Raw genomic sequence first — 72,089 nt, forward strand, 5'->3', positions numbered from 1 at the left:
ACCCTGCCGTGCGCGAGCGCAATTCTGATTGGTTGTTAGATGTCGGTAAACATTCGAATCGGTCGAAACCAGGAAGTGTCAGCCGCCATTTTGTCTCTCGCAGCCTGAGGGGGTGAAAAAAAAAGGTGGAGAACGTGAAAAGGGGGCAGAGTGGACAGTTCCTGAACCCCTAGCCTTGGTCAGGCGGTCACAGAAGGACCCCCAAGGGAGAAAAAAAAAGTAATATATATATATTTTTTTTAAATCGCGAGGTGCACGCACCGCGCGCGCACGGCACGTACTGCGAACCCCACAGCGCGCGCACGGTGCGCGCACCTCGCGATTTACAAAAATAAATAAATAATTTGCGGTGCGCGCACAGTGAAAAACCTGAAAAAAATAAAATAATAAATACATAACTTAGCTTTTAAAAAACCGAACAAATTCACTGAAAAAACCATAGGTTTCACACACGTTATAGTTACGAATTAGCATTTAAAAAACCTTGCAAATTCACTTAAAAAACCATAGGTTTCACACATGTTATAGTTAGCTGGACATTTCACTCGTAAAAAACCAATGAAATTCCCCCATTGTAGTTAGTGCAGGCAACTATAACTCACGCGACCGCAATTCTCTGCTGATGACGTCAGATATTACATCACTGATGACATGTGTGTCTTTATGAAAAATAAATATTTGTAATATATGTATAGCTAAAGATTAATGGAAGAAGACATGGGTAAATAAGTGTCTAAATACAGTGATGTAATATCTGACGTCATCAGCAGAGGATTGCGGTCGCGTGAGTTATAGTTGCCTGCACTAACTATAACGGGGGAATTTCATTGTTTTTTTACGAGTGAAATGTCCAGCTAACTATAACATGTGTGAAACCTATGGTTTTTTAAGTGAATATATATATATATATATATATATATATATATATATATATATATAGAGAGAGAGGGAGAGTTTTTCTCCACCCTATTGCCTAGCCATTTGAATCCTTGTTTTCTGCACTTCATTGATTCATTCTTGCCGCTGTGAAGACTTTGAATTCCTGGATATGTTTGACAGACAGCTATATAAATGTTGTACACCCATGTTTAAATGAATACCAGGGAGCCTTTGCAACTGTTGCTTATGTATTCAGATTCACTTTGGACAAATGTTTGGCCGCGGTGTGTTGCTTTTTCTAGTAGCGGTTGTTAGTATGAGTACTGCAATGTGGTGTATGCTGTGGGGAGAGTGTCAGCATCCCAGCCAAAAGGCATTCCTTTAATCTTCGGTTTCACACTCAGTAACATTAATACTGTAACAATTATGTAAACTGCGTTTTTTGCCACAAAAACTTGTCACGCTGCCCAAACCAAACAGATAACATAAAAAATAAAACTGTAGGTTTTAGAGTCTCTGCATCAGCAACAACAATGGTGACTTTGTTGCACCATTGCAAACATCACAACCTCAGTGAAGAAATGATGCTTTCCTTGTGAAAGAATAAGGTGCCACTGCCTATCTGTGTCTCGTGAGCTGCAGCCATGACATTACATTATAGAAGGTTAGCTGCATGACAACCCCCCAGAGTTTGGTGCTGTTCTTGGTGATAATGTCTCAGTATGCCCAGGGCTACTGGAATGATGTGCCAGTGGAATGCCAAATTATAGAGCAGGATTGACTAAATTGTGCAGCATGAAAAGGCAAATTATGTGGCACAATGTGCCACATTTTTTACAGCATTACTTCATTATTTTGTAATTATTATACATGGTAGTACTGTTTAGGCAAATATTTGAACTCATCAGTACCACTTTAAAAACAAATATGGAACTAAGCAACTGAAAGATGACCAGTTAACCATTGTTAAAGTGCCTTCCATGGTATACAGTGTTACAGCAAACAAATGATGGACGGAATGCTGACAATGCAAACATTCTCCCCCAGTCAAAAGATCTGGGTTAAAACCATAGTTCTTTTGCCCACTACGCCACCCCAGTTTGGACCCAGCCATATGCAAATCTATCTTGACCCTGTGCCCCATGTGAACAGTCCAGACTGAACTGCCAGGCCAGGTCCTCCCTGGACTGGAAACAAGCATCCTGGGACCGGTTTCAGGGTATGTCACCCTTCTTCAGCCAGGCTAGCTTGAATCCAGTGGCACAGTGAGCAAGGGTCCCACGTCTGGGCATACCCATCCCACTTAGGGCAAAAAGTGTTACAGCAAACAGCAAACAGCAAACAAATGATGGACGGAATGCTGACAATGCAAACATTCTCCCCCAGTGAAAAGATCTGGGTTAAATCCATAGTTCTTTTGCCCACTAGGTCACCCCAGTTTGGACCCAGCCATATGCAAATCAAGGTTGAGATGTTTTGATTTCTTCTGCATTCCGTCCATCAATTGTGTGCCTTTTGCTTTCTCACCCTAAGTGCGCCAGGTATGCCCAGACGTGGGTTCAGCGCTAACTGTGCCACTGAAATCAAGCTATCCTGGCTGAAGAGGGGTGAAACCCCCGAAACCGGTCCTAGGATCCTTGTTTCCGATCCAGGGAGGACCTGGCTTGGCAGTTTGGGCTGGACTGTTCCCATGAGGCACAAGGTCAAGACTGATTTGCATATGGCCAGGTCCCAACTGGTGTGGCATGGTGAGCAAAAGAATGATGAATTTAACCCAGATCTCTTGACTGGGGGTGAATGTTTTGATTTGCTCTGCATTCCGTCCATCAATTGTGTGTCTTTTGCTTCCATGGTATACAAACACAAGTCGCCAAGCTATTAGTTACTTTTGATCACTTTGAGCTATAAACAATTGTTTTTGTTAAAATATGTGGCAAATGCAAAAAATCCATAATTAGGCAAAAAAAAAAGGCTGCGGTCACAGAATCGCATAATTTCAGTGGCTTGGCGTATGCCCTTTTACCCCTCTCTTTCTTGACACTTGCACACAGAACACAAAAATCAGCAAGCCATTCAACATGCCCATTGCTTCCTTTGGCAATAAAACATTTTGCACGGTACAAGGTGCACGGGACGTCACAGCTCTCCACAAGTAAGGATATGACAGCAGCAATCACATGCCTGTCCCGATAGGCAATAATGACACACAGACGAGTGAATGGAGAGATTGCTTTAAGAAACTTTGCCTTATTAATGACATAATGAATATTTCAAACGTATCAGCTTGTCAGGGATACATATAAAACTTGCTCACGGGTTATAGCACATTTGTCTTCATGTTTTTTATTATACCCCTGAAGAAGGCTCCTAACTGCTTGACTCCTGCACAAAAATATACAAATAAACAAACAACAAATATAATAGATCTTATAACACAGACACATTTGGATAGTAGATTTGATTGCCATTTTGACCTATTGTAAATCATATATCTCACACTTAACCAAATGATTAAGCTTAGAACTTACTCAAAGGGAACACGTTTAATACAAATTACAAGTTTCCTTGCTTAGCACCTTTACAACAGATATATTTCAATGTCCGTGAGAAAATGAAATAGGCTTCTTATATGTTTTTTTAAAGTGTTTTCTGTGTGGAGAGAGGATGATGACCATAGATGAAAGCCATACAATGGCCTCTTTTGCAGCCTTCAGCCCTGCTTATCAATTTTACATGTCGTTTGGAAATAGACATCCAAGCAGTAAAGCAACAAAGCTGGGATGAAAGGATTACTGTATGAACATATGTTGCCGCTCTTCAACTCCTGCCACCCCGAGCAAATGTTTGGGTTTGCCAAGGTATGTTGTCCTTGCTATAGACCGGACGCGTAAAGACACATGCAACATCCTGGATGATGGCCGGATTGGTTGCAGCGTCTGATAGCTCTATCTGAGCAACTGAGAACCAGCAGGCTAGTTGAGGAACCCTCCCAAAATGGCCACCAGGCCTCTTGACCAACAACATTTGGCAGACATGGTAATCCTGGCCCCATGTTTAACCACAGCGTGGTGAGAAGTGTAACCTGGGATCACTCACAGGCCCAAAGGATCTGGTAAAAGCCTGGAAATGTGGGCAGTCCCTCACGCGTCAACATACCGAGGTCTTCTATGAATTTGTGTTCTTTCTTCGCTGGTGTTTCTATTAGGACACCGACTGCTGCTTCCCATTTGAAACAAAAGAGCCGAAATGTAAGAAAAGATCTATCTGCAGGATGTTCCCTTTCGTGAGGCCTACACAGATATCACCATTTGTGTTGTCATAAGAAATGGCTTCTAATTTTTTTTGACTTCTGCTACCACTAATACTATAACTATTGCTTCCACTATTCCTAGTACCATTATTACTACTAATACCCCTACCAAGAGTGCCACTGCTATTACTAGTGCAGCTACTAGTACAGCTACTATTACTACTACTATTACATCTGCCACTACTACTGCTACCTGTAGTACTACTACTCTGTCTACAACTGGTGTCACTGTGTCTACTAGTATTATTACCAGTATGTATACTCCTACTTTTATGAATAGTATGTCTACTACTTCTACTACTCCCTCCTATCAATGCTACTACTACTATCACTAGTACAGCTTCTACTAGTATAGATACTACTGCCAATACTGCTACTACTACCAGTGCGACTAGTACTTCTGTTACTACTACTTTTGTGAGTATTACTACTACTATCAGTGCTACTACACCTACTTGTATGACTAGGATGTCTTCTACTACTACAGATATAACTGCAGCGGTTACTACTACTATTCCATCTTCCAGTGCTATTAATATTATTTCTAGTATATCCTCTACTTTTGCTGCTGCTACCAGTGTAATAGTGTTACTACAGCTACTACTACTCCACTAGTATGGCCACAAACTCTGCTAATGATAATACTAATTAATACTATAATGTAAATGTTCTTGCACTTATGTTGTTACCTGCCATAAATAAAAGGAACTATTTCTATCTGGCTGAGAGGTTCCTACTAATGAAGTTCTGCTTCACAGCGCACTGATGCCCCGAATAGTAATACACGCCCTGTTGGGGATTTTCGAGGTCGGTGCTTGTGGGCTATACTACCGGAGAGATTGTGGGAGTGTAGGGAGATATTTCAACCAAAATTAGCGAAGACTTTAAACGTAGTCGCCCTTTAACCTCCACCCTGCCGGTCCCAGGAGCAGGCACGTGGCAGGTTCAGGCCTCATAAATAGGACCTGAAACCCAGGAGGTAAGTTTGGACCCTGGCTCACTGAACTGACGTAGTTAGTGATGTGGGAATTGGAAGTGCTTAACTGAAGCTGGGGCATATCAACAAGGGCTTTATCTCTGCTTTTTTGGCTTTAAAAGCCAAAAAAGCAGAGATAAAACTAGCACCCTATCAACAACAGGGTGCTAACATGCAAATTCGCATGTTAGCACTCTTTTACTCTATGCTTCCCCTTGCATCTCTAATGAGATGCAAAGGAGGAGTTCCAGAGTAAAATAATAGGAGAAATGTCGCTAAGCGACATTTCTCCTATTATCAAGAATATCGCTAACCCTGTTAGAGACAAAAAAGCAGCGCTAACCTCGGTTAACGCTGCTTTTTTACGTCTGGTATTTTTCTGACTTAGCCATGATATCCTATGGAAGGTGGATATCATGGCTAAGTTTGTCTGTCCCTATCAACAAGCTAACGTGAGATTATCGCTGGGTTTCCAGCGATAATCTCACGTTAGCCAATTAGCGTGAGGATTTTTATTGCTATTGAGATAAGCGTTGCTAATAGCACGCTATCTCAGCGATAAAAATCCACGCTAGCTGGAGATAATTATCCTAGCGCTAAGTGCGCTTAGCGATAATTATCGCTGGTTGTTGTTGATATGCCCCTCTGTGAGGTAAAGAGACTGCGAGATAACCTTGTATCGATCTCTCTAGACCCCACGACTGAAGGGCACCGATTAACAAAACCGGGCTGGGTAGAGGCACGGACCGCCAAGACTGTCATCCCCGCCGCAGTCCACTGACAGGGTTCTGCATTTTGTCTGAAAAGCACATTTTAACACCACACTGTACAATTCTGTGCCTACTTTTTTAATGCATAAAAAGGCCAGGTAATAATGAAAACGCCTAGAAAAACACAGGTATTGCTGTTTTCGAATTAATTTGCACAATGACGCCTTTATAGTGAACCTCAATAAGGCACTTGAATTTAAGTCCAAAATTAACATGTTTTTTCCATATTATAGGAAACGGCCTTATGAAACATTCAGGAAGTTGAACATTGTTTTCCATGGGACAGAAATTAAGTACATCCTTTTAATTTCACTTCATACCTACTAATTAAGCCATGGTACAGAACAGATAATTGCGCTGTCGATAGTCACCAAAGTAAGAAATATGGTATAACAACCTTGTCTTTTGCAAGAAAAGCGCCCTAAAGTTGGCATAAATTGGTTTTCGAGGCTTTTCTCACATTTATGGACACCCCATTTGAAAACAATCCTTGCCAGATAAACCGCACAGTACGTAGCATACAAACATTAAATACAATCTGAGATGCTTTGCAGTGCTTTCTAGTGCCTACAATACCAATTCCCATAATTTAGAACCCGGCGGAACCATTTACCATCGTCCAGTGTGAGCCCGCTCTCGCCACAGGCATGATGGAACAGGAGCAGCAAGGTGAGGGCAGGTATGCGTGGCATGGTGGGAGAGCGAGCCCGTGTGTGCACCGTGCTTACACCAAGTGTGAGCCGAGGGAGGCTTTTCTGACTACACACCTACAGTTCCTGCTCACTAATCACACAGCTAGGAGGAAGTGGCATCATACAGAACAAGTAAATGAAATGACTAAGTGACAGCTGTGCAGAGGACAGAAAAGGAAGCCATGGTGAGCATCTCTTTAAAGTACAAGGAAGAGGGAGCACGAAATGCCGGGATGGACACATTAAAGCCCCGCATACATTATAAACATTGCCCTCGGGACCTGGCCCACCTGGGGGCTTATAGAAAACAAAGTGCGAGAGCCCGCGTTTCATTTTTTTTCCTTTTTTCGTCTGTATTCGTGCACCCAGCGTGAATATCAGACAATTTTTTTTTGTAAAATGCTTTTTTTGGTCCTGGGGTCCTTGTGGGACCCCCTGAGCAGGCCGACGGGGTCAGGGTGTTTCTACCCTGCCCCTTTTTCTTGTTTTTGAATTTTTTTTCTACTGTGTTCTTGTGACTCAGTTACCAAGTCACAAGATGGCTGCCAACACATTCTGGTTTGGAGTGTTGGCAGCCAATCAGAATGAAGCTCGTGCTCGGGAGGGTTCGCGAATACTCCTCGGTGCTCAGATATCAATATATATATTTTTTTTAATTCTCAGCAACTACTGAACGGAATTACACTATTTTAAAAAATGGGCACTTTTTGAACCAAGAGCTACCCATTTGCCAAGTGTGATGTAATTACGTTTAGCAGTTCGGGCCAAAATTCCTATTGAAATTAACATGGAGAAAATAAGTTTTGGGACCCCCCTTTTTTCATGGCCCCTGCTTGATGAATTGCCCCGAAACTTTCAAAACCGGAGCTGACCTGAGTGAACCATTAGTTTGGAAAAGTTTGCAAAGATTCGTCAAACGGAGCCGAAGATTTTGGAAAAAGAAAAAAAGCTTTTTCAATAGAAACATGGTCCTAACTATAACTACTTATTGCCGACCGCCAGTAGGTAATATATATATATATATATATATATATATATATATATATATATCCAAAACACAGTATTCCACCTGGGGCCAGCCGAACTCGCGGCGGGTGAGTACCAATTACTCCTTGTTTTTGCTTGATATATATATATATATATATATATATATATATATATATATATATATATCGCCAAAGAAAGGTTTCTCCACACAAGAAAAACCGGCGGGACACATCGGGGATTCACAGGGGAATGCGTTTATTGAAGCAATGTCGGCATGACGCGTTTTGGCTACTGCCTTATTCATATGCCCTTTCACCAGTAACTTGCATCAGTCCATTGTTTAAATGGTAGTCCTGCCCCCTTTTGGCGGGAGCCCAGCTGAGTCAGATTACTGGTAACATCACCGCAGTCCTTCTCTGCAGACTGCATTTCCCATACTACACCATCTCGGCTGAACGGGAACATGTTTTCCAACAACTTGTTTTATCTCATGGTGAGTGCTGGTATATTTAAACATCGTAAATGCGTGCAAATATTCTCCTGGGTCCCCTTTGCGCCTTACTGCATCAGTCCAAGTAGTGCGGTACCGGAGACTCCGCTGTAATGAGCTGGTCTCTCCGTGTAGTCACAGACTGTGTATGCTCACAGTAGTACATAGCGATCCTTGGATGCAGGGGCCAAAGCTAATCCAATCCCTTGGCAAACACAAAAGAGAGCGAAGCTCTTGCCCATGCAGCTCTGGCCAACTTGACAGGCGGGTCCCACCAAGCGCACAAAATATCCAAAGAAAGGTTTCATCACACAAGAAAAACCGGAGGGACACATCGGGGATTCACAGGAGAATGCATTTATTGGAGCAATGTCGGCATGAAGCATTTCGGCTACTGCCTTATTCATATGCCCTTTCACCAGTAACTTGCATCAGTCCGTTGTTTAAATGGTAGTCCTGCCCCCATTGGCGGGAGCCCAGCTGAGTCAGATTACTGGAAACATCACCGCAGTCCTTCTCTGCAGACTGCATTTCCCATACTGCACCATCTCGGCTGAACGGGAACATGTTTTCCAACGACTTGTTTTATCTCATGGTGAGTGCTGGTATATTTAAACATCGTAAATGAGTGCAAATAACATCTCCTGGTATCACAGCTAAAATAACTATTCTCCTGGGTATATACATATATATATTCTTTGGCACATCTTCATTGGAAGAATGCAATGTTCAAACAGCAGAAGTGCCCAGCTCGACAATTAAAAGCCCTGCCCAACGCGTTTCATGCTGAAAAGTACTTCCTCATGGGCCACGGGCATCTAAATGAGTAATGGTGATGGCAGGTTTGTACAGCATCAGTTTTAAAGATATTTTCCCCGCCCAAGTGGTCGTGGCCACCCTTGTGGCCTGCTGGTTGCTGTAGTGCCTTTTGTTTTACTCCAGTGAGTTGCCGTGCACAGACTCAATCTTCAAAAATGTATTCAAATCCCAAATGGGTTGCGGTAAACACCTACCGCCGTTTGTCATGCCTTTTAACTTCCTCCAAAAAGCATCACCTGTCCTGATGCTGTAGTGCCGGTTGACGTCAAAGCAGGACTGCATTGGAGTGCAGCGGGGCCTCTCTCGCGGCTCAGGCTGTGCCACTAAAATCCCAACATGAAGTTGCCTGCATCGAGGAGGCCCACACTGGTGAATTTCTTTTACCACATCTTTATTGGAAGAATGCAATGTTCAAACAGCAGAAGTGCCCAACTTGAAATTAAAAGTCCTGCCCAACGCGTTTTGTGCTGAAAAGCACTTGCTTATGGGCCACGGGCATCTAAATGAGTAATGGTCACGGCAAGCTCGTACGGCCTCAGTTTTAAAGATATGAATGTCCCTTCTGTGACCCAGGGCCCTTGAGTGGTGGCGTGCTGGTGAATTGCAGATGCAGATATAGTTTAATTGTTTCTGTAATGCGTTTCAACTGTTTACAGTTTTGTTCACACACAGAATAGATATCGAAGGATCGTTTACACATCCGGCTTTAACATGAAAGAGGGACTACATCACGTAGTTGTGCTTTAAGCGGTGTAATGGTGGCGGCCATTTTGTCATGTGTAAATAAGCATATATACAGTTGTATACTAATGTGTATAGTAAGTGGTTTACTATATAATCAACCTGTCCATGGTGCTATAGCCATCATGATTATCAATGGGGGACAACTACCACTCCTGTTACCTCCAGTAGGTTCCACAAAACAGGATTGCAAAGAAGTTGTCAGAGGCCACACCCCCTTTCTCCACCACTCTGCAAATGTGCCTCCCGGCGCACTACTAGTTGGTAGATAAAGTCCCCTTGGCTCTGGAAGGACCTTGGGGGCCAATAAGCCCTCCTGGTACCTCCTGTAAGTCCTACGCAGCGGAATTCCTGGGAGTTGGTTGGAGGCCCAGCACGCTTTCTCTCTATATATATATATATACAGACACAAATAAAAATAATTAAAAAACACACGAAAACACATATCTATATGTTTGTTTGTGTGTATATATGCATATATTACCTACTGGCGGTCGCCAGTAGGTAGTTATAGTTAGGACCCTGTTTCCATAGGAAATCCGCAACATTCTATTTGGAATAACTTTGGCGCCGGTCGACGAATCCTCGCGAAATTTTCAAAACTAATGGGGCGCTACGCTCCGCTCCTACCCTGAAAGTCTCGGGGTGGTTCGTCAAGCGGGGGCTGAGAAAAAAGGGGGGTCCCAAAACGCGTTTTCCCCATGCATTTTTCCATAGGACCTTTAGACACAGCTACAGCCCGAACGGCTGAACAGAATTACTTGAAATTTGGCAGAGAGGTAGTCCGCAGGTCAAGGAAGTGCCTTTTGTAGGTCTGGTGTAAATCTGTTCAGTAGTTCCTGAGAAAATAGCATTTAAATCAATATATATATCTGTAAGCGCGCTCCGTGCGCTTACCGTAAGCTTACCGTAAGCTTACCGTACGCGTACGGTGCCGTGCGCGAGCTCAATTCTGATTGGTTGTCACATGACTGTAAACATTCGAATCGGACGAAATCAGGAAGTGTCGGCCGCCATTTCGTGTGTTTCACACAGAGAAAAAAAGGGAGATAACGAGAAAAGGGGGCAAGGAAGAGAGTTACAGACCCCCTAACATTTGAAAGGGGGTCAAAGAAGGACACAAAAGTACAAAAAATACATTTATTAATTTTTAAAAAAAATCGCGGGGTACGCGTACGGTAAGCTTACGGTAAGCTTACCGTACGCGTACGGTGCCGTGCGCGAGCTCAAATCTGATTGGTTGTCACATGACTGTAAACATTCGAATCGGACGAAATCAGGAAGTGTCGGCCGCCATTTCGTGTGTTTCACACAGAGAAAAAAAGGGAGATAACGTGAAAAGGGGGCAAGGAAGAGAGTTATAGACCCCCTAACATTTGAAAGGGGGTCAAAGAAGGACACAAAAGTACAAAAAATAAATTTATTAATTTAAAAAAAAAATCGCGGGGTACGCGTACGGTAAGCTTACGGTAAGCTTACCGTACGCGTACGGTAGAAAAAAAAATAAATAAAGAAATAAAATTCAGATTTAAGTGTTTAGATATTAGGGGGCTCTAAAAAGAGCCGTTGTGTTTGTGTTTTTGAAGTGATTTTTTAGTGGTACCTACAAGTAAGTACCGACGCAGAGTCTAAGGTTCAAGAGGAAGACTCTGTTCCCTTCATCATTGAAGTGTACACCATCTCCTCTATAAATGTCTTGCATGTCGTAACGCAAGTTGTTGTGGTAAATGGAACCCATACCATAGTCTCGGAGGAAAGCAGAAACAGATTTGTTGACGTGCTTTCTTGCTTTGTCAATCTGCGGACAAAAATGATTGGACCAGTTCCATTTTTGCCTTTGGCATATGTTAGAATACACAAAGGCAGGTTTAGGGAAAAGTGAAAACAGTTGTGCAAAGGTCTCCTTCATAAGCATTTCCAGACCTACCCCAGTCAAAGTGCCTAGGTCATTGCCACCACAGTGAACTATTATGAGGTCAGGGTGTTGGATTTGTATGAAGGATTTCACCAATGGCATCAATTGGTGCCACTTTAACCCTCTCTGACCAATCCATTTAATGTCTACATTTGGCAAAGCAAGGTCTCTCACCATACCTGTTTTCTCTGCATACTTTTCACTCCAGAAGACATAGCTGTGCCCTACAATCCACACTGTGAACATCTTCAAAGGAGATCTGGATGCACTCAGGAGGTGTATTTCAGTAGAAAGGGAAAAAGAAATGAAAGACAGTTTGGAAATGGAGGCATACATATTTTTTTTAAATAAAAATAACTCATTGGCTGTTTCATACCATTCTACACTAAAAACTAGGCTGTACGTGTCAATTTATAGAAGCATGTTTTGTATTGGTACAGAAAAATGTGTTACCAAAGAACATTACTATGGATTTGCTGTTAGGTTAGAAAAGTCAAGCACTCTTGCTCTTTGAAAATGAAACATTGTGTGGTGAACCTCTGACCTGACTTCACACAGCAGTGTTCCATGAGCTGTTGCTATGGTAGCAGGCAGAAGTCAAGTTGGGGGAAGGGTGCTAGGCAGAAGTCAAGTTGGGGGAAGGGTACTTTTGGAAAAGGGTTGGTTTTCAACCAATAGAAATGTGTGATTACATTTGAAAAAAAGGGGAAAGCACTGAGATTTGAAATTAACATGTATATGTGTGGAAAAAGAGAGGGAAACATTGCCATTATCTGGTTTTGCTGAGAGGAGAGAGGTGTACAGAACAGAGATCCTGGCTCTGATAATCTGCTGTTTGAGTGCCACATTTCTTTCACAACTAACTAATTTTAAAGGTGAGTTATGAGTTTGAGAGGGGATGTATGTGGTAAATTAAGAAATGAATAATAGAATTGGGATTCCTTTTGTTGAAGTTGTGTTTATCATTTTGTGTTTTGGGAGAAATTTAAATGTAAGGGACATGTAAAATATTATGGACTATGTTTTTACCATAAATTAAGGTGTACTGGTATAAATGAGGAATACTTTTAGGGTTTGAGGTTGCAGTCAGTAATGCAAATACATTCAGCATCACTAAGGCTGGTTGCCCATGCTGGAGTGTAGTCATTCACCCAGGTTACACATGTTCCTGGTCTGAAAAAGCTGTTTGGACATGTGCTGTTTTCAGAATCTGAAAAGTGGATTGAAAATGTGTCAGACTGTAAAAGTACTTATCACTTGTCAAAAAAAGAGTAGTAAGTGTGCTTTCAAATTGGCAAAGAAATTTTGTTTTCTGACTAATATCAAACCATGACTCTGTGTGCAAAGAGGAATTATAGACAGAGATTTATTGCGTATTACTCTGGTAATTTTACATTTGCATTAGTAGGAAAGGGGCACCTATATTTCTGCAGAAGCAGACTCTTAGCACACACCCAGCTGCTTATCTTGTAGAATCATGCATAGTATTCACAACCGAGTGGGGTTTGAGGTTGCAGTCAGTAATGCAAATACATTCAGCATCACTAAGGCTGGTTGCCCTTGCTGGAGTGTAGTCATTCACCCAGGTTACACATGTTCCTGGTCTGAAAAAGCTGTTTGGACAGGTGCTGTTTTCAGAATCTGAAAAGTGGATTGAAAATGTGTCAGACTGTAAAAGTACTTATCACTTGTCAAAAAAAGAGTAGTAAGTGTGCTTTCAAATTGGCAAAGAAATTTCGTTTTCTGACTAATATCAAACCATGACTCTGTGTGCAAAGAGGAATTATAGACAGAGATTTATTGCGTATTACTCTGGTAATTTTACATTTGCATGAAAGGGGCAGCTATTTTTCTGCAGAAGCAGACTCTTAGCACACACCCAGCTGCTTATCTTGTAGAATCATGCATAGTATTCACAACCGAGTGGGGTTTGAGGTTGCAGTCAGTAATGCAAATACATTCAGCATCACTAAGGCTGGTTGCCCTTGCTGGAGTGTAGTCATTCACCCAGGTTACACATGTTCCTGGTCTGAAAAAGCTGTTTGGACATGTGCTGTTTTCAGAATCTGAAAAGTGGATTGAAAATGTGTCAGACTGTAAAAGTACTTATCACTTGTCAAAAAAGAGTAGTAAGTGTGCTTTCAAATTGGCAAAGAAATTTCGTTTTCTGCCTAATATCAAACCATGACTCTGTGTGCAAAGAGGAATTATAGACAGAGATTTATTGCGTATTACTCTGGTCATTTTACATTTGCATTAGTAGGAAAGCGGCAGCTATTTTTCTGCAGAAGCAGACTCTTAGCACACACCCAGCTGCTTAACCTGTAGAATCATGCATAGTATTCACAACCAAGTGGAGTTTGAGGTTGCAGTCAGTAATGCAAATACATTCAGCATCACTAAGGCTGGTTGCCCTTGCTGGAGTGTAGTCATTCACCCAGGTTACACATGTTCCTGGTCTGAAAAAGCTGTTTGGACATGTGCTGTTTTCAGAATCTGAAAAGTGGATTGAAAATGTGTCAGACTGTAAAAGTACTTATCACTTGTCAAAAAAAGAGTAGTAAGTGTGCTTTCAAAATGGCAAAGAAATTCCGTTTTCTGACTAATATCAAACCATGACTCTGTGTGCAGAGAGGAATTATAGACAGAGATTTATTGCGTATTACTCTGGTTATTTTACATTTGCATTAGTAGGAAAGTGGCAGCTATTTTTCTGCAGAAGCAGACTCTTAGCACACACCCAGCTGCTTAACCTGTAGAATCATGCATAGTATTCACAACCGAGTGGGGTTTGAGGTTGCAGTCAGTAATGCAAATACATTCAGCATCACTAAGGCTGGTTGCCCATGCTGGAGTGTAGTCATTCACCCAGGTTACACATGTTCCTGGTCTGAAAAAGCTGTTTGGACATGTGCTGTTTTCAGAATCTGAAAAGTGGATTCAAAATGTGTCAGACTGTAAAAGTACTTATCACTTGTCAAAAAAAAAGTAGTAAGTGTGCTTTCAAAATGGCAAAGAAATTTCGTTTTCTGACTAATATCAAACCATGACTCTGTGTGCAAAGAGGAATTATAGACAGAGATTTATTGCGTATTACTCTGGTAATTTTACATTTGCATTAGTAGGAAAGCGGCAGCTATTTTTCTGCAGAAGCAGACTCTTAGCACACACCCAGCTGCTTATCTTGTAGAATCATGCATAGTATTCACAACCGAGTGGGGTTTGAGGTTGCAGTCAGTAATGCAAATACATTCAGCATCACTAAGGCTGGTTGCCCTTGCTGGAGTGTAGTCATTCACCCAGGTTACACATGTTCCTGGACTCAAAAAGCTGTTTGGACATGTGCTGTTTTCAGAATCTGAAAAGTGGATTCAAAATGTGTCAGACTGTAAAAGTACTTATCACTTGTCAAAAAAAGAGTAGTAAGTGTGCTTTCAAATTGGCAAAGAAATTTCGTTTTCTGACTAATATCAAACCATGACTTTGTGTGCAAAGAGGAATTATAGACAGAGATTTATTGCGTATTACTCTGGTAATTTTACATTTGCATTAGTAGGAAAAGGGGCAGCTATTTTTCTGCAGAAGCAGACTCTTAGCACACACCCAGCTGCTTATCCTGTAGAATCATGCATAGTATTCACAACCGAGTGGGGTTTGAGGTTGCAGTCAGTAATGCAAATACATTCAGCATCACTAAGGCTGGTTGCCCTTGCTGGAGTGTAGTCATTCAGCCAGTTTACACATGTTCCTGGTCTGAAAAAGCTGTTTGGACATGTGCTGTTTTCAGAATCTGAAAAGTGGAATGAAAATGTGTCAGACTGTAAAAGTACTTATCACTTGTCAAAAAAAGAGTAGTAAGTGTGCTTTCAAATTGGCAAAGAAATTTCGTTTTCTGACTAATATCAAACCATGACTCTGTGTGCACACAGGAATTGTTTTTAGATATTTAATTTGTGATGGTGTTATTGTGATTTTCACTTGTAGGAAAGGGGTACATAGTATTTTAAGATTTGAAAAGATCATAAAAAATATAGTAATATATTTAAATAAAATAAAGGAATTTTTTTTTAGTTTTTTTCAGGTATTGCTGAAGAGCAGTGAACAAAATTTAAGATGCCTACAAAATCCAGACTAAGGAAAAACCACAAAAAAAATCTATATTTGAAGACAACTGGAGGACCTAAGTTAGTTGGAGATGCTCATGTTGGGAAAAAGAGAAATTCTTCTGGTAAGCAGACAAAAGATTTTTTAAACAATATCTTCAAAAAAAGGAAAAATGTACAAAATGTCTGTACTGGAAAGAATGTTTTAAATAGAAAACAACAGGAAAAAATTGAGCATTTAGTTAATGCAAATATACCTTCAGAAACAATAAAGATTAACTTAAAAAGAAAAACAGCGTTTAAAGAGATTCGTAGAAAAATGTTTCAGAGAAGAGTTATGTCCAATTTGATAAAGGATGTGAAGAAATATAAGAAAAAAGCTAAATTTTTTAAGAGAAAAAAATAAATTGAAGTCATTGTAGCAAAGGCATTAGAATTAAAAAGGAAACTATTCATTTTAATTTTGAACAGGGTGCGTACATTAGATAAAATGATCAATGTACTGAAATCACAAAGCAAAAGGAAAAGACTAGTGAAAAGAACAAACTTTTGTAAAGTGTTTTTAGGAGAATGGATGCATAGTTCAAGTAGTGAACCTTTTTTTAATGAAGAGAGTTATCTTCAAAGTAATAGTTTGCTGCATGCAGTTGACACCAGAGGTCGTGCTTATGAAGTGAAAAATGGTTGTATAATGGAGAAGGAGAAAATGGTTCCAAGAGATGAGGAACAAGTGATGGCGGATGAGGCTATGGGGAGACGTCCTAAAGCCCCAGTATATACTTGGAATTGTAGTAGTATTTGCACTGTGGGTCAGGAATCTATTGATAAATTTCGAGAGTTTCTAAGAGAATATAGTAAAAAAAAGTGTTAAACAGAAGATTAAGGTGCTTCAAAGTCTAGATCCATGCAGAGTTAGAGAGAATACTGGTTTGCAGGGACATTCTCTGGCTTGTCTATCTAGAAAAGTGTGTAAAAGTGTTTTTCATCATTTTAGGATGCTGGCTGTTCATCATACTGAAATGAGAAAGTTTGTGAGACGATTGTATTTTGCTAAAAGTCCAGCAATAAAGTTAGATGATTTGAATAGGGCGCTGTTCCGTGGATCGGTATCAGATGTAGAGAAGGTTACTGATGAAATTCAGTTTTGTTACTTTGGTCCAGAACAAGAGAGTGCAGGTATTGACACAGTTATCGAGGAAGATGTGGAAGAGAATGTAGAACCCTCTGTAAGTAAGAAATTTGATGATCAAATGACAAGATTTGCAATCATCTCTAAAGAAAGACCAAATATTACTTGTATTTGTTGCCGCAGAACTCATTATAAAAAACAAACCAGGAATGTTGATCTCTACAGAAAAAGTGAAAATGAAGATAATTATAAGTGGAAGGATTTTGCCACATATATATTTCTTGAAAATTGTTTTGATTTGGGTGAAGATCAGCGTATTTGTAAATACTGTTATAATAAGTTAGAAGAAAATAGAATGCCGACCAGAGCTGTACATAATAATTTAGAATTGGATGCTATTCCTGCTGAACTTTCTGAATTAAATACATATGAGTCTATACTTATTCAATGTGTTCATCCCTTCCAGACCATAGTACGTATGGAGCCCAAAACTGGTAAATTACCTCCTTCAGATTTACTGAGAGGTTTAAAAGGAAGAGTGGTGTATTTGCCCTTGGATTTGAAAAAAAATATGGAAACTATTGATGCAGATACTTTGGAAACTGAACCATTAGTTATTCTGGTTAATGGTGTACCTACAAAGAATAAGAAGATTTGGCAGGAGCTGGTAGATGTACGGAAAGTACAAAGAGCAAATTTGTATTTGAAAAGGAATAACAAATGGTATGAATCAATTTATATAGAAGAAGAAGAAGAAGATTTACAAGAAGACACAGAAAGACCAACTGGACAAATTGAAAAAGTGGACAAGTCAAAGGAAGAAGAAATTTATGAACATTTTAGCATACATCCTCTTCATTCAAAAGAAGTTATGGGAGACACTATTGATCTGTTTCAGATGAAGAAAGCAAAAGGAACTCCCGTGAGTGTATGGGAGGAGAGCTTGGAAGCTCGATGTTTTCCCCAGCTGTTTCCTACAGGAAAAGGAGGACGATACGATGAACGTCCAGAACAGATTCCAGCATCTGAGTATCGGACTACAAGACTATATGCAGAAGATCCAAGATTTCGACAAAGTATTCCTTATTTGTTCCATCTTTTATTTGAAAGCGACTTGTCTGCATTGTCTTATGCAGTAAATCACATTTTAAAAAGTGGAGTACATTTACAAAATGTGTCTGCTAAGGATTTTATGGAGAAAGTGCAGCACCGAGATGATCATTTGGAAAGACAACTGATCAATCTGATGGCTTGTCAGCGTGGGACAAATGAATATTGGTACCGACGCCATGGTGAATTAAAATGCATGTTACGGAATTTAGGAACACCAACATGGTTCCTTACCCTAAGCTGTGCTGAGTACGCTTGGGATGATTTACTGGATTTTCTACGAGAGGCAAATTCAAACATTAAAAACATCGAATACAAGACAGCAGGAGAACTGTGCTCATTGGATCCGGTTAATGTTTGCAGATATTTCAATCATAGATTTGAGGCTATGATGTCCTTCATCTGCAATAAAAAAAATCCACCTCTTGGAGAAGTTGTGGATTTCTTTTGGAGAAAAGAGTACCAGGCAAGAGGTGCTCCTCATATTCATATGCTGTTGTGGATCAAGGATGCCCCAAAGTTTGGAACAGATACTGATGAAGCAGTGTTATCTTTTATTGAAGAATATGCAACATGTGCTATACCAAAAAGCACAGAAGAGAAAAAGTTAAAAGAGCAAGTTTTACGTTTCCAAAGTCATCGGTGTGGAAAATACTGTCGACGGAAGTACAAGACAAAAGATAAATTCTACACTAAATGTCGATTTGGATTTCCTAGACCTGTTCTTTCAAAAGGAAGAGTAAACAGTTTTATGTCAGCTGTGAGACATACTATTACAAGAAAATCACCTAAGAATACCTACAACCTGAAAAGAAAAGAAGAATAAAAAAATATAAATGACTACAACCCAGTCATTTTATCCATGTGGAATGCTAACATGGATATACAGTATGTAGCTGACAATTCCATTGCTGTTGCTCGATATGTTACGTCTTACATTACGAAATCAGAAAAAACTGAATTGAAAGAAATGTGGGAAGAGATTTCTCACGAGAAGACTGTCAGTAAGAAGCTGTACAGTTTCAGTTTAAAGATGTTATCGCATCGAGAAATTGGATCCTACGAATGTTCAGATAGGTTATCTTCTGCAAGTCTCTACTCAAAATCAAGAAGAATAATTTGGGCAAGTTTAGGCCTTGCAGCAATGAGAAATCGGGTACTGAAATCTGTTGGAGAAATTGAATATTTGGCCGAGAATGACCCAGAAAGTACAGATATTTTGAAATCAAACATGTTGGACACATATTACCCAAAGAGAAGTGTTCATCTAGAGAACATGTGTCTCTATGAAGTGCTGCAGAACTACATTTATTCACGGAAAGCCGCAGAAGACATCAACAATGGAAAATATAAAGTCATTGGTGAGGAAGGATGTTTGGTGAAGCAAACAAAAGGAAGTTTGATAAATCACCGGAAGCTGAGTTGCGACACTACTGACAAAAAGGAATTTTACTACTTGGCTCTTTTACAGCTGTTTAAACCATGGCGTTCAGAGGACGAACTACTGGGAGAATTTCAAAGCTATGAAGATTCCTTTAATGCTTGCAAAGACAGCATAGAATGCAGTACTTTCAGAAATTATGTGCAAATGTTAAATGAAGAAATTGAACAGGAAACTACAATTGCAGCTGAAGTAGCTAGAGACAGTTCTCAAGACAGCCAAAGTTCTGGAACACTCAGTCAAGATCCCCTAGGACAACCAATCGTTGAAAATGAAGCTGCAATAGCAATGACTGAAGTGGAAACGGCTATGAATCAAGCTCAAGAAGAATTTATAGACTTACCAAATTTGGAAAGACAACTGAATGAAGAGCAGCAACAAATTTATGAAGAGATCAGAAACAAAATTGATCACGGATTACTACATGAAAAAAAAGAGTGCTCATGCACATCATTTCAACCAATCAGGATGTATGTAAGCGGACAAGCTGGAACTGGAAAAAGTTTCTTAATCAAAGTCATCAGAAGCTACCTACAGCAAAAAACAGATTCAACTTTGTCTTGTGTGGTTACTGCTCCAACTGGGTTAGCAGCATATAACATAAAAGGAATCACCTTACATCGTTTGCTAATGTTACCAGTGGAGCATGAGGACAAAATACAATACCACAAGCTAACTGGAGAAGCATGCTTGGAAGTTTCAAGAGTATTGAAGAAGATGCAAGTTCCCATTATTGATGAGGTGAGCATGGTATCAAACTTAATGCTTGCCTTTGTGCATTTAAGAATGCAGCAAATTCTAAGGACAGACTATGACGTGTTATTTGGTGGAAAACATGTCATAGTTTTTGGGGATCTTCTACAGCTTACTCCAATTAAAGGACAACCAGTGTTTAATACTGTGACACATGAAGACACAAAGAAGTCATTGGGAAGCATTGGTAATGCAAATATTTGGTCCTTCTTCGAGTACAAGGAACTTACTACTAATATGAGGCAAGCAAACGATGAAGAATATGGAAGTATTCTGAAAGATATCAGAATTGGACTACTCACTGAAGCTGGCACGAAAGCATTACAGAGTCGGTTGCTACATAATTTATTCCCAAAGGAAGAAATAGTTGCAGCAAAAATATACAAGAACATTGCAGAAAAGAAAAGTGTCATCTGCTTAATGCCAACTCTACGTGAATGCTCAATATTCAATGAGGAACTTTTGAAATTGGAAAAGGAAGAGATTAGGAAATTGGAAGCAGTGGACAAAATTCAGCATGAAAGAATTACTATTACATTAACAGGCAAACTGAAAAATAAATTGGATTCACTAGAGAAGAACATTTCCAAAACAGCTGGATTAGAAAAAAATCTATATGTTTGCATGAACTGTAGAGTATTTTTAAGGAGAAATTTGGATGTTGAAAAAGGTTTAGTGAATGGAGCTATGGGAAGAGTTGTGGGTTTTATTAATTTCCAGAAAAAAGATGGAATTGAATGTTTAAAAATAAAATTTGATCAGATAGAAGAAGTTATAGACATTTGTCGTTGTACAGTTCGTTTCATGCTTGTGAAAGACTTATATGTACGTAGGAAACAGTTTCCGTTTTCTCTAGCATATGCTGTAACTATTCACAAGTCTCAAGGATTGACTGTAGATTGTGCTTTTGTAAACATTGGTTCAACTGTGTTCAAAGAAGGTATGGCTTATGTTGCTTTGTCACGAGTGAAAACATTATCTGGTTTATTTATGATAGACTTTGATGACTCAAAAGTTAGTGCTGATGCAAATTGTGTAAAGGAGTATAATAGATTAAGAAGAACCTATGCTCCTCATTTAGGTCAGTATCCTGTGTTGGAAAAACGTGTTGTTTCTCGAAAAAGGAGAATTGAGAATATCTATAATGAGGATGTAGAGAGGAGAAAAAAAAAAGGAGTGATATAATTGCAAGCAAAAAGAAAAAGGAAAATGTTGAAGAGGTTGTAGGTTGTCATTTTGAAAATAGCTCTGGTGTCAACTGCTACGCTAATGTAGTGCTGAATGTTGTATTTTATCTGGAAAGTTTGCAAGAACAGATAATAGTAAATCAGAGAAAAAGATTCTGTTCTGAGTTGAGTCTCCTTTTTGAAAAGCTGAGTAATGATAAAACTAAAATAGAAAGTGCTACTGAAATTAGAAAACTTTTAGATGTATGTTCAGGACGAACACAGTTTTCTCAAAATGTACAGCAAGACGCACAGGAATTCTTGATGTATTTTCTTCAGGTACTGGAAGAAGAAGGGGTACACATTGAAAATATGTTTGGTCTCTCTTATAAATGGGAACATAGTTGTGAAAACTGTTTCCATACATGTGGCTCTAATGTTGATTCTGAAAGGTTTATTTATTTAACATTGCCAGAGTGTAAAACAGTCACTTTTGCTAAATTAGTTAAAGATGCTAATCATAGCATGGAATGCAGTGAGTGTAAATCAGACATGTTTTCAACGTTAATTTTAAAGGAATACGGACAGTATGTAATTTTAATGATGCAACGATGTAGAGCTGATGGTTCAAAATTGGATACTTTAATAAAGAAGTTTATAGGACAGCAATTATCAATTTCAGGAAAAACTTTTGTAACAGTTGCAATAATTTTCCATGAAGGACCTACTGTAACTTCAGGACATTACACAGTTTATCTTAAATGTGAAAAAGGCTGGACACTGTGTAATGATTCCCAATTGATTTTCAAGCAACGTTTGCCTTTTGATTTAGCAAATTCCTATCTAATCTTCCTGAAACCTAAATTTTAGAGAGAATTGGCAAGAACTGTACAAAACAATTTTACCATTTTATTGGATTACCATTGGAATTTTCAAATAAAAAGATTTTTCAAATTACCATTTGGCCTAAAGGAAAGGTAACTAATTGTATTGTGGACTTATTTCTTTCCTAATGAATCTTTCGGAAACCAAAAATTTAGAGAGAATCGGTAACATCTGCACAATTAAAATTTTGGAATTTTATTGGATTACCATTGGAAATTTAATCAAAAAAGATTTGTAAAATTACCATTTGGCCTAAAGGAAAGGTAACCAATTGTATTGTGGACTTATTTAATTACTAATTAATCTTTTGGAAACCAAAATTGTAGAGAAAATCAGTAACATTTGTACAATTTAAATTTTGGAATTTTATTGGATTACCATTGCAAATTTAATCAAAAAAGAATTTTCAAATTACCATTTGGCCTAAAGGAAAAGTAACCAGATGTATTGTGGAGTTATTTGAGATGTATTATTTTTGTGATTATGCTTCTGTAACAAAATTGTCAGACGGTATTTTAAAGAAAAAGTTTTTGTTATTAGATGATATTTTTTTTGAATATTTTGCATTTCTATAATGTTATGTTGAAGTGAAAAGAGATTCTGGGCTTTTTTAAAACAATCTTTGAGATTGTTATTTTTTTTTTGCCCGCTGTTAAGTGATGAATGCAATTGCTTTCACGATTAATAGTGAAATGCAATATATTCTGAAAACAGCAAAAAAATGGCAACAAATTGTTTTTGGAAAATATGTAAATACGTGTACTGTATGATATAATGTTTTATTAAATATTAATACTTTTTTCTTTTTTTTCAGATTGAGAAAGAAAATTTACGAAAAAAAAAACATTTTTACAAGCAATTTCAATTAAATATAAATTTATAATTAAATTGTTGGGTGGGTCAGGTAAGTCAGAAATTAGATGGTCCCTTTCTTCCACTTCTCCTTATACAGATTTTCAGTATTTCGTTATTAATCCCTCAAAGATCTTGCAATGTGGTAATTGTTTTTTAGTGTTTTTAAAAAAAAAAAAAAAAAAACGCTTTCCGTACGCGTACGGTAAAAAAAAAAAAAAAAGTTTTTAAGAAAAAATTTCAAAAAGTTGAGAGGTAAGGTTGGCTCTTAAAAGAGCCGTTGTGTTCATGCAGGGACAGAGGAAAGGAAGAATGGGAATATTAGCTGGTAGGACAAATGTGCTGGTCTATTTTGTTGTTAATTAGGGGAACACTGGTCTCCCTATGAACAATTAGACCATGGCAATTTGAACACCGCATTGTAACCCTCGCAAATCGATGGTTAGTTTCCACAGGATCAGAAAAAGGTGAATCTGCCCCCACAGATGAAGGGCTCAGCTGAGCTGCCGAAGATGGACTCGGCTGAGCTGCTGTGGATGTGCTTGGTCGACTTACTGAAGGGTTTCCTCCAGTATGTCGAGCATGTGTCCTAGGGTGTACATCCTCAAGGTGTCGTAACATAGTGTGATTCCCGAAGGAATACTTCTTGTTAGGATTACCTCTTGAAAGTACACGCTGGCACAGCTTGCAAGTCACTAATGCAGCATTCACTTTTTTCTCACCCTCAGGAAAAGTGAAATACTCCCATATAAAAGAGCTCTTCTGTTTCCTCCTTCTCTGCCTGATGGTGGTGCTGCTAGCCTCACTCTCAGAAGTGGAGTGCTGGTCTGCCATCGTATCCCAAAGACAACTCAGCTCCTTCTCCTAAGGGATCACAAGCAGAAATGAGGGGAATGGGTGTGGTGTAGGAGAGTTCTAGAACTGAAACTACTTTAAACCAATCAAAAGTTTTGTTTCTTGATCACATGACCCACTGTGCGCGTACGTTACGCTTACGGAGCGCTTACGGTGCGCTTACGGAGCGCTTACGGTAAAAGTACGCATGCGCGTATAAAAGACACGCGCATGTGTGCATGCGCATAACAAGCATGCCGCAACACTTCCGCGTAACGTGCGCGTGTAGCGTATGCCCTTACGCGCCGCGTACGCACGGCTACGTAAATTGCGTAACCATACGTCAAAAGAGTAAAAATATTACGCACATTACGCAAACCGTACGCTTACCGTAAGCTTACCGTACGCGCACGTAAAAAAAAAAAAAAAAAAAAAAAATGGAAAAAAAGAATCACTATGTTATAGTAATATATCTTTCCTGTTTGGTAAAAAAAAAAAGAGAAAAAATAATATATTGCAGAATTTTTTAAAATTAAGCATAGTGTTTTTAGAGAATATAATGTAAAAATAAAAAAAATGTAAAAAAACTTGCAAATTAAAAAAAAAAATCACACGTTTAAAATAAGAATTTGTATTAAAAAAACCATACAAAATCACTGAAAAAAAACATGGGTTTCACACACGTTATAGGTAAGAATTATCATTTAAAAAACCATACAAATTCACTGAAAAACCATGGGTTTCACACACGTTATAGTTAGGAATTAGCATTTAAAAAACCTTGCAAATTCAGTGAAAAAACCATGGGTTTCACACACGTTATAGTTAGGAATTAGCATTTAAAAAACCTTGCAAATTCAGTGAAAAAACCATAGGTTTCACACACGTTATAGTTAGCTGGACATTTTACTCGTAAAAAACCAATGAAATTCCCCCGTTATAGTTAGTTAAGCTAACTATAACTCGCGCACCCGCAATCCACTGCTGATGACGTTACATATTACATCACTCATGACATGGTCAGTGACATCACTCATGACATCACTGATGACATCTCAAATGACATCACTGATGACATCACTGATGAAGTCATCCATGAGAAAAAATAACCACATCTTCTTACACCATAATATAACCTTTGATACACCGAGTAAAAATGTAACAGTTCCATTCTCAAAACCATATATACTGCAATACCAATCATTACATACCCACTTATTAACTCTTTGTTCTTCATATACCTCCACTTGCTCACCTGTAAAGTCACTCATACTTACAGTCACCCCATACAAAAGTATAATATACATTTCAACACTTATATAGATACTCACACACTAACAAGTATCCATAGAGCTACTGTTACACCAACTCAGTCATGCAAATAATCACACTCCCATTTTCTCACCTATGCAGTAAAACACACTCAAGTTCACTTACTCATAAAAATAGTATCACATTCTCACACTCTTATAGAATCATTGATACAAGCACACACTCATCCATACAGTCACTTTCACAATCATACACTCTCATATCTACTCACTCATATACTCTTACACGCAGATATACTGACTTTCACATATGTAGTTAGTCACAAATGTACTACTGAAATATATATTCAATCCCTAACACACCCATACATACACTCGCTCAACCATACAGTCCATCACAGATGCACTCCTAAAACCATTCACCCATAGAATCACAACTCACACATCTATGCATAGAGTGACACACACCCTACCCACACAAACACTTACGAACCCATACTGATACTCAGACAACCAATCAATTACCCATATAGAGACTCATATAGCTGTTCACAAAACCATGCAGCCACTTATACATCAACATACAAATACATACACACATTTACACAGTTTAGTCGCTAGTCTGCAGTAAGATACATTTAATGACTTACTTAAAGAATAATGTTATGCACCACAGAAAATCATCCATTAACACACTTGCACACCCACTCATTCTTCAACAGGCCTTTCCCTATATATATTAAACATATTAAAATTGTTAAGAAACAGATACTCAATGGATGATGTCATCAGTGATGTCATTTGAGATGTCATCAGTGATGTCATGAGTGATGTCACTGACCATGTCATGAGTGATGTAATATGTGACGTCATCAGCAGTGGATTGCGGGTGCGCGAGTTATAGTTAGCTTAACTAACTATAACGGGGGAATTTCATTGGTTTTTTACGAGTAAAATGTCCAGCTAACTATAACGTGTGTGAAACCTATGGTTTTTTCACTGAATTTATATATGTATAGAATTAAATATTAGTGGAATATATTTAATCTACATTATATTAAATGTATATATTAAACTATTCAACATTTACTACTGAAACTGTATTTATGTCAAAAAATCGATTTGTTTTGTCTATTTTTGGATGATATTAGTGTCAACAATATTTATTTTCCGATACTTTTGAACTTACTATTATAAGTATAGGAGCACAATATTGTGGTAATTTGTGTCAAAGATATTGTTTACCACAATATTGAGTCAGTTTGTGCACAAAAGAGTAGAAACTCTTATGTAGCGTGGATCTGTTGAATACCACTATGCATACAAAATAATGTTACCTCCTTTTTCCTTTCTGTAGGTATTCACCGGTCAATAAAAGGTAAATATTAAATAAAGGACTTTTATTGATCTTGATGGGTATCCACAGTCAGGTAAAGATGGGTGTCACTGACATTTTGTTAAAAAGTCAACTTGATTCATGTTCTGGATCTAATAATAGAATCATAGTAATTATAAAATCATTCTGTAAACAGGACAGGCAAGAGTGGTGTCCATTGTTTCATAACACCAAAAAGGTTAATGCGCAGGCCTAGCACATATCCCTGTGATACATTAGAAACAAAGGCAACCAGCTCAATGCACTATGAAAGACCTTTGTTACATCTGAAATATCTACTGACCGTCACACCAGCTCAATGCACTTTTAAAGACCTGTGTGACACTCAACAAAGATATTGGGCATAAGTTAAACCAGTTTAATGCACTGTTAAAGATCCCTGTATCACTCACCAGATCTATTTGCAACACGTCAGGAAAAGGCAAATACAACGACGGCTGAACAACACGTTTCCTTTGCATCACTGGCAGAAAAACGAATGCATTTGAACCACGCATTACATTTACAACGCAAGTCGTTACAACAACGTACGTTAGGTCAAGCGACGTTGGACTTTAAAGTCCAATGCTTTCCCTACTGTTACAGTGAGTGGAGTGGGAATAGTAAATTATACTATTCCAAAGTCCAGCACCCCCTAAGGTAAGTAGTTGTATCGACTTGCCTTGTAAATTGCATGCCTGGTTCAGACATGTTCCTTGTTCTGCCCACGTTGTTAAGGAACGCATGGAAAATGAATGCGTGGTTATGACTAGGCCTGGGCAAAAATTTCGTTCCGTTCGCGGAAATTGCGATAATTTGACATTTTTGCGTTCCGCGGAGAGCGCGAAAATGTCAAAAATTCCGGTTTCCGCAGCTTGGCGATAATTTGTTTCTTGCTCGCGCTGTAAAATGATACATTCTCGCGCGCGCGCGATCGCCTTACCTGAATCCCTGCGTTCGCCGACAAGTTTTCTTGATCCGGTCGCGTTCTCCATGAGATGTTGTATTGTTTTTAGCCATTTGCGCTGTCTCGCGACAGTTCGCGCCCGCAGTGACGTCATGCGTCGCGCGATCACGTCTTTCTTCTCGCGATCATGCACCGCGAGAACAACTCAAAACAAGATGGCCGCGCCCGCAAGCAGCCACATGGGTAAGTTGGCGACCCGCAACCATGCAGAAAATCGCGCGAACATGCCGGAAAAAAACTTCCGCATCTTCGCGATATTTCTGCTTGTTTGCGATAATTTTAAACATTCTCGCGATAATTTGCGAAGGTTAATTCCGCAAATTCCGCCCACCCCTAGTTATGACATACAACACCATACGTCTTACCAACTCAATTCACTGTGAAAGACCTTTGTGACACTCAACAGCTCTATTGATAAGTCAAATCCCCTCAATGCACTGTGAAAGATGTGTGACACCCAACATATCTATTAGTAATAAGACCAAGCAACTCAATGTACAGTGAAAGATCTGTGTGACACTCAACAAATCTATTGGTCATCAATTCAGTCACCTCAATGCCCTAAAAAGCCCTGTTTGACACTCAACAGATCTATCGATCATAAGTCTAATTAAATCAATGCATTGCAAAAGACCTGTGTGACGTTCAACAAATCAATCGGTCATAAGTCCCACAATCTTAATACAGTGTGAAATTTATGTGTGATACTCAACAGTTCTATTTGACCTCAAACCATCTCAATGTAATGTGCAAGACATCTGTGACACTCAGTAGAGAGTCCAATAAAATCAAAGGATAGCTTTTGTATAATACACAGAGTGAACTAGTGTGACTAATATGCAATGGGCGGAATGTGGTCAAGCGCAACTTTAAATATAGCCGAGGTTTTCTGGGTGCATTGCTTTGTCTGATTTTGTTTTGAAATGGCAGTAGGGTGCTTCAGTTAATTTTGTTATAGAAATACTTCCAAAGTTCATATGTATCAAAATAAATGAGTAGTTAATTTTAAATCAGGTTAAGCTGTTTATTGTACTAAATTGAGTAAGACATTCTCTTCATAATAAACTATTTAATAGATATTTGATTCAGTGGTCTAAACGAAGGAATTGCAACCTTGGTAAGATATTTGGCCTTTTGTTTAAATAGAAACATATTAATAGCCGTCCATTTCAACAAGGTTAAAGAGAAAAACACATTAGAGGAATCCTACACATCACATTTCTTGGCTAGGCAGAGTTTCAATGAAAACCATTTAAAAGCAGTGGAGCCAAACCTGATTGTTTGATTATTCATTGATTGAGTGAAATTGTTGCAGTGTTTCCTTTATTAAATAGTACTTACAGTTCAATATAAACTATATTTTGGTAATTTAAAGCAAAGCACCTTTGTAATGATTGACTGTGGGAATTCACGTACTTTTATTAAAAATCATAATTTGAGAAAATTATACCACTTAAATTTAGCTAACTGAATTAAAGTATGAGACAAGGAATATATTATTCCAGAAAGTAACTGAGAAAGCTTCAGAGAGTTATTAGAATGTCAGATAGAACCTTTCGACTAAGTATATTCTAAGGAATTCTTTAAGGCTTTGGATGCTGAACTTGCAAAAGGAGAAGACAGGTGGCTAGTGAACATTTCATCACCATCTCTAGCCGTGGTACAGGCAGAGAATAGAAGTGGCTAGTCTTTCTTCATGTTGGATCCCTCAGCCCTGACGGGGAGGCTGAAGCAAGCAATGGCCATGCCCTGGGGATAGTAGACAGATAGGATATGGGGATGAGACCTGGAAAGTGCTACAACTAGAAATCCTACAACAAAAAATAAGATGGGAAAACAGGCAACATGTTTCTCAAAGGGATGACTAATGTTGGGCTGATGGTTTTTAATGGAAGGATCCTAAATGTGTACATCACCAGCAACAACCTCTTTTAGAGATCTTCAAGCCCATTGCATTGGCTACTTTGCCATCAGATTGGTGGTACTGCAGAAACATCTGGGACTAAAAGTAGACTAGAGTTGGGAAATAGATGTGTGCATTGCCTAGAAGAGCACTCTAGGATATGTCCTAATTCCTGACATTCAAGCACAGATGCCACTCGCTGTAAAAATAGAGAAACATAGGGGAATGTTTACATAGAAACTGTTGGAGCATAATGTTAAGCCACAATTGCTAACGCCGAGCTCTGACAGTTTCAAAATGCAGGGATGCACAATATTTACAAAAAGGTGGTGCACCCTTGTGTTTCCCCTAGCACTGGTGCTAAATTTAGCTGCCTAGCACCAACGCAGGCACCCTTGCAACCATTGCAGGGAATGATTGTTCATGTGCATAAGCAATCAATAATGGCGATTTGTAACTTCTATGTGTGATGCTGAATGCAGCACATATAAAAGTTGCAAAACATAATTTTTTAGTGATTGTTTATTTGCATGAAGGGTAACCTTCCTGTACATGAACAATCCCTAATGGTGATTTGCTGTTTCTATGTATGCTGCAGAATGCAGCACACATAGAATCAGGAAAAACAAGGAGAAATTATTCATTTCTCCTCATTGCACCTGTTTAAGACCAGGTTTTCCTTGACCTTATTTTTGTCACTGCCCCATATTTAGGGCACCCTTGTAAATAGGGGGCAGCATCAAAAAGAAATTAGCGTTGCTGTGAAACACCTAAAGCAACATCCTTTGGCCGACCCTTTGCTGCAGCGGACTTCTGCGGTAAGGGGCATATAGAGCAGGGCATTGCGCCCTAGAAACATCACTAAAATTGCCGTTCTTGTGGTGCAATGCCCTTGAAAATATGCCCCATAGTGCAGTTTGTCACCCGTGAGCAAGGAGCTGACTCACTGAGAGATTGTTGGTAAACACCATTCAAATTTCATGGATATCCTTGAAATGAGGCTAAAGTCTAAAAGAGTCTCACAGCAGTCAACAGTTTAACCATTAGCATGATGTAATAATCGCCCTGTGGAGAGTTGAGGCAGGCAAATTGACAGGCTCACTTCTCAAGAATAATAATTTTGGAGAGGGTAATTAAATGTGCTCTACTCAGAAATTTTCTAGTATTGATTCCTTTATACCATTTGTGATTGTGTAAGATTATGTCCTTTACCCAGGTATAACAAGCATTGGCATAGCCAATAGGTCTCGCCTTTGGGACCTTATAAGTGTTTAGCCATGCAACAGTTGCATAACGAAACACTTATAAGGTTCCAAAAGCGAGACCTATTGGCTATGCCAAGCGCAAAAGTGAAAGTGATCGCGATCAAACATCAAAGCGGGTGCGGCCGCTAAAGTGAAAGTAACCACGGTAAAAGTGGCGCGCGCGCCCGCACACATGCAGTGTAGCTCTAGGCTGGCCTGGTAGCACTTTTTGGAGCCCTCTCAATAAGTCTCGCCAGACCAGCACATGCGCTGGGTCAGGCGAGACCTAAAAAGGGTTATTTGGGTATATCCCTATTGTTTTTGAAAAGGCTCACTGCATCAGGCACAGACTCCCACCAGGTGCCTCATTCTGAAAAATGTTCTGTGATCAAGCGCCTACTGTTTCATCGTGTGCATGCACCCCAAAGCAGTAGCACTCCTCTTTGCCTCTCTTTCGGTAGGTGTTGCAAACAGCCCTCTGGTGCCTTAAGGGGTTTCCAGGGTTCACAGCAAAGGAGATTTGCCACCTGATACTGATGCAAACACAGTAAATGTCGGTTTTTGCACTAGTGCACTCTTGTCTGTTGTCTGCAAGTGACCAGCCCCTCCCCCAAGGTCTGAATTCTGTGACTGCACACACTAGTAGACTTCAGTTACACACACCACCCAGCCCCTCATGCCAACGAATCCTCCACTGGAACAAACATAGGTGGTATACAGTCTTCACTGCCCATGGGACGTACACTTTACCCAGCACTGGGTTTGCAAATAATCAGATATGAGCTCTTGTGTTTGCATGACCAATAGACCTGAGCAAAGAAAACAATTCCAAACTCTTTGTTCCCCAATGGAATTATTCAGCCTTTGCATTAATACAGGAACAACAGTGCTTCTTTGCATTGTCAACATCTGGTGAAAGGATTTTTTGCTTTGTGCTATCCACACTCTACATGGTCAGCTGGTTAAGGCTTGTACAAGCCCTTTTAAGACCTGTTAGTATGTTAGCATAAGTAAGCAAGCAAATCACATATAAAGTTTCTTGAATTAAATGTGTCAGCTGACAGTTTCAGCAAGGGCACCACACAGTATAAATTCTCAATTAATGCGAAGTCCCGCTGAGGAACTGGAAATAATTTCAGACTGTGTTTTGTAGTGACAGCAAGGCGCGCTGGCAGATAATTGTGAGAGGTGCAGCCGGGATTCTGCAACAACTGCCAAGATTTGATGACAATAGCATTTCTGATTGCACAGTTGGGCACTCACAGATCATGATGCTTGTAATTGTGCAAGTAAATTATTCCATCATACTCTTTATGCTAATAAATCAGGAAGAGGGTTGAAACACTGAAAAACAAATAAATTGCCTACCCACATCTCCTATATGTTGATGTGTGGAAAAGTGAATCAAAAAGTGAAGCGCCTTCGAGGGTTCCATTTCCTCATGTTGTCATAAAAGGAGTCCCTGAACAAAAGTGGCGTGAAGGGTAACCTCTAGTGTGGATTAGCGTGAGGACCTTCAGTGCTGAAGGCAACATTTAATTTGGCCACCTGGGGCCATGTTATCAAGTCAAATCAAATAATGCTTTATTCGGTTATGGAAAAAAGCATCAAAGCAACAAATAAAAAAACATTCAGAGTAAAAAGCTTAAATTTAAAAAGTTAAAATCTATTGTGGGAAAAATACAAACATCATTATGTATTTTACATGTTTCTAGACAAAAATTTAAAATAGTCCTAATCTATGCATTGAGATATACCTAGATACATCCCAGCAATTAACAAAACATTCACTCACATTCCTCCCCGCCGAAGAATACTGCTATCTGGTTTGGGGCTCTAATTTATAATACGTGAGTTCATAAAATGTAATAATCAGGAGATCAAGATAAAAATATACGTGAATCACGACTTGGTGGCTCAACCTCCCACAGACAGAAGGAATTCACGCTTGTGCCACACCACTGCCATATAGCGACCAACATCAAACACTTCTGGTGTAGAGGTGTCGTCAGAATCCTTAAAGCTATTGAGTGGATTTGGGTGCAAAGATTTATACATATTCGGCGTATCCACTTGTGTCTTAAATATAAATAGTTTGGGCAAAAGAACGGTAAATGCTCTATGGTCTCTGGTGTCGACCCACAAGCAGGACAAAGAATGGAGCCAATGTCCTTATTCCACATACAAGTAAACACTTTTGGAGGCAGACAGCCAAAACGAAATCACACATACAAACCCTTAGTGAATGCAGAAGTAAATATGTTGAGATAGACTTCATAGGAGCGAGTATCCTTGAATTCGAGGAATTTCTCAGTTAGCTGCCCATGAGTCTTTTGCAAAACACAGTGGGGCTGATTTACTAGCCCCTTGCGTTATTTTTGTGTCGCCACTGCGTCACTTTTTGTGACGCAGCAGCAGCGTAAAAATGAGGCCCATTTACAATGTGATGCATTTAGGGAGATGCGTCACGTTGTAAAGACCTGTGTCACATTATACCTGCGTCAGGTATAATGTATGCAGGATGGACGTTCCAACAGAAAAAAGCCTTGTAGAAGTAATGCAGTGAAATCTACAAGATTTCACTGTGCCACTTCTAGGATGCCACTGCGTCAAATGTTTACGCCTGCTTGGAGCAGGCGTAAGTAGTGACGCAGCACAATGAGGATAGGCCTCCCCCTGCATTGCTGGAGTTGCGTTGTGCTTGCGACACGACTCCAGCAATGAGTGACTTTTGCGTCAACAGATTCTGACGGATCTGTCAATCCTTGCGCCATGGTGTGCCGTATTCCAAATACGGCGCATCCATAGTGGTGCAAGAGTTTCTCAGGGTGGCGCAGGGAAAGTGATGCATCTTTACAGATGCATCACTTTCTTGTAAACCTGCCCCTGAGTTCGCAGGCATAAGCCCAGTAGCTTTTGTTTATGATTCCAGCACCTGCCTTTTGAATACTGATAGCATTATGCCAAAGATTTTCAAAACTGAGCTTTGAGAGACAGATGCATACATAATTAAGCCAATTGATTTGTTGGACATTGCAAGGGTCATAATTTCTCTCAAAGAATCTCTATATTCCTTAATTTCTGGAGTTGTCTACAGATGTACCCAGAACACAAGTGACTTCAATGTGGTCAGGTAAGAGATTGGTCTCATACCTAAATTTAAAAAAATGGGGTCAGAAGGATACTGACTGGGGGGGCGTGGCTTGAACGCCGAGGGAAGATGGCGGACCCGGCTTGAGCTCCGCGTCGTCGCGGGACTCGGAATCAATTATTGTCGTCTTTCTGGCAGTAGGGCTGCTTTGAAGGACGGCGGAGTGATGAGGACATCGCGGTGAGTCTTTCAACCGCTTCCGCTCTAATTTTTTATGCACCTTGAGACTTTTACTCGCATCGGCGGTTTCTCCTCATCAGAGATGCGAGCGGCCGCCATTTTGTCCCGTTTATGCAGCGCTCGCTCTCTCTTCATCAATCTTTGTCGTTTGCTCAAATGAAGCTGTGTTGCCTTCAACCAGCTCCTTTGTGATGCCTGAAGCCCACCTCTGGATGTTTTATCGATATTTTTAACCGTTTTTAATTTCTCTTCACCTCTACCTGATACTGCAATGCTCTGGCCCGCCTCCTACTTCAATATGCAGTGTTTCAACCGCTGCTGCTTTTACCAGGTGCTCTTTGTCTATAATTGATGGACTTTTTTGCATTCAGTCTTGGGTACACTGTTTTTTTTATTTTTTATACATCAGTGCAAGGTCCCTGGGGTACCTCGGTCCTGTTCAAGCCTAAGCTCAAGTCCATTCCCAGTCGTCACTCCCTGAGTTGATTCAGTGCACCTGTGTGAGTGGCGCACTTACCTCCCTGCAGTGCAGCTCCGTCAAAATTTTGCTGCTCTGGTCTCACTTTCTCGTTTTTCTTTTTTGGTTTGACTGGCTGTTGTTTTTGATGATGGCTAGTGAATCCCACTTGTCCAGACCATCGGTCTCTGGCACAAAACCGAAAAGGCACAAAAATGATCCACCTTCACCAATTTTGTCATCGCAAAATCCGATCCTGGATACTATTTTGGATGAGGTTCGTGGCCTTCAGCCATTCATGACTGCCACCAATGACAAGCTTAGGCAAATTGAGGAAAGATGGATTGTTATGGAAAGTAAAGTTCTTGATCTTGAACAACGAGTTAGTGACATTCAAGATATCTCTGCTAAGATTCCTCATCTTGAACAAGAAATTGCGAAACTAAAACTCCACACTGAGGACCTTGAAAATCGCAATCGCAGAAACAACCTACGCCTTTTTGGTCTGCCAGAAAATGTTGAAGGGTCTGACTTGGTTTCATTTTTACAGAAATTTCTTCCAGAACTTTTGGACCTTCAGTCATTGTCTCATCCTCTCAACATACAAAGAGCGCACCGCTTGGGTCGGCTTCAGCCATCTGCTAATAAACCTTGTGGTATTATAATGTTGTTCTTGGAATTCACTTAACTAATGCAAGTTTTGAAGGCTGTCAGATTTAAACGTCGCCTTACTTGGTCTGGTCATAACATTTTCATTTCTCAAGATATATCTAATTCTACTAACGCCAGACGCAAAGAATTCCTTACTCTTCGGCCTCAAATGCGACAACTCAACATTCAATATGGAATTCTTCATCCATGCCTCTGCAAAATCACTCATGAGGGTTGCTCTCGCTCTTTTGAGGATCCGGATAAACTCAGACTTTTCCAGCAGAACTTTTCTTCGCATGGCATGGACACTGGCTCCTGACTTCATTTACATTATCGGATTGTTCCTGCTTTAATTGTTTTCTTTGACTTGCCTGTTTTCCTATGTTGATTCCCTGTCCTTCTTTATTCTTGTGAGGCTTATTGCCCATTTCTTATTTTTGTCCTCTGCTAATGCTTTCATTGTGGTCCGCGTCCTTCGGTGTCACCACGTTTCCCTGCTCTTAGATCTTCTTTCTTTTTTCAGATCTGGATGTTCGTCCTTGGTCTGTTTGCTTTTCTCTTCTTCCCCTTTCCTCATCTCCTTCCTCTTTCTTTTCCTCCTTTCTATTTTTCTTTCTTTCGTTCTCCCTCATTTCTACTCTTGTTTTCTAGGTCTGGCTTAGTTCATAAGATTTGTCTTCATGTTTTACTGATTGTAACATGTCTTCCCTTTTTTCCTCTTGTCAACCCTGCAGTTTTATGGTCCTTTGTTCGTACCTTCCCCTGGTCCCGGAAATATGGTTAATGTCGTGTCGTGGAATGTTCGTGGTCTGGGTCACCCCGTCAAGCGTCAAAAGGTATTGTCTCATCTAGCTAAACTTAACACCCAGGTTGCTTTTTTACAGGAAACCCATTGCAATGATAAAGAATCACTTAAACGTCAATGGGTCAATCAGATTGTTTTCTCTCCTGCCAATGACCGACACGGTGGTGTCGCTATTTTATTTCATAAATCCATTAATGCTCAAATCCTATCATCTGAATGTGATCCGAATGGTCGTTGGGTATTGGCTGAGGTTATCATTAATAAAGGACAATTGACTTTTTTCAATATTTACGGACCTGTTAAACCAGACATTGAGTTTTGGAAATCTGTAAAATTGAAATTATTGTCACTTCCTAATTCTAATATTGTGATTGGTGGTGATTTTAATAATTGGTTAGACCCGTTCACTGATAGGCAATCCAAATGCAAGTTCAAACCTGACAAATCCCACAAATCCTTTCAAACAGCCATTTCCTCTCGCCCGCTATTCGATACTTGGAAAACTTGTAACCCTGATACCTCAGAATTCACTTTCTTTTCACCTGTACATCATACTAGATCTCGTATTGATTATATTCTTGTTTCCAAATCTCTGCTACCTTGTCTCCAGTCATCTGAGATTGGATCTATTTTTATTTCTGACCATGCTCCTGTCTCTACCCACATTGACTTATCCCTCACCACTTTCAAACAAGGTAGATGGCGTTTCAATAACTTTCTTTTATCAGATCGCACTTTTATTTCAGAGGCGACTGCTTTTATTAAGGAATTTTTTTCTTTTAATAAATCCTTAGATACCTCCCTACACAACAATTGGGATGCTTTTAAAGCATCTTTCAGAGCCTTTACTATTGCCTATTCCTCAAAGAAGAAAAAATTGCTGCATGCTAAGTATAAAGAAACTTTAACCCACATAAAAGCGTTAGAGCATAAGTATTACTCTTCCAAATCCTCATCATCTCTACAAGAGTTAATCAAAGCCAAATCCACCCTGAATAAGATTGCCACAACGGAGGCCTGTAATATTCTCCTCAAGGTTAAGTCGAAGTATCATGGAGGCCAAAATAAAGCCGGGAAAATGTTGGCAAACTACCTAAAAATTAAATCAGAACGAAAAGCCATTGGCCCAATCCATTCAGAATTTGACGACTCTCTCCTCTCATCTGATTCAGATATTATTGACACATTTCAATCGTATTATAGGCTACTTTACACGGAAACCACCAATCCCTCTGAAGATGATTTTGCTACTTTTTTCAGGGATATCCCTAAGCCTCAAATTTCTCAAGATATTTTTCAACCCCTTGAAGATGAAGTGTCCTTACAAGAATTATCTGATGCACTTAAATCTATGAAGAAAGCAAAAGCTCCAGGCCCGGATGGTTTTTCAATTGAATTACTTTCTGCTTTCTCCTCAATTTTTGCACCCAAATCATTAGAACTTTTTAATTCTTTTATCTCCAATTCCCAAGCCTGTGGTTCTTTTTTGGAAGCTCTTATCATTGTAATCCCCAAACCAGATAAAGATCCCTCCTATTGCAAAATTTTTCGTCCTATTTCATTAATTAATTATGATTGTAAAATCTTTGCAAAAATATTGGCTTCTCGTTTAGAGAAAATTATTCCCCATCTTATTAATCCTGACCAAGTTGGTCTTGTTAAAGGTCGCTTGGCCTCTGACAATGCCAGAATGTTTTCCAATATCCTTGCTCTTAGTACAAAATATCCCTCCCCATTAGAGGCTTTATCCCTGGACGCTGAAAAAGCCTTTGACCGTGTTAATTGGGAATTTCTGCTTCACACCTTACGATGGTTTGGCTTTGGTCCGAAGTTTATTTCTTATGTTAAGTTGTTATACACCAACCCCAAAGCTTGTATTTTTGTTAATGGTCTTTTTTCCCCTTATTTTTCCCTTCAAAGAGGTACACGCCAGGGCTGCCCTCTTTCACCATTACTTTTCCTGTTATGTCTAGAACCATTTCTGGAGCGTATCAGAAGTAATCCTCTCATTACTGGTTTTAATCTTAAATCTCAACAAATTAAACTGTCCGCATATGCTGATGATGTCCTTATTTATATGTCTAATCCTGTATCCTCCCTGCCCCCTTTTTTGAAGGAAATTGCAGCGTTCGCTAAGGTTTCAGGTTACAAACTGAACTTCTCTAAAACTGAGATTTTACCCTTAAATCCTTCATGTTACAGATATATGTTTGAATCGTCTAATTTCACTTGGTGTCCCCAGAAAATAAAATACCTTGGTACATGGTTTACCCCCACCATTCATGATACACTTGTCCAGAATTTCTCTGCCTTAAAACTTAAAATTACTAATTTGTTGAATTTATGGTCTCCATTGTTCCTTTCTTGGTGGGGCAGACTTGATACAATCAAAATGATGATTGTTCCTCAGATTTTGTTTATATTATCTATGTTACCCTTCAAAATTCCTAAATATTATTTTTCCCAGATTAATTCGCTATGCACAAAGTTTCTTTGGAATAACAAGCATGCACGTATTGCTCTAGCTAAATTGATTCGGCCTAAAAATGAAGGAGGTGTAAGATTCCCTGATTTTAATTTGTATCATAATGCATTCTTGATTCGTCAATTTTTTGCCTTGTCTAGGGATTATCAAGACTTGCCTAAGCCTGTGTGGGTTAATGTTGAATGCTCCTTGCTTAATGAATTTTCAATACGAGATGTTGTACACATGTCTAACTGTACTTTTATTTCTAAATACCCTATTTTGAAACATTCCCATATGTTGTTGCATACACTTTTCTTTAAGAGCATGAATAACTATGAATCTTTTCTAGCGTCATCCCTTTGGTTTAATAAGTACATTAAATTTCGCCACAAGTCATTCTATTACAAACAATGGAAAGAAAAGGGTCTTCTTTTTGTACATCAGCTAATTGTCAACAATGTAATTCTCTCTTTCCATCAGCTACAAGTTACCTTTAATCTTCCTGATTCCTGTATTCTGCAATATGATATACTAGTCCCAATTTTGCAGGAGTGTCTACAGAAATTCTCTTCTCCTCCAACTCCTCCTTCTTCTCCTTCTGACTCTTCATTATTTCACACTTCTTTCGATACTACTCCTAGTGCCTCTTATATCTATAAATCTCTATCTACTTCTATCTGCACAAGGGTTAAATCTAAGGTGGAACTAGAATGGGAACATGACCTTTCCTTGACTCTATCAGTATCACATTGGGATAAGTTTTGGCTGAAACTTTTCAAAACCTCCAAAGCTGCAAATCTCACACAGTCCCTCTTTTTTATTTTTAATAGAGTCATCATTACTCCTCTTTTACTTCATAAATTTAATCACTCTGTCACGCCATCTTGTTGGTCTTGCTCTAATGCTGAAGGCTCATTAGTACATCTACTGTTTTACTGTCCTAAAGTTTATGCCTTTTGGAAGGAGATTTGGTCAAAGTGTACTCGGATCTTTTCTAATAATGTACAACTTAATATTCAGAATGTATTTTTGGGCCCTGTTTCACCAGATTTTGATCTAGTCACTCCCTCCTCTCCGTTGTTAGACTTATTCCTTGCTGTGGCCTTTAAAGTCATTCTCACTTGCTGGAAAGATAATTCTAAACTATCCTCTCTTCATTGGTGGAACTATATTTGTGATGAACATAGAATTGCTTCTATCCCTCAGTCCTCCATTCATGTACAAATTAAGTCCGACCTACTATGGTTACCTTTTACATCCTTCTTATCAGCATCATCATAGTTTCTATCTATTCTAAAATCTTGTTCTTCTCTCTTCTTTTTCTGTCCTCTCTCTTTCCTATACTTCTCTTTTCTCTCTCCTCCTATCCTTTTTCTTTTTCTCTTTCCTTCTCCCCTTTTTCATAAAAATGTTCACTCGCCTACTTAAATTGTATATCTGCACTATTACTTTTTTAGGAGTTTTATACCTCTTGGTGTTTTATTATGTTTTACCTATTATTGATTATTCTTAGCCAATTGTTAAGTTTTTTCACTGTTTATATTGCTTAAACTCTGTTTCCTCCCTCCGTAGTATTAGCTTATCGTATAGACATCCTCTATTTTTGCCGACATGTTTTACAATTTACTCACTCCTACTGGCTTAGTTTGTATTGCTTATCTTGTGTGCTTTTATCTTCAATAAAAACTACTTAACTAAAAAAAAAAAAGAAGGATACTGACTGGACAGGCGAGTAATGATCTGGCAAAACTATTCTCCGCTATAGCCAATTGCTGGGTGGTAATATATTCCCCAACTTCAGCTCCATAGAACGCGGCACGTTGTGCTTTCACACAGTATGCTTCTAGTGCGGGAGACACTGCATGAGGGTTTGATTCTTCATGCAGCCGCAAAATAGCTGAGGCTCTCTGCTTCATAACAAGTATACTCTTATTGAGTTGGAGCTCCCAGATAAGTTTGTCTGAGATCTTGACTCCTAAATAATGTATGATATGCACTCTTTCAAGAAAATCAGTTCCGGCCCTTAAAATGCAATTTCTGGTCGTTCCCCATTCCAAACACCATAAACTCAGCCTTGGTTGCATTTAATTCTAAGCCTCTACTTGTACAAAAATACTGAAATTTATTGATCAATGCCTGTAAACCCATAGGTATTTTTTAAATCAAAAGGGAGTATTCTTCAAACAAAACATTGTGATATGTTTGCCATGTAAAAGAGGATAATCATTCTGGCAGTCTAAAATAACTTGCACCACTTCATTAATATATAAGGTAAATAAAGTGGGAGCGAGGACGCACCCCTGACGTACACTACGCAGAACAAGAATGGGGTCCGCCAGCTCCCCTTTATTGCCCCAGCAGACCTGGGCATAGGTTCCTGTGAACAACTTGGCTATAAGATTAGCCAAGTTCCCAGGAACCCCCATTTTAAGCAACACCCCCCACAATTTCCCCCTGAGAATGAGATCAAAAGTGGCCCTAAGGTCCATAAAAGCCACATACAATTTGTGCTTGCGAAGTAGTACTTACTTCCAGTGGAGAAGGGCCAGATGGAAAACTTGGTCTGATGTGCTAGTCTCCGGATGACATCTGTCTTGAAGGGGTGACAAAACTGACTTATCGCCAACCACCTTAGTAGTTTTTTCAGAACCTGCCTTCCAAATTTTTTGGGTAGATTTGTCCAAAAGGCTCATAGGCCTATTGTTAGAGGGAATACTTGGTTCTCCCTTATAATACACCGGGATAATTTCAGCACCCATCCAAGTGGATGGAAATTCCCCTCCCCTTGCCATGGCATTAGAAATAAGATTAATATAACTTGTCCAGATCATGGGTTCAGATTCGAACAGGTCATGGGGATTTTGTCAGGTCCGAGGGCTTTAACTGATATTAATGAATAAATTGCATCTGCAGTATCTTTTAAAGTGAAATGCACAGGCCCAATTTCTAGAGCCCCTGCTACTGCTTCATCTATCATAGAAATACCCTTCGGTGAACTTGATGAAGTAGCTGCAAGTAGGTCTTGCCAGATGTTATCATTCCAATATTTTTTGCTTTGGAAAGAGCTGATTTATAATCACTTCTAGCCTCCTTTATTTCCTCCCAAGCATGACCCTTAACAGCTGCCCTCAATCTGGATTTAGCTTGTTTATAATTTCACTTGAACCACTTGACCTCCCTAGCCACAGAAGGTTGCCTATGCATGCATGATTTGTAGAAAATATTCTGAAGTTCAGCAAAGAAGAGTCTATGAATGCTAAGAATTGGTTTATGAATATCAACAAAATTTTCAAAACCAGACAAAAACGGAACAAACAATTCATAGATCTGGGCATACCATTTTTGCTTCGTCTGTATTTGAGTCCAAGAGACCTCAGCTAACACGGGTTCAGGAATATCAGTACAAATAGTAGTGGTATTCTGACGCAATGTGTCGCCGGAATGGGTAAAAGAAGAGTTATGGGGGCATATCATCAAGGGCCGGCGTTAACATTATCGCTGCTTTTGCGTCTGTTTTCGGGCGAAAAGCGGCGATAATTTTAACGCCCTATCAGCATCGACACGCTTATGCGTAAATCCATGCCTTAGCACCCATAATCTTATCGCCTCGCCTTGCATCGCTAATGAGATGCGGGGTAGGCGTTCCCATGTGACCTACAGCGATATTAATCGCTAACAGGCGTTCTCCCTATCATCAATCAAATCGCTAACCGGCCTAGCGACAATAAAACTAGCGCTAACGGCTACATCGCCGGTTTCTAACACCTACTAATTTTCCGTGTTAGCCATGTGTATCATGGGAGGTGGACTGTTATGCTAAGTCCACATCTCCCCATCAGCAATGTTTTTCTCTAGAGCAGTTTTTCATCGCAGATAATCCAGCGATATTGACGCCTATCACTGCTATTTCCAGGATTTCTATCACCTCGGCGATGCGCATTGCTGATAGTGCGCTAACCGGGCAATAGAATACAGCGATAGGCGGCGTTAGGATTTTGCACGATACACACGGCCAGCGATAATTATCGCTGGCCGTTGATGATATGACCCGTGGTCACTATCAAATCAAACGTCAACCTTCCAGTCTTCCAAAAGAAACCATATCCTGACTTTAAAAAAAACATAATCAAGAATGCTTGAATAAAAACCATGCTTAAAAATAGGTGAATAGGGAATCGGATTGAGTGCGCCCATTACCTGCCCTAATGCTCCTTCTTACTGTAATTGCTGTTAACTGAAGATCAGCGCAAAAAAAGGTATAGAGCTACCTGCCCTCTAGCTGAGGGATACACCACTGTTCATCTTCAGTGAGCTCATTAACATGCGGAGATGGTTCAAACGATGTATTAAAATCACCTGCTCAAGAAGGTTTCCTCATTTGCATAGGGGTGTGACTTCACACAAATGAGGAAATGCATTGCCTTTGCTCCTGCACCTTATTTAGATGTGGGTGGAGGGAGAGCCACCAGAAAGCAAACTGACTGTCCTCTACATAGAGGTGGCACACAGTCAATATGTCCCAGAGGGCACCTCTTAACAGGAGAGAAAGTACAATGAAATGAAATGAAAAACAAATTTATAAAGCATGCATATACCAGATGGCTTTAAGGCTCTATAGCCACTAAAAACCACCTGACCTGGGACAGTCAGGAACACCTAACTTGGAAGCACTTAGGTCCCTACGAAGCAAATAGCCAAGTCTTAAGACCCTTTCTAAAGGTCAAGGGCCACATATATGAACCATTTTATCGGCCAATGAGGCCATTTGCAACCAGTAAAATGCATTTGGCCATGTACAGAAGTCGAAATGTGACTCTGTAACTTGTTACTGAATCGCATTTTGCTTTCGCGATTCAGTATTAGGAAGGGGCTTGTTTAGGGTGTCCCTTCCTAATACCAAATAGCACTGGTATGTATGAATATTTTGCAACACGGAATACAGTCTCAAAACGTTCACAGTTACCGCCAACTTCAAGTTAGTGGTAACTCATTCGCAAATGGGAAGGGGTCCCCAAGGGACTCCTTCCCCTTTGTGGATATGGGCGCCAACTTTTTTAAGAGCAGGCAGTGGTCCCACGGACCACTGCCTATTCTTAAAAAATGAAAAGGAAGCTTTTCATTTTTATTTTTGGTATGCAGCCCATTTCCCTTTATGGAAATTGGGCTGCATTACAAAAAGAAAAAATGCTTTATTGAAAAAGCAATCATAGATATGGTGGTGTGCTGACCCCAGCAGGCCACCAACCCTGTGATTGTAGCCATTCACAATGGGGTGCAAATTTCGACCTGCCTCATGAATATTGACGAGGCAGGTCCATTTGCGAGCCACTGCGAATCGCTAACAGTGTTACACACACTGTTGTCCATTGCAGTTTGTGATTTCCTAGGCACGAATCGCTAAAATTTGCTATTAGGAAATCGCAAACGCAATTTCATACTTCGGGTCCCAAGTGATTAGTAAAGGTAGAGTGTTCCACTTTCAAGGAGAGCAAGGGACCTCCAGGGATCCCTGGACATCCCCCTGCAGACAGGTGCAGTCCTTCACTTTTTTTTGCAGAGGGATCTCTGCCTGTTTTCAAATGCTGGACAGTTCACCACCTGCACAGTGAAAGGCAGACCAGTGGCTTAAAACAACCGGTTCGCCATATACTAATCCATAGTCCTAGTGCAGGTGCAGGTTTTCATCAGTTATAAATCAATCAAGTGTATTGGGTGCAAAGCTGGCCGCAATGCTCTGCTGGTGCAGTGGTGAGCTAGGGATCTGGTGAACTAGAGGGAGTCAATGCACAGCGCCACTGTGGTGTGGCCTCCTTCATTGCCATTTAAATACACTAATAATATTTTTTTTTCTAAACAGACCCAGCAAACCCCATCTGAACTCTGGAAATAGAGTGGCCCACTAAATCCGAATATCACGTATAAAATTTGAGTGCGTTAGGTTCGAACACAAAAGTGCACTTAGGCCTGAAATCCTGCTTCATAGGAAACAGGAAAATATTTTCAGGTATGACATTTTTATATTTTTACAGTTGCGATATTTGGATTGCTATACGTAAAACAAATATACAAAATTACCAAAATGTCATGAACACTAAAGGGAAAAAAGAATTAGAATGTAAATAAGGAAAAAAAACTGTTAAGAATGGATAAACCTAGTAATATGATATTTTATGCATTTATGGGAAAAGGATCATTACACATCAAATTTCATAAACGCTATGACGCAAAAAAGAAATTGAGCGTATGTTTAGGCTTTTTTTTTTTTTAAATAGCTTTAAAAAATAAGATTTAATATAATGTTTGCACATTCATGGAATAGAAGATATTCCAGGAAATATTTTTTAATATTCTATTGTTTACATTCCACTCGGACATATAATACCAATGTGAGTGGAAACTTGATTTTCCCATGTAATTCCCTTGTCAGTAGGACGCTATACAAGAGTACTTTTAATCCGTGGTAATTCGGCATCGAGGGGGTCACTGATACCAGTGGTAGACATAATTCCGGTTGTGAAATTAGCCCATCACAATGTTTGCAATAGCTATATTAAAAGCCTGGTGGGAATATTTACCATAGAAGTGGCGGAGCCTGGCGTTAGCCTCCTTGGCTTAACACTGCGCTCCACCACTTCTCAAACACAGGGCTGCACCATATTTACTACAATATGGTGCAGCCCTGCATTTCCCCCTGCACTGGTATTAATTTATCTGCCTAGCACATACGCAGGCACCATTGCACCATTGCACCATAGCGCAAGGGTGTCTGCGTTGCAGGGGAAGATCTTTTATGTGCAGTAAGTCGTCTGTTCCTGCACATAATCAATCTTTAAATAGTGTTTTGTAACTTCAATGTGTGCTGCTTAATGCAGCACACATAGAAGTTGCAAAACATCATTTATTTTAATGATTGTTTGTGTGCAGGAAGGTACATAAACAATCAATGGCATTTTGCTGTTTCCATGTGTGCTGCACAACACAGCACACATGGAAACAGCAACAACCCTTCATTGTGCCAGGATAAAACCAGGTTTTCCCGGTCCAAATTTTGTCTCTGCCCCATACTTACGCCAATCTTGTGAGTATGGGGCAGCGTGAGGCCACGTTTAGTGGCTTGACACTGCCTTGTAAATAAGACGAAGCCCCTATCGCCACCACAACGTCGTGAAAAGTGACATATTGGTGGCAATAGGGGATTTTAAATATACCCTCGTATGTTCAATAAGGCACTCTTTCACGCTATGAGGGCAATGGGTGTTGCGGTACGCGTTCCACCGCAGCACCCATTGATTTTGATGACATATGTAATATGGTGCAGCGTTTTAGAAGTGGCGGAGCATGGCTTCAAGCCAAGGAGGCTAATGCACCGCTCCGCCACTTCTATTGTAAAAATGCCCCTACGTTTGTTCTAGGGTGCAAAGGAGTGGGGTATTGGCAGGCACCATGGATACAAGGAAATAGAAATACATATTTAAAGGGACTATCCAGCGAATGACGTCACAAGAGATTTCAAAATGCAAGTTGACGTCTTAAACAAAGCAATATTCCAAAATGCTCATTGATTGTGATTGAAGGGGACGTAGGACTGTGCTAAGAGAACTAGTTATTTCTCGAAGGGAAGATAAGAGGGGCAGATTTACCAGCCCCTGCCTGTCTCCCCGCTCTATTTATAGGTGAAAATTAGTTTAGGTTGTTGGAGAGATTATAGGGAATATGACTCAACCCAAAATTGTAATGTGTAAATAAAGTCTCATATTTCTGTTTTAACTGTATGAAGGTGGAAAAATAGTACATCGTCATGTTACAAAATAGGATAACAGTGTCTCGCGCTGTTTGCTTGCATGGTTTAGTCAGTGAAAACTATAAGTGCGTTATAACAGACCTGGTTGGGTTGTTGTTGCTTTTCAGGATAATTTAGGATAAAGAATTGGAGGGAGAGGAGAGGTTCGTCACACTGAAAACCCCAGAGACGGCTAGAACAAATGAAGGGGTTACTATGAAGAATTTACAATACACATTAAGCGTTTTATCGAGAAAGGGTGAGACTGCCGAAAGATCGAGAAAAGAAAAGGTCGCAGTTCCAGAAACTTCTGCAGGACAATGACTTTTCTCTGTAAGCAACCTCTTTCTTGCATGTCGTATGCACATTTTAAATAAGGCTCATGTTGTTTGAAAGCTCACACAGTGCTCTTGCAGCAAAAAGTGAGAATAGTGAAAACACAACAAAAACAACACATTGGAGTTTGGCTTATAAAGGACATAGCCATGCTGCAAGAAACAGTCAAAGAGAATATTACTGGTTGGCTGAACAAAAGTCTGAGTAGTTCAAAACTACTTAGGTGCCGATTACGATCCTGTAAAAACTGGGTACGAACCTTCGGACGGAGCATATTCTCTGTCCGACGCGTACCCGGTCGTAACAATATACAAACATGGAATTACGATTCGCACGGAAACTCCATTTCCGTACGAATCGTACAAAACCCCGACCGACGAAAATAAACATACAAATGTGATCCGGGAAAGCGCCGACGTGACGTCGGGACGCACGCAGCCTGCCATTCACGAACCAGGAATTACGATTCGCACCGACGTCATCCCGCACGGACAATATTTTCCGGCTGCCAAAAACTGCCGGGAAATCAGGACGACGCGAACAAGGAGTACCTGTACGCGACGGACAGACATGGACCCGAACCTACGTGTCATCCCGGCCCTCATAGCAGTCGACCTCCTCAACAGGTTCAGACGCAGATGCCGCAGAAGGTCAGAACAACAAAGGGAGGGGGGAAAGGGGGGGGGGGGCAGGACCAGGGGCAGGCCACAAAACCCCCACCAAAGTCACACAGCACACATGCCCTGGACATACCTGACCCCCAGGCCCTGGTCACTACGAGGGGGTGGGGGCGTGTCCAGCAAAGCCAGCGTCTGCCACAACCGAAGTGCCTGACGACGCGAACCGGCAACACAACAATACAGGTACGTCCCGTACCCACGCCTTAAGAGCGTGGGTACGAGTCGTACCACGCCCACACCTACGTCACCCCAACAATGGCGGGACGGCTGTACCCACGTGGCAAAGGCCTGGGTACAGCCCGCACAAGCATTCCACAGCGTGGGTACGGATATGTACGGACCGTACCCCCACCCACGTATGCATGGAGCGTACCCCCCACCCCAACCGTGTATGTACGACCCGTACCCCCACCCCCGTATGCATGGAGCGTACCCCCACCCCAACCGTGTATGTACGTACCGTACCCCCACCCCAACAGTGTAAGTACGACCTGTACCCCACCCGCGTACGTATGGAGCGTACTCCCACCCCAACAGTGTAAGTACGACCCGTACCCTCACCCGCGGATGTATGGAGCGTACCCCCCACCCCAACAGTGTAAGTACAAACCGTACCCCACCCGCGTACGTATGGAGCGTACCCCCCACCCCAACAGTGTAAGTACGACCCGTACCCTCACCAGCGTATGCATGGAGCGTACCCCCACCCCAACCGTGTATGTACGACACGTACCCCCACCCCAACCGTGTATGTACGACCCGTACCCTCACCCGCGTACGTATGGAGCATACTCCCACCACAACAGTGTAAGTACGACCCGTACCCTCACCCGCGGACGTATGGAGCGTACCCCCCACCCCAACAGTGTAAGTACGAACCGTACCCCACACACGTACGTATGGAGCGTACCCCCCACCCCAACAGTGTAAGTACGACCCGTGCCCTCACCAGCGTATGCATGGAGTGTACCCCCACCCCAACCGTGTATGTACGACACGTACCCCCACCCCAACCGTGTATGTACGACCCGTACCCTCACCCACGTACGTATGGAGCGTACTCCCACCACAACAGTGTGAGTACGACCCGTACCCTCACCCGCAGACGTATGGAGCGTACCCCCACCCCAACAGTGTAAGTACGACCCGTACCCTCACCCGCATACGTATGGAGCGTACCCCCCACCCCAACAGTGTAAGTACGACCCGTACCCCCACCCGCGTATGCATGGAGCGTACCCCCACCCCAACAGTGTAAGTACGACCCGTACCCTCACCCCAACCGTGTATGTACGACCCGTACCCTCACCCGCGTACGTATGGAGCATACTCCCACCCCAACAGTGTAAGTACGACCCGTACCCCCATGGAGCGAACCCACACACGTGTATGTTCTAAGCGTACATATTGTTAAATAGGAGGGGTGTGTGCAGAGTCCTCCCACCAGTGCCCAGACACAGGAGGGGTGTGTGCCTAACACTCACAGCAGTGCCCAGACACAGGAGGGGTGTGTGCCTATCACTCCCAGCAGTGCCCAGAGACAGGAGGGGTGTGTGCAGAGTCCTCCCAGCAGTGCCCAGACGCAGGAGGGGTGTGTGCAGAGTCCTCCCAGCAGTGCCCAGTCACAGGAGGGGTGGGTGCAGAGTCCTCCCAGCAGTGCCCAGTCACAGGAGGGGTGGGTGCAGAGTCCTCCCAGCAGTGCCCAGTCACAGGAGGGGTGGGTGCAGAGTCCTCCCAGCAGTGCCCAGTCACAGGAGGGGTGGGGTGCCCAGTCACAAGAGGGGTGGGTGCAGAGTCCTCCCAGCAGTGCCCAGACACAGGAGGGGTGGGTGCAGAGTCCTCCCAGCAGTGCCCAGACACAGGAGGGGTGTGTGCAGAGTCCTCCCAGCAGTGCCCAGACACAGGAGGGGTGTGTGCAGAGTCCTCCCAGCAGTGCCCAGACACAGGAGGGGTGTGTACCTAACACTCACAGCAGTGCCCAGACACAGGAGGGGTGTGTGCCTATCACTCCCAGCAGTGCCCAGAGACAGGAGGCGTGGGTGTAGAGTCCTCCCAGCAGTGCCCAGACGCAGGTAGGGGTGTGTGCCTATCACTCCCAGCAGTGCCCAGATGCAGGAGGGGTGGGTGCAGAGTCCTCCCAGCAGTGCCCAGACACAGGAGGGGTGGGTGCAGAGTCCTCCCAGCAGTGCCCAGACACAGGAGGGGTGTGCGCCTATCACTCCCAGCAGTGCCCAGTCACAAGAGTGGTGTGTGCAGAGTCCTCCCAGCAGTGCCCAGTCACAGGAGGGGTGGGTGCAGAGTCCTCCCAGCAGTGCCCAGTCACAAGAGTGGTGTGTGCAGAGTCCTCCCAGCAGTGCCCAGTCACAGGAGGGGTGGGTGCAGAGTCCTCCCAGCAGTGCCCAGTCACAGGAGGGGTGGGTGCAGAGTCCTCCCAGCAGTGCCCAGTCACAAGAGTGGTGTGTGCAAAGTCCTCCCAGCAGTGCCCAGTCACAAGAGGGGTGTGTGCAGAGTCCTCCCAGCAGTGATCAGTCATAAGAGGGGTGGGTGCAGAGTCCTCCCAGCAGTGCCCAGTCACAAGAGTGGTGTGTGCAGAGTCCTCCCAGCAGTGCCCAGTCACAAGAGGGGTGTGTGCCTAACACTCACAGCAGTGCCCATGGAACGCAAAGGGTGGAGTAGCCACAGATACCATGCCCACAAATTTCAGTCAGGTGCACAAAGACCCTGCAGTACATGTACCACATGTGTGCGAGGCTGGGAGTATACGCATGCATAGCGCAGAAAAGAAAACATGTCCACATGAAGTCATGTCAATAGTCCACATACACAAGTACAATGACTACCAAGGATGCCACGAATGATGCAGGTGGAGACTTCGCTCAGCATGCATGTGCAAAGTTGAAGGAGTCCATCACACACCCAGCTAATGTACACACAGCTCAGCGCTAAATATTGGGAACACCCTGCAGGGAAGATGTCAGGGTACACAGAGGAAGGAATACACCTTTGGACAATTTCACCATGCAGCAACTGCTTACATGAACACAGAAACCTAGCTAACACTGTGTGATGGCACACAGATCCCAGGGTCCCCCTATGACCAGCACACTACTACATTTCCCACACACCCAACACATGAACACCACCCAAAACCATGTAGCAGCCCCACCAACAGCAATACCAGCAAAGCAGTAGTGTTCCAAGGGAAAAAAAATAAATTGCTTTATTCAGCATGAACCAAAAAATCTTGTTTGTAGGAAGTTCAATATTTACAAAGCTCATAGGGCAGTCCAGAAGTCACAGCTGGATGGGGGACACAGTGGGATGCGTGTCCCCTAGCTTGCCTGCAGAGTTAGATTCCGTCGTCTTCCACAGGGGTGAGGGCATCATGTGGGGGGGAAGAACCAGGCACCGCAGGGACAGGAGGGTGAAGGGTAGGCGTCATGGGTGCAGGGATGGAGGACTCCACCACAGGGGGTGGGGCAGGGCCAAAGGCGGAGGCCAGGATCTCGCTGCACACCTTAGCAAGGTCCTCCAGGGAATCCCCTGCACCCGAAGGAACCACAGGCCCCAAGGAGGGGGGGGGCAGAGGGATGGGTCGCAGCGCCACTGGGGGAGGGTGTAGACAGGGGGGGGAATCAACCACCCTGACCGGGGACTCCCTGGTGTCACTGTGGGGCTCAGGGACAGAGCGGCCATGAAGGAGTCTTTGTGTGATATGTGGCCAGGAGAGCTGAGGGGAGGGGATTTGGAGGGAGTGGATTTAGTGGTATGCGGACTCCCACTCTGGCTGCGTGTCTTACGTTTGCCCCCCGACCCAGTGGGTGTGCCTACTTCACCCTGTGTGTGCGTGCCAGGAGGTGTGCGGGTGACCTTCCCTGCTGGTGTGGTGCCTGTGTCCGTCGTGGTGGGTGCATGCTGACGTCTGGGTGTACGTGGGACAGGCATGGGAGTGGGAGGTGTGGATGGGGCAGGGGTAGGGGGTTGGACGTAGCGCTGCAGGAGACCCACTGCTGCAGTCAGTGTCGAGTCTATCGACCTCAGCAAGCTGCGTTGGTCAGCCTGCGATGAGTGAATGCCCTCCAAGTATGCCTCCGTGTTGTTGAGGACCTGGCTGTGGCTATGGAGGACATTAAGGATCGCAGCCTGACCAATCTGCAACTGCCGCTGGATGTCCACAGACTCGGCATTGGCAGCAGCAGTGGAGACAGGGGCAGGGGGTGCAGTGCCTGGCAGGAAGGAGACATGTGGTGACCGGGCACGTTGGGAAGGGACACGAGCAAGTGGGAGGCGGTTGATGGCAATGGTGGGGGCGGGGTGCGATGTTGTGCCGCTGTCAGCTGGTGGTGCAGCCTCCGCCCACTCGGAGAGATCATCCTCGGACCCGTCGGCTTCATATTCGGTGGTGCCAGTGGACAGGTCCTCGGCCTCACTCTCCTCCGCCTCTGTACCACTCAATGTGCCAGCCACGATGTCAACGCTGGCACTGGTGCTCGGTCCCTCCGCTCCGTCTGTGCTCATGTCTCCCTCCGTGTCCCCTGACGATGCTGTGGGCAAGGTGAAGAGACAGCAATTAATCACACACCTGTATACATATGTCACATGAGTCCAATCTACATAGGTTACAGTGCATAGCCTGAAAAGAAAGATCAGTAACATCTACAAAACAAGGTACAGATGTAGGGCATGCAACACACAGTTGGTTGACCCACCATGCCAATGAAAATCCATGGAGAGCATGACACAATAGCAAATGACATGAAATGGAGTTTGACATAGGAGCCAGGCCCTGGGGACAATCCAGCACTGCATCTGCACCACACAGCGTTGCCGACAATAGGGATGAGGAGGGACCAAATCCATGAGCTTGAGGCACATGCTTCATAGGTAATACTCAAAACATGCCCAACATGACTGGCTCACTGCACCTTCAGTGTATGTCCAGCCAAACATCACACACTGGCCAGAACTAGCAAGGAGATTTCAGGTTTTGACATGTAGGCTTGCCCCGCACCAACCGCCCCCTACATGAGACAATTTGTTGAGACACAGGTGGCACTTACATTTCTTAGTCTGGGTGAAATACACAGGGGCTGCATAAATGCAAGATTGGACAGCAAATACCCGAGGTGCGCCTGTCCAAATAATCTTATACAAATGGCCAGCATCAGATGGTTGTAACAAGACACACAGGCACTGGCCACTGTGACTATGAACAAGGAAAATCAGGTCAGGCTGTACAGTGGACACTTGTACTACATTTCACGTCAATATACATGGTGCCAGGGGACAATGGCACAGAGCACAACCTATGCTGTAGACACTGAGAGTGTCCACGTTTTGTGATGACACACATGACACCTAGGAAAATATGACCCAGGGGACAGTACTGGCAACACAGCTCCATGGTCCTGAATGGGAATGACTGCAACACACGCCACCATCCCTGCACTATGCGTATCGCACACTCATGCACATCATGTCACAGGCCACAACATAGGACATGCGCACTGTAAGGCATGACACTTGTGAGACTAACTCCCATGTCTGTACTCTGCATCAGTGCCAACTGACATGGAACCCACATGTACTGAACTGGACAGGGCACAGGCAAGGTCCCAAAACCTGTTACACACCACCCCCACACATGATGCTACAGGCATAGTTCACGTGGAGGAAGTGCCAGCCTAGATAACCTTGTGAAGGAGTGACTACACACAGACCAGGGAACACATTGCAAGGAGGGGAAGGGAGGCAGGAGAGCACAGCTATACAGTGGGTAACTGGATCTGCACAGCACCTTTAAACCCTGGCAGTGTATCCATGCAACTGTGCACTTACAAATGCTGGTGAAACACAACAAGCACACATGTACCTACCCCCTTCCTGCTGCTGCATCTCCTGTAAGCGCCTCTCCAAGTCTGGAAAGACCACCGGCAGCACACGCTTGTGGATGTGGCTCAGTCGGCGGCGCCCGCGGTTCTTATGGCTCTCAGGTGAGTCCCCCAGCAGGACCCGTGCGATCCTCCGTGTCCAGCACCGGATATCCTGCCAGCGTTTCCTCACCTGGGACAGGCGCCGCTTCTGACCATCCGCACTCCTCACGGCGCTGACGGCGGTCAGCCATATCTGCTCCTTGGCAGAGGCGCCTACCTGTGAGGATGAACAAGTGACACTACATCAATACACCTGGCACATGTCACAGAGACACATATTAGAACACATTTGCTGTTTACAACAAGGCATAGTATGCATCCTACGCATTGCACCTTTGTCATAGGGACATGATCCTCTGGGGAAGGGCAAAAGCAGTACGTGCCATTGAAAGGACACAGGTGGAATGAGGGCAACTACACAATCAATGATCCAGGCTCACACTGTGCATCAGAAGGTACACCAGGATAATGTGCAGCACCTCTGAGCAGTCACATGCCACAGGCCACTGACGCTACCGCAGCAGAGTACACAGACACACACAGGCACAGGACATTCACCTGCCATTGCCAAATGCAGCGACAAACCTCACTCTGCACATGTGCCACTAGACGGGGGGGGCTCACAGGTGTGGGGCTGGCTCTGCACGTCAGACACACAGCACTGCTCCCTGCTCACATCACATGGCCAGGGTATATCCATCCCTCATGCAGCTTGGGTGCTACACTCCACATATGCACCCACCCACATGACAGGGGACTTACACACACACCCATGTCCAAGGTACGAACACATCATGTGGACACTCTCAGCACAGGTACACAGAACTAACACACATCTGTGGGTACAGTCACCTGTCACACTGGGCTGACCACATAATCACATGAGGACTGTAGAGGCAACATTCCCAGGAGGATAAGACAGGCAGAATGTGGCATGCACCATGCAGTGATTGTCACAGTAAACACGATGCAAGTGAGGACGGCAGACATGCACCACTGCATGCTCTGGCTGGGAGACATCAGGCATTCCCCCCCCTGGGACCCCCCCTACAGTACATAGCATGTGTGAGACACCTGGACACAATGCCAGAAGTCACAGTCACAAACAAGGGACACAGTCTGTGCTCGTGGACTCTGCACTCACCTGATACCCTGATCGCCCATACAGCATGGGGTACTGTGGGAGGATCACATCCGGCAAAGCCATGTTCTCCTCCAGGGTGAAGGGCTGTGACCTCTCCACAGACCTTGACATGGTTCCAGGGAATCAGTAGCAGCAGCTGGGTCGTGGAATACAGAGATGTGCAGGCAAGTGCTCCCTCATGGGACCTGGCTGCCTTATATCTGCCTTGCTGGCCTGTTTCATGCACAGGAGTACAGAGTGATTGGTCACTCACATTTGCATCCTATGTTTCCTTTAATCCCTTCAAACCTAGAACAGTCAGTGGGTTCTTATTGTGTTTTTTTCTTCAGCATGATGTCAACCCCACAAACACATTGCAACAAAGTAGATTCATTCCAACTGACTTCTGCTGTGCACCTTCCAGAACAAATTCAAACTTTAAACTTGGTCTCCATGACAACCTGCATGCATGTAGGCCTTAATACTTGTCCCTCATGTGTCCCCTATGTAATTTTGAGCTTCACACACAGGTACGGTGCGTTCCGGGGCCCTAGGGCACCCCAAATGCATAGCAACGGCCCGTACAGGCGTGTGTACGGGCCGTACCACTATGAGTACGCATACGCAAGAACACCCATAGTGGTACGGACCGTACACGCGTGCGTACGTTCACTATCACTATGGGTGTCCTCGCGTATGCGTACTCGTAGTGGTACGGCCCGTACACACACCTGTACGTTCACTATCACTATGGGTGTCCTCGCGTATGCCTGGCATGCCCTGGTGGGCACATCGGGTCTCCGGGACCCCTGAGGGGCGGCATTGGCGTTGTCGCCTGCCTCCTCCTGGGTGCCCGGGACACCGTGTCCCTCCTGGCCAGCCTGGCTGCATTGTGGTGGTGGGGCAGGGATCCTGGGTGTTTCCTGGGATGTGGCAGGAGTGGGGGTGGTGGTTGGCCCAGTTGTACCTGACGCAGGTGCTGCAGGTCGTTGGACTCCAGAGGGGCCAGGTTGGTCGGGGTCGGGTTCGTCCACAGAGTGGTGAGAGTTGTCGCTGCCGGTGGCTCCGTCATCCCGCCGAGCCGGGTCCTGTGAGTCTTCCCCCCCAGTGTTGGGGGGTGATCCACGACGTTGACCTGTGTGTGAGAGAGACAATGTTAATTTTGTTCCATGCAACATCCATGTTTCATTCGTTTCAAAGTTGGCACATTTCCTCTGGCAATTTGGATATGTCTTGCATTCCACTCACAGTGCACTTGTGCATGGGTATGTCCCTTGGGCACAGCTTTTGCGACTTTACCTATGTGTGGCACAGTCTTACTTGCTGCGTCAAGTGTGACTGCAGTCAGCAGTGGAGTGGGCAGGTGTGGCGAGCCATGCATTGGCGCATTCCGTGTAGCACTGTACGTGGGCACATGGAGTTGTTCCACACACTTATATGATGCAGGTAGCTGTCGTTGTGCTCGTGCACAGGTTGTGACATGGCCCTGTGTTTGGCCATGGAGGAGAGGGGGGGTGCTGGCACTGGCCACCCTTGTCTACATGCACGCAGTCCACCTGCTGACGAGCAGACATTCCCACACACTACAAGGCTGATTTGCTCTCCCTGTGTCTCCCTCCCTCTCTGTCCCCCTCTCCCTCCCTCTGTGTGTCAGCCTCCTCCCTCTGTCCATCTCCCTGTGCCTCCCTCCCTCTCTGTCCCCCTCTCCCTCCCTGTGTGTGTCACCCTCTGTCACCTCAGCCCCGCTTCCTGGGCACACACTGTTAGCAGATCTTTGAATGGCCCTTGGATTGTTGATGTGAGTTTGTTTCTGATCTCCAGGCACCCATTGGGTGTAGTGTCTGTGTCTGCACTGCTGCTGTGGTGGTGTGTGCTGCCACTCTTTCACAGTGTTGGCTGTTCATTAGCTGCTGTCATGTACAAAAACGTGCCTTCACCCCCATGTGTTAATGCAAGGCGTCCGCCATTTGCTGGCAAGTCTTTCCTGTGTGGGGACACACTGTTTGTCTGGCTGTGACCTAGGCCATATGGGCAAAGGGCATTGTTTGTCTGCTTCTGAGTTGCACTATGTGATTTTTGGGGCCCACCCTCCCGCCATCCGGCTTACCGTGTCATGTGTTGGTGTCTTCTGTGGCCTGTGACTTGACATTGTCCAGCTGGGTGCATGGGGCATGGTGGCGCCAGTGGCATGTGCGTGTTCATGGAGTGTGGTTGAGTCATGCGATAGCTTGGGGTGGTTGCGTGCCTGTTTTTGAGTTTGGTTGTGGATGACGTTCCCCCCATGTGAGGTGCGTTGTTTGTGTACTCACCCGGGTCTCGGAGTCCTCCTAATCCTTCGACTGCCTCCACCGGCAGTATGGCCATCACCCTCTCCTCCCAGGGATGGTAGTGTACGGGTCTGCGGGACGGCCCTCCTCCAGTGGCGTTGGCCTGGTTGTGTTCATCCGTCATCTTGGCTCGGACCCTCCTCCGCAGATCGTACCACCTGGCTTGGCATTCCTGCTTGTTCCTTCTGGTGTCCGCAACAGCACTCACAGCATCGACGATGGTCTGCCACATGGCTGTTTTTGCTGAAGGGCTGGTCTGTCTGACCAATGTTCCAAAGAGGTGTGGCTCGACTCTGAGGATTTCATCGACAAGGACCTCCAACTCTCGGCTAGTGAACTTTGGATTCTTGTCAGTGGGCATGTTGAGGGGTGTGGGTGTGGGTGTGGATGATGGGTGGGTGTGGATGGTTGTGGGTGTGTGGGTGTGGTTGTGCAGGTGTGTGTGTGAATGTGATGAGGGGGTGTTTGTGAAGGTGTGTGTGTGAAGGTGTGCAAGTGTAAGGTGTGGTAAAGCTTCTAGTATGGTGCTGTAGGTTGTCAGTGGGGTCTGGCAGCAGTGAGTCTGTTGCAAAGGCTCATGGTTTGTGTTTGTGGGCCCTTTTTATTGGTCCATTGGTGGGTGTGGCTGTGTTTGAACTTTGGGTGGGTGTGTTATAAGGAGTGGTTGTGTTTTGGGCCTCTGTTTGTTTTTGGCAGTTGCAGGTCAGTGAATGTGTTGTTTTAGTGGTTGTTGGACATGTTTTGTGGCTTAGTGCCATTCGAATGGTGTATTCTTGTGTCGTTTTGGTTTGTCCTGGTTGTGTACGTGCGTTTTTTGCATGTGTACGGTGTGTACATGGGCCATTTTGTTGTACAGTGCTGTCCTTGTGTGTGGCTTGGTACGACTCGTACATGCGGTTGTGATGTTGGGGCCTGGGGTGCGCTCCGTACTTAGAATGTTGTGGTGGGGGTACGCTCCATGCATAGGCGGGTGGGGGTACGACTCTAACGTACACGGGTGTAGATACACGGGGGTACGACACGAACGTAGAGGGGGGTAGGACACGTACACGGGTGTACATACACGGGGGTACGACACGGACACGGGTGTACATACACGGGGGGTACGACACGTACACGGGTGTACATACAGGGGGGGTAGGACACGTACACGGGTGTACATACACGGGGGGTACGATATGTACACGGGTGTACATGCACGGGGGTACGACACGTACACGGGTGTACATACATGGGGGTACGACTCGAACGTACACGGGTGTACATACACGAGGGGGGTACGACACGTACATGGGTGTACATACACGGGGGTACGACACGTACACGGGTGTACATACACGGGGGGTACGACAAGTACACGGGTGTACATACACGGGGGGTACGACACGTACACGGGTGTACATGCATGGGGGTACGACATGTACACGGGTGTACATACACGGGGGTACGACACGTACACGGGTGTACATACACGGGGGGGAACGACTCGTACACGGGTGTACATACACGGGGGTACGACTCGAACGTACATGGGTGTACATACACGGGGGATACGACACGTACACGGGTGTACATACACGGGGGTACGACACGTACACGGGTGTACATACACGGGGGGTACAACACGTACACGGGTGTACATGCACGGGGGTACGACACGTACACGGGTGTACATACACGGGGGTACGACACGTACACGGGTGTACATAGACGGGGGTACGATACGCACACGGGTGTACATGCACAGGGGGTACGACATGTACACGGGTGTACATACACGGGGGGTACGACACGTACACGGGTGTACATACAGGGGGGGTACGACACGTACACGGGTGTACATACACGGGGGTACGACACGTACACGGGTGTACATGCAAGGGGGTACGACACGTACATGGGTGTACATACACGGGGGGTACGACACGTACACAGGTGTACATACGGGGGGGTACGACACGTACATGGTTGTACATACACGGGGGTACGACACGTACATGGGTGTACATACACGGGGGGTACGACTCGAATGTACACGGGTGTACATACACGGGGGGTATGACATGTACACAGGTGTACATACAGAGGGGGAGTACGACACATACACGGGTGTACATACACGGGTGGGGGTGTACATACACGGGGGGTACGACTCAAACGTACGGGGGCTGGGGGGAGTGTTGGGCGCGTATGCGGGCACATGTCTCCATGGTTGCTATGGGAGTTCGGTGTGGACGGTGTTTTTTCCATACGGTTGTAACATCGGACGCACGGGATGGATCGTGATTCCGCGGTCGGACTTCACTTTTCACATTTGTACGGTAAATCGTCCGAGGACGTGTCGGACACATTTTCCGACCCGAGGACGTGTGGGGAACTATTCCGAATGCGAATCGTATGGTCTTTTTCCCATGCGAATCGTAATTGGCAGTTTGTACGGCACTTGTATGATTCGTACGGTAAAACGACCGGATACGAGTCGTACGGGGAAAATTTTTACCGGATCGTGATCGGCACCTGAGTGGTGTCACTTAGTAGGGTAGAAGCTTTCTGTTGCGGTTATGTTTACTATTCACACTTTTTGTCACAAAAGCACTTCACTGTCACACCATTATGCCACTTCGTTGTCTTTTCAAACCGTGTGCTATTTATTTTGATGTATACGTATGTCATTGTCCGACAGGTTTTTCGTTAATTGAACCTTATAAGCATTAAACAACCTTGTTTCCTTTCTGTCACATAGAATTGCGTTAAATGTAGTTCTGATTTTTAGTACCTGGTTTATGTATTCGAGAGGAACCATTAGGTGTTTTCATATAACTCACCCAGGTTCTTAAAGATACAGAGTAGCCCCTTATTTCATGCATCACCAAAACCAAACTAAGGGTTAGAGTTGTGGTTACTACCTATTGTATACAAACTGAAACAACAAATCAAAGGAATAGTTGGAATTTAGCTGGTTGAGTTTGGAAATACTCCAGTTGTTTTGAACTATATTCATTAAACTATATAGCTGATGTATAGCAGTGACTACCAGCAGTAAAAGACGCAATCCAAGATCGATGATTCTGTTCGACTTCAAATCATGACTGCCTTCCTGAGGACACAATAAATACTGTTCAGGTGATCAGCTGTGTGGTCACTGCTCTGGGGAGAAGATAATCCCACAAGAATCATATGGGGGCATATGTATGAAGCATATTTTTATTCACAAATGCTGCAAATCGCAAAAAACAGCGTTTGCGAATAAAAAATCGCTATTTCATATGTATGACACACATTCCCAGTGCAAATTAAGAAATCGCTAAATTTGCGATTTCTTAGTCTGCGAAACCCAAAATTTGTGCATATCCTTGCGAATTTCTAAATTGCGATATTCTCAGTTTGCGAAAATCGCAAAAAGGATTTAGCAAACTAAGAAATTACAAGGACATGTATGAAAAATTCGCAAATTGCGAAATTTTGAAATTCGCAAAATAAAAAAACGCAATTAACACCAAGTGCATGCAGGTGGTAACCAGGTGCAAGGTACTTAAACCACCCCACAATGCAACAGATCCTTCCACAATGGCAGCACTGTTTGTGATAGCCAGGAGGCTGCGTATTCGGGCTCTTGCACAGAGGAGAATGAGACAGGAACGTATCATCAGGCTGTGCATCACTCTGTTCCAGCAGACTGAAGAGGACATCCATGACAAAGTACAGGCTGCACCCACAGACCATATTGGACCTGATTGAGGAGCTGAACCCCTATTTGGAACACCCTACACGCAGGACACAAACAATTCCCACACATGTGCAGGTCCTGTGCTCCCTGCACCTCCTGGCTTCAGGGAGTTTTCAAGGGGTCATAGCGGAGGTTGGCGGGGTGTCACAGAGTGCCCTTTCCCGCTTTTTCCATGCCTTTCTCGATGCAATCCCTTCACATATACTTCCCCACCACCCAACAGGCATTACAGCAAACAAAACTTGACTTCTACCAGATTGCACGTTTCCCCCACGTCATTGGCTGCATCGATGGGACCCATGTGGCCATCACACCCCCATCAGCAACTGAATATGTCTACAGAAACCGCAAAGGCTACCATTCCCTGAATATACAGATTGTGTGCAATGCTAAGTATATCATCAATGACATTGTATCCAAATACCCTGGCAGTACACATGACTCTTTCATCTTTAGACAAAGTGGAATACACAGACCTCCGAGTGCTGGAGAGTTTGGCGAGGGATACCTGCTAGGTAAATACATGGCACACATCCATACATCCACTACATCTCCGGAGGGGGGGGGGCATTGATTTACCTATTGTGTCTATCCCTGCAGGTGACAGTGCCTATGCAGTGCGGGACTTCATCCTGACCCCGTACCTGGATCCAGCCAATGCAAGTGAGAGGAGATACAACAGGACACACAGATCTACACGCTGCGTCATTGAGTGTACCTTTGGAATCCTAAAGAGCCGGATAAAAGTGGAGGCGCACTGCAATACAGCCATGAGACCTGCTGTAAAATCGTGGCAAGCTTTGCAATGCTACATAACATGGCTATGAGGAAAGGCACCACAATTGATGTGACCGATACAGACACATCGGATGACGATTGCCCTGCTCCCCCTGGCAGACCAGCATCAGGAGTCGGGGCAGCTGCTGGACGTCAGAGACGGACTGAGATCACAAAAAACTACTTCTAGGTGAGTAATGATGACATGAGCCAAAAAATGATTGTAATGTGTGCTGTGTTTATTCACACTTCAAAAGCATTCACTGTTGCTGTACCCAGCACATGTTATGCACACAGTGCAGGTACTTCACAAGTAAGTGTTCAATATGCATTGCTGGGTTGCATCACCCATTGAGGCAAAATTGTCCCTGTACAGTTCACCTCCTTCGGTGACGGATTGGTGCTGTTTGGGATCCAGGCTGAGTGCCCTCTGTGGGGTTCCTAGGTACTGCACCCTGTCTGGAACTGCGCCTTCTTGCTCCAGGCAATGTAGGTGTGATGCTACTCCTACTTGAGGTCTCCTCACTCTCGCCAGAAACCATGAGAGCGGTGCCACCTGAGTTGGCCGTCTGCATTTGCTCCACTGCACTGGTGACCTGTTCCAGCCCTCTTGCAATGTCCTGACAGCAGTGTGACATTTCCAACTGCATGGTAATGCTGCAACGTGTCAGATTGCTGGTGGTGGTGCAGAGGCGGTTCACGGCCTTAGTGTAGTTGTGCAGCCGTGCATTGGCACGTCGGACAGCCCTGTCACTGGCATCTTGGTTGTGCTTCAGGGTGTCACAGAGGTCACGTATGGCACCTGCCATGGCCATGATGCCCTCCCCCATGTTGCGCTGATTTTTGTTCATAGCTGCCTATTGATGGAGCGCAATGATATACATTGCAGGCGCTGTACCTGCAGCATGCTGTGTTCCAGACCTGAAAATACTGTGTTGTCCTCATCAGTGGCAGTGCTGCTCCTGGGCCTTGACCTGCGTCTTTCCAGTGCTGGAATGCTCATCCGTGGTGTTTCCTGACTCCGCATGTGTGACACACCCTGGCTTTCCTTTCTTCGGTCACTGTCCTCCCCTGTGGGCTGTATGTCATCCTCCAATGGAGGCAGTGCGGGCACATGTGTGCGCTTCCTGCGCATGATTGTTGTGTGCTCTGTATCGTCACTTGAGTCCCCATCATCATGCTGGTCCTCAGGATTTTCATTGTCATCTCCCTCTGCACTGTCATCAAGTGCCCTGGATTGTGCTGTGGATGTAAAGGGGAATACATGAATTTGTGTCATTGTCTACAATTTGCACTCAATAAAGTTTCTACAGTTTGTCTTTGCTAACTTCTGACACTGTGTTATTCCCTTATCACCAACCCACATGTTGCATTTGATTTCCTATGTGTCATGGACACACTGTCATACATATTACTATAACTTCCATGATGCATTGCTGGGTGTGCTGTAAGACTTGGACTGGAATGACATGTGTTGTGTATATTTTGCACATTTGGGGAAGTGTGCATGGAATGGGGATCAGGGCAGATATCTTTTGCATGCATCTTACCTTGGCTGCTGGATGCAGGGTCGGAGCTGTCAATGTCAGCCACACCACCGGCGCTCTCAGGCAGGAGGGTGGACTCCAAAAGCTCCTCGTGGGGGGTTGGCTCTGCTGATGTGGATGGTCCTCCCCCGGTCTTGTTAGCCTCCTTGAGTCTGGCTGCCACCCTCTCCTTAGGCCTTTGCCGCATGTCGTACCATCGCTTGCGCAATTCTTTGACAGTGCGATGTGTTACACCCACAGCATTCACTTTCTCTTGTATGTCCAGCCAAATCTTTCTTTTTCTTGCTTCTGGGACTCTCAGTGCCTTTTTGCCAAAGAGGAGCTCATGGCTGCAAACCATCTCCTCTATGAGGACCTCCTGCTCCTTGTCAGAGAATTTATGTTTTCTCTTCCTCTTTTCACCCTCCTGCAGTGATATGCAGCCCACGTGGTACAGGGGGTGTGGGATATGTCGCTGTTTACAAAGATACTTTGTGGGTTGGATACATTCAAGAGAAGCAAATGGAGGGGAAAAGTAATGGGGAAACAACCCTAATGGTAGGAAATGGTACTAAGGTGTATTGTGGGTCATTTCCTAAAGTGGTGAAGACATTGGTCAAAACTGAGATGTCAAAGGTCTTTCCACATCAGCAGAGCATATGAGCAGATGCAATCCACACATGCCTGCTTCATGATATTTTGCAATTTTAAACCAAGCCAGGCTGCTGGAATTGAACCAGCAGAAACATGCCTTAATTATTCAGTCAGAGACAAGCATTCCGAAGACCATATGGGCAGGTTTAGGAAATGTACAGTGCTTTTTCTTTTCATTATTTTTCACTTGAAATCGTTGCTCACAATTGTATTTACCCAAGACTAAAGAAATATTGGCATTTAAGATTTGACTGGCAAAGATATATGATTGGCAAAGGCTTCTACCCAGTGTTAGGAACATGGGTTCCAACAGATGAGAACTCCAAGTTTTTAACTTTCTGAATAATGGTTTTTGGATCGCAGCATTGTGGTGAGCCCCTCTAATAGCATCTCACTCACTGTAAGCTCTGTTTTATTGGAGTATGAGCTCTAACCTGTAGTGGCTGCCTTTTAATATGAGGCAAACTGCCCTTGAAAGCTAGGGTAAGTGATTCTGGGCAGGTTGCAGGGGAATTGTAAATAGTGTGTATGTGCTGTGTACATGTTAAATGTTTAGATTAGGGTGCCATTACCATGTTCCTATTGTTCTTTACTTTGTGGGAAAGGCAATCTATTTAACATCTTCTGTTTGCAGATGGTATACAAGATGGAAGGAGGAGAGAGCTTACCAAAAAGGGATGTAAGCTGTATGAACAGAATGTATGATGATACAATGTAAACATTTACAACGCATGCCTTTACAACACAGTTTTTACATCGCAACATCCATTACAATGCATGATTTTACATCGCATGCCATCACAACGCATTTATTGAAACTACATTTACAATGCATTCCATTACAACGCATGCCATTACAATGCATACCATTACAACGCATATTACTTTTAGGGCAATGATAGGGTAAGTGTTGGATAGTGTAGGGGTAAAAATTACTATTCCCACTCCAGCGAGTGCAAGAGTAGGGTAAGTGTTGGATAGTGTAGGGGTAAAAATTATGATTCCCATTACTTACCTTATATTGCGTTGTAATGGCATGCGTTGTAGTATCAACCGTTGTAAGGACATGCGTTGTAGTGACATGAGAAGTAATGGCTGTGTTGTAATGGCATGGGATGTAAAGGATGTTGCGTTGCAATAGCTGCGTTGTAAAGGTAGTGCGATGTAATGTCTGCGTTATAAAGGTTGTTTCCCGTAAGAACATTCTTCAGGTCTGTTGAAATGGTGCAGGCTTCTGTGAAAGGAAGGAGGAGACAGATAATCTTTTGAATTGAAGGTTGAGCCACTTCCCCTTCCTGCTTCATTACTTCTCCTACTTCTCAAGATAGCTGAATGGAAGGCACTCTTTCATTTGTATATTCTCAAATTACTCTGCCAGGGAACACTAAGATCTGCTCTGTCTTACAGCTAAAGTTTCAGTGACAAAACCCTTTAGCCTGACCATTTTGGGGCTAATAAATATCAGGAACAAGCTGAAACTAGCTCCATGATGAGTACCAGTAAAGAAAAGACCTGGGGACCATAGACTGCACCTGACCTATGTTCCAAAGATACAGTTCAACAAACGTATATACAAATGTGTGCACACGCTACATGCAACTGCTGCCAAGGGGCATAAACGAGAAACAAGTCACAAGTGACAGTGTAGAGTGTAGAGATTCACCACAAGAATAACACATAACAGTATTATAATTCTTGTCTTTATTTTCGTTTTCTTTAAAAAGCAACACATATGTGCAGTGAAAACATCCAATGCGTTTCGTCCATGACAATGAACTTCTTCTGGGCAAGTATAATCACAGAAGAAATTCAGAAGAGCAGAAGCGTCGCAATACAGATTCAAAAAGGAACCCTACAGTAGTATACTTCATCAGTATTTTTGGTTCATGAATCACAGACAGTATCTTTCCAGGTTGTCCCGGCCAGAAAGTGAACATATATGTCTTAATGATAGATTCCCAAATGGGGGGATGGTGTCAAGGAAAAAGGCCAGTCTTCACACCCAACAGATCACACACGGACGTCAGTGGCACCAGCACCTATTGGAGTGCTTATTATGGCTTATTGTCCCTTCTCCTTTTCTTTTCCTTATTGCCATCACCCCATTTGGGAATCTACCATTGCGGCGTACATTCGCTTTTTGACCTGGCTGGAGGTGCTTCTGTTTTGCTTCATTTCGGATCCTGAAAACAAAAGTAGGAAATAAATCCAATGTCAACCCTTACTGAATCAAAAGGGTGGAAAAAACTTTAACAGACTGTTACATAACAGGCACATCAAAGCAATGATACCATACAGCTTATCTATCTCAACGGATGGGATAATCATTGCCTCCGTGTCCTTAATAAAATCTAAAATTCTAGTTGCATATGCTAGAAAAATTTCTATTCTATGGCAGCATGGTAGGCTCTAATTATCCTGGTTCAAAGCTGCCCAACCACAGCAGAAGAAGTATGCACAACATGCTTGTATTAAAAAAATCTTAAACATAGAGTCAGATGATCAATCAGCAGCACGAAGAATATCTTGTAGCCTCAAACCCAGCATAAATGATTTGGACACCATGGCTCCCCCAGCTGAGTGAGCATCATACCTGGCGACATCAATGCCAGCTTCTGACATGACCCAGCAGACCCAACAGGCTCAGGTCGCTGCCGAAACCAGACGGAAAGGTTTCTGAAACGCCAAAAAAAGAGGACCAAGAGGATAAACCCTATACTCCATACTGCCCTCTTAGCATTGTGGTAAAAGCAGGATAGTCAATGGACCGGGACATAGTCATTGTCTTCTTTGAAATAAGAAATGAAACCCATTCTGGAGAAAACAACCTACCTGCAAGATCTAGATTTACATTTGACGCTCGTCGACAAGAAATCAAACACAAAAGCATAGTCAACCTTGCAGAAAGCTGTATCAAGCATAAGCCAGAATTTTCCAGTTATGACTCCTTTAAGGACAGATCATTATTCATGTCCCACAAATGGTAGTAGTGAGGACGTGGAGGGTTTGCCACCCTGATACCTTTTAACACCTTAAACAACAGAGGATGAAAACTGGCTTGCCCTCAATGAGATCGTGACCAGCATACAAAGCCAAGCTGAAATTATTTACTGACCTGTAACATAATCCAGATTCAGCACATTCAGGAAGAAGATTCAAAACATCTTTTAACTCACATCCATCTCTAATTGAAGGCACCAACTCACCCATCTCTTCCAAGCAGAAGAATATCATTTGCGGGTGGAAGGAACCCAAGCCTGGTGTATAAAAGCAGCACCCGCTGATGAAATGGCCCGTTTCACTGTCTGTTTCCACCGCGAGGAGCCGTGGCTACAAGCCCCAGCCTGACAAGTGGCTCCTATGCCGCCAATGCATTTTTCACAGCGCCAGGAGGCGCTCGAAGGTCACTGAGGGCTCCCCCATTACACTGTCTGTTTCTGCGACGGGGGTCAGGACTACAAGCCCCAGCCTGACAAGCGGCTCCTACGCCGCCAATGCATTTTTTGCAGCACCAGGAGGCACTTAAGGGTCACTGACGGCTCCCGCATTGGGGGTTGCACATGTGCGTGCCCGAGCTGCGCTTGGGCCAAGGGTAGGCCCGTCTGCGCCTGTCCGCGGCCATACAAGGCTGGGCTGGGCCCCGTCTCTTGGCTCTGTGTTGCGGCCTCAGTCAACCTCTGGAGATTCAAGAGATAGATAAGGTAAGAGGATGGGGAAGCATAAATTAACTATGCCATCTACTAAGGACCGCCCACTGACTTCTACCATTACTAGCTTCCTTACTACAGCCATGGGGGCCTTTACCAGTGCGATTGAATGTGTGGAGGAGAGATTGGCGGCCACAAAGCAAACGCTACACACAAGCTCTTTGGCAGAATCATCTAGCCTATGACAAATCCAGCAAGCTATGGGTTCTAAGCCCCCGATGGAAGGTGTAAACTCTAGTGATCCAGAGGATTCCAACAATATACAGCAAGGTCCCTCATCTGATATCTTATGCTCTCCCCTTTCAAAAAATGTAAAGACATGCTGCAAATCCAAAAGAGAGTTATTTCCACCTGCAGACCGGAAACAGAACTCGGCCCCCACTTCAAGAAAGAGCGCGAGGGAATTTGAACCAGGACTCCATGGCAAGGGAGACTCACTGTTACATGCTCAGTTTATTAGCTCTTTGGAAACAACTGTGAAAACTCTTCTCAACCCTTTTGTAAGCATCTTTAACAGCATTGACACCTCGCTGAAAATTCTGATTGGCTCTAGTCTGTCGAGCTTAACTACTAGAACTAATAATGTGAAGGTCCCTGACCCTCTTCCCATGCGCTTCTTTGCCACCTCAGAGGCCAGTTATTCCAGACCAGCAGTCGATATCTGGTCGTCAGCCCAATATCATAACCAATAACATTCTATCTTGGTCTCCGCAATCCAGAGCACATGTTCCATCCACTTTAGTAGGTGGTGGGGGTTATCCAACAACCTCAAATGGGTCAAATATTGCTAGAAATTTTGAACCAGTTTTCAAACGCCACTCTGAAACAAGGGAGAATCATGATAGAGTCCACCACCTTCCACCGGAAGCAACCCCGTTGGTTATAGTCCTAAAACATGTTCCACCTTTACCATCTAATAAGGAGGAAGACTTGCTGCAGTTAAGGAATAAAGCTGTACACTGGTTAGCACAAGCTTCGGACTGGATGAATAGTGAAGATCTATTTAGGAATATAAATAATGTTGAGCGAGTATCATGGGTGAACTCACAACCTAAAACGGATGTTGGTGATTATGCTGTTATTCATTTTTAAAACATGTTTTTGGTACACTCCTTTATGGAAAGGCTTTCTAGGTGTAGAAATACCAGTGGTTCTATTGTGGCAGTACCCCTTGGTTATTTCTATAAGCCTAGCCTACAGGTAGAGTCGAGGTCAAAATATTTAAATCACAGTGCCCGCAGCATTTTGTTATTTCAACTTTTAATCGTTTTTCTCCCCAAGGTGGATTGACTACGTCAAAGGGTTCTGGGAACTACACTGGTTACTAACTGTGACTCAGTCACGTTAGATGCTGAGGGTAGCACAGATATGCCAGTGACTAATGGTCCAGCACATGTAGGTAAACTTGTCATGCCAGATTTGGCAACGGTAGCTTCAATGGAAACTGTAAATACTCCATTAGTAGACATGGACCGATATAAGACATCTTCAAATATAGCCAGAGATTGCGGGATGATTGTCGGACTGTTGGCCATGTAAGCAGCTGGAGGTGACCTTTTGGTTATAACAGTACAATTGTTCATGGAGGCCTGTTCTGGAACATTGCGGGTTTATCAAAAAAAGATTATAGCATTATATGCTGTCAAGAAACCTGAAAGAGTGAGGTAGTCCACATTGATGGTTACGCTTTTATACATACTCCGGCAGGCGCAGCTTTGGGTGGCCATCTCAAGGGAGGCCTACTAACTCTAGTAGCAACTACAACAGCAGATAGAGTAGGCAAGGCACAGCTGGACTCACCGCACTTTCAGATTCTTAACATTTTATATAACGTTGGCTATTGTTAACTTTTATCATAATAATTGTGTTCTTAACAACACTGTCATTGCTGAAGATTTAGAGAAATCATTAGGCAGACACATACAGGAATTAAACACAGATTTTATTGTACTTGGGGGGTGATTTTAATTGTAAACTATGTCCTTTATCAAAGCAGTCTGCATGTTGTCTAGTAGATGGGGAAAAGGATGGTGAATGTCATTTTGACTATAATCCTTGTGGGAACATTTTTAATTCCCTGCTTTAGAAATTCTCCCTTTTTCTAACTATATATCTCATCCAACCATTAGGCCCAGTTTATGTCTCTTTAATCAGCAGAGGCAAAGGTAGCCTTATTGACTTCATTGCCCTTTCAGAATACTTCAAACCTCACTCTGTGGCATTTTCTATTCACAAGGTCTGTTTCAGTGACCATTCGCTTAGAGACTCAAACTGGACATCTCTCTGGGAAATTAAAGCTACACCCTGTAACTTATAATAAAAATAAAGGTCTCTTGCGGAAGTGGTCCATGGCAGATCCAGACTCCGTTCTTCAGCAGATTTTGACTACCAACAAGACACAAATTTTGGAGTGTCATGAAAGTAGAATAAATACCCCAACTATGTTAAGGGCCTTTGCTGAAATAACCAATACCTTTAATGCTGCCTTACGAAGTGACAAGAGACCGAAACCTCAGAAGTTATGAAAATGGTTCAATAGTGCCTGCTCACAATCTCACAACAATCTTCTGAAGGCACTGAAAAACAAACCTAGGGATAATTTAGCGGTAAAACATCTCCGTAATGAATACAAACGGGCGATCGAGAAACGTAAATTGGACATAAGAAAAGAGGCATGGGAACAATTGCATGAAGCTAGTTAATAAAGACCCTAGACTCTTCTAGAAAATTGTTAATTCAACTTTTTTCCAAAGTTCCCATAACAGTAGCAATGATGCCACAATTATGCCTGATACCTGGTTACAACATTTCTCTAGCCTATATGGCATTAATGGTGAGCAATGTCCCACACAAAATCATTGGGTCATGAAAAATGTTCAAGGAATCTTAGAGCTGACATGCCCAACTCTTGATGACGTTGAAAAGAGATTAAATCAGACTATAAAGACCAAGGCACCTGGCCCAGATGGTATCCCTGATTTGTTTCTGGCCAATCCAGGCCTTTGGCTTCCTCTGCTGACTAATATTCTAAGCTGCACAGCTTCCGAGGGCCCCCCAAAATCTTGGGGCACAGTGATTATAGTTCCCATTTTTAAAAAAGGGGACAGGCCAGACCCAAGATGTTATTGCCCAATTTCTTTAATTGATTGCACTTGTAAACTGATGGGCAGGGTCATCCTAGAACGTTTGGAGACTTGGGTCACCGAAACTGTGACGTTTTTGGACATACAATATGGCTTCAGGAGGAGCCTGGGAACTGTTGAACAGTGCCTCAACCTACACCTGGTCCTAAGCAAGTACACAACAGCTAAGGCCGGTTCCCTTTATCTCGGGTTCATGGATCTCACAACAGCTTTTGACTGGGTGCAGAGAGGGAAGCTATGGGAACAAATGCTGGACCTGGGTATTGATTCATCCCTAATTTATTTTCTAGCCCAGATGCACCAAGTTGTGACTGGGGGGGTCAGGTATGGGGTGGGTGGTCTTTATATTAACGACCTAGAAAGTTATATTAACCAATATCATGCTGATGTCCCCAAGAAAGGCACTAGGAATCTCCCGGCATTACTCTATGCCGATGACTGTGTGTTAATATCCAGAGACCAGTGTAAGCCTGCAAAAGCCTGTAACTAGATTTAATGATTTTATGACTGTACTGGGTCTAAAGACTAATACGGTCAAGTCTTATACCATGGTTGGTGGTGTCTCTTGACTCCAGGACCAATGGCGAGTCAAGCCAGCTGGAGCCGTGTCTTGAACGGGTGGTTAAATGGATGACAGGGAGCTGTCTGAAAGTAAACGGGGACAAAACCGAACTGATGGTCCTCGGCAACGCAAGGGTACCCAGGCCCCTGGTCAGCTGGCCACAGTGCCTAGGGAGAGCTCCAGTCCCAGTACTGCTATTCAAAATCTCGGCTTCTGGAAGGATAAGGAGCTCGCCATGGAGTCTCAGGCAAGGAAGGTGGCAGGTACTTGCTTTGGGCTGTTAAGAATGTTCCTGAAAATCCTTCACCTGAATTCCTTTACAGCTAAGAAAAACAGTCATACACTCCCTGGTTACATCCCGCCTGGACTATGGTAACACGCTCCTTTTGGGCGCTCATAAGTATGTCATCAATAAGTTCTAGCTAGTCCAGAATGCAGCGGCTAGACTTCTGTGTCAGATCCCAATGAAGGAATCAGTGAAGAAGCATCGCAGACAGCTACATTGGCTCCCGATTGAGGCGAGAATCAAGTTTAAAGCACTTTGCCTCACCCATAGAGCCAAAAACAACACAGGGTCCAGCAAGATCAGAAAACTGGTAGGCCTGTACCTCCCTAATAGAAGCCTGAGGTCAGGCTCTGAGCGACTGTTAAAAACTACCAGAATAAAAAGGGCCAGAAGGGGGGGGGGGGAGCTTTTCCCACCTTGCGCCCAAGCTATGGAACTCTCTGCCTAGGGAGATAAGATTCACATCATCAGAATCCACCTTCAGGAAAAAACTAAAAACCTGGTTGTTCAATGATTGTGATTAACCTCCTTTTCTCTCGCTTCTCTGTGTTCATGCTTAGTGCTGGGAGGCCTTCGGGTAGCCATGCGCTCTACAAATCCTAAAAACATAACATGGTGACAGGCAATCTCCCCCCCCCTTTAAAATTATGTTTTATTAATAATGAAAGGTTCTCCTATGTCCCAACTTTTTCATACTCCGGAATCCCTTTTGACCAGAAAAGTTATGGGCATCACTTAGTTGAAACAAGGGTCAGTAGTTTTTATCAAAATCTGGAGTCGCTGTTTAGGTTTGCTAACACAAAATACCTCTGTTCTGACCTATATTGCTTTCAATGTGACCTAGACAGATTCTGACATGCCATCAAACCCACCATAGTATATAACACACAAAAATTTAGCAGAGTACGTCTTATTCTTTATTTTATTTGCATCTCGGGCATAATTTCTTTAAATATTAAAAGGTTTTTTTTAAACATAAATTACATCATTTTTATCTTTTTGTGTACATTTGAGTAGAAAAATACATACATATATATATATACATATCTGTTGTTGTCTATTCAAACAGTAGCGTTAAAATTGATGACTAGCACAATACTGATTACTTTAAATACAAGTGTGCATAACCCCACAGCCACCTTCAACTGTTCATACTCACCACACAATCTCACTCATTCAGCCTACAGTCATACTAATAAACAAAG

Source organism: Triturus cristatus, chromosome 7 (assembly GCF_964204655.1).
Source record: "Triturus cristatus chromosome 7, aTriCri1.1, whole genome shotgun sequence".
NCBI lineage: Eukaryota > Metazoa > Chordata > Amphibia > Caudata > Salamandridae > Triturus > Triturus cristatus.